We start from the raw sequence: 51,188 nt of genomic DNA, 5'->3' as shown, positions 1-51,188 counted from the left end.
ATTCTTGTACTAGGACGAATTTTTCAACTGTAAAGATTTCTTTTGAAAAACTAGTAGAGTTTTCCTTTATGGTTTTGTGTTGCAGTTGGATGGATGGGCAATTTTTTCAAACGGTAACGCTCGCAACTTTTTTGTGGCCACCGCAGAATTGATTCACTTTAGACAGTGCACAGGTGCATCGTGGGATTGCATGAAGCCTCAACTTGTTGCGAATGCGCAGTCTGGCAACTCTGCAGTTCTCTGGAATCCCTGGATTTGCATATCTCTTCAATGGTGTAAAGCGATATCTAAGAAACTAGTAAGGAAAAGCGAGCTTTTTGAGCACCTTCCTGCCTATATCTCTTGAACCAATGCCATCACGTTAACTGTAAATGTCGATGCAGCTGAATCATAGGTGCAACCAGGGGGGGGGGTCTCCCCTACCTCCATCAAGAATCTTTAATTTGCATGTATGTATGTATGTATGTATGTATGTATATGTATTTATATATGTACATGTACAGTCTGTGTCCAATGTTTAGAGGCGACTATGTGTGAGAAAACTGAATTCCTCAGCAATTTGTGACTGTAACCATTGAAACTTCACAGTGCACGTTAGCGCATTTTAGAACTGGCCGGAACTCTACATTCAAGGCTGCCTTCAGAAGCAGTAGGAATATTCACCTTTTCTTTGTTTCTCGTGGTTCGTAAACTTTCGACGCTGACTGTACATGTAGGAGATCTCTCACCCAACCCCTAACAAAGGACCCTGCAGGTGAGCAAGGCATCTCTTGGCGCCATGTTTCCCTCTATCAGTACAGCATGGTATCTTGTCTAGCTGCATAGAGTACAACTGACGGGGAGCAATTTCATCTGATAACAGCCTGGTGAGAGATCACAGTATGACAAGTGAGGAAATTATGACTGCTGTAGCCAGGGCTGAGAGGGGGTCGGGGGAGGGGGTTCAAACCTCCCCCCCAAAATTTTCCAATTTTGCATGTGTATAGATTACACACACACATACAAACACATGCATGAGCACGCATAGTCGCCCCCCCCCCCCGAAAAAATTTCTGGCTATGCCGCGTGCTACTTTAGCGTGGGCTGTTGTGACTTTTCCTTGATGAGCTGATTGCTGTCGACGTTCCATTTCAACATGACGATGACGTTAAGGTGCTTGCATTTCACGTCCGACATGCTACCAAAACACCACAGTTGAATTTTTCTTTTTTTAGTATTGCATTTCTTTTGCTATGCAAGAAGAAGTAGCCGGTGTCACCACAAAGTCACCGACCTCTCCTAGTCATTATTTAAATAAAAATATCACGCCATATCCATGAAGTGAATGATGATGAGTGGGCGAAGCTCCGGAGGTAATCTGGCAAACCGTCAATCCCCGTAAATTTTGCCCACTCGACCATCATACAAAGACCTGACACTCAAACGCGGGGGTGCTCATATATGACGTTAAGCTCAGGGGAACGTTTGTTGTCGGCGTTGCCGTTTTGCCTTTCGAGGGCGAGAGCGCGTTCACGATTGTTTTCATCAATGGCAGAAAGAGAATGCGTGGTCTGGAACGCGCTTGTACTTCATGTTCATCAGCGTCATCGTTATCACGTGTAGTGGGTACATTCCACTATACTGGAATGCGCTTATTCTTCATGGTCATCAGTCATCATCGGATACATCCCACTATGCGTGGCTAGCTACTACTACATACTACAAAGGAGGGACAGGCCCACACCCTGATGAGCTTCGCCCCTAAAAAGATGTGCCTGCAAATCTGGCCCAGAGCTGCTTAATTGCGTATGCATGGCGAATGAATCCTTCCGTGCCCTTTGCTCACGAAACGCAGCTCAGTTGTGGCCGAAGTGGGTATCAAATGCATGATTGAAACAGCGCTGAAGACGAAGATGTAAGAAACAGAGTGCACAGGATGAGCACTGTCTCGCAACTGAAGCATGCTGATTCAGTCATGCAAGTATTCCAAGTAGCCCAACTTTCCATTCTACTGCTGGATATCAAATCATTGCATCACTGGCAAACCTCTGCACAGTGCTTTTTACAATAGAAGACGATTATCATGCAAGCACAGTCTGTATACGAGTGTGCAGGCTATACATAGCTTCTAATTGCATAACAGTGTTCTGGGCTTGAACACTCAGCATTGCTTTAATGTTCTGGTATATCTCTTAGATACAGAAACAACAATCAGTGTAGTCTTTGTTGCCTTGATCCACTGGTCTTCGAATTTTGTAGTACTTTATTTTAAGCATTGGCTCCAACGAAAGCCCCTGTTCAAGAATTCTCCTACCTTGTGAAGTAGTATTCTGTGCGATTAGTGCTTATTTCATGTAAGAATATAGTTGGCAGGCATGGTTTTATTATTAGAAAATAGTTAGAAGAACTATTTCATCAGTTTCATTTGCATGGTTTATTCCTAAAAATGACAATATTAGAGCGCTTTAGAACAATGTTTACATAAAATGGCGGGGCACGAAAATGCAATGTAGTCATCATGTAAATGCCCCAAATACCTATTGCCTGCTGAAATTAGATTGCTTTTCTGATATTACGCTCAAGGTGCGGTAAAGAACACGCAGATTGTAGAACAAAGCACTTTAGCATATTTTTGTCATCATAATGGGAATAGTGATTTGGTCGAATAATTTTGAATTGGATAGTATATAATGCACATTATTAAGAAAACTGAGCATTTTTGTCATGACCCAACTAACTCGCAAAATACTTTTAAAAATTGCAATTAGGCACGTGTGAATGTCACCTTTTTGGTATGAAGTGAAAGCAACTTTGAAGAGTAGAAAGAATTGTATAGCAGTAGGGTGCTAGTTATAACTGGTGCAATACGTTACGTTTCAAAAATTACTATACTTAGCGCATATAAACCCGTATAACATGATTGTAAACTTAAAGAAAATAATTGATTGAGGCCAGGGGCGTAGCCAAAGGGGGGGGTTGGGGGGGTTCAACCCCCCCCCCCCCCCCCGAAAATTTTCAGTTTTGCTTGCGTATATATACACGCACACATACAAACGCACGCACGAACATACATAAAATATGGTTGAACGCCCCCCCCCCCCCCCCCAGAAAAAAAATTTCTGGCTGCGCCCCTGATTGAGGCGTAGGTAATATGCACATTTAACCTTGAAGTGTGGCTTCGCGGCAGTGCGGATATTCTCCTTGGATGAATGGTTTTGCGGCATAGCACCCCTAAGCTGCAGTGAAACCAGCTTTACAGGAATGTTATGTGCGCTCAAATACACATATATTCGATCACTTCGAATACTTCCAAATTTCGAGTAATCTGAATTCGTGTCGATGCGAGCTCTATTACGGTAATAAGAATTCTAATATTGAAAGCGCCGGAACGTTCGGCCATCCCTACGTGACAATAATGCCATCATCAGCCTATGTTCACTGCAAGACCCTGTATTGCGTGAGCTTATTCTGTTTTATGACTCTGAATTTTGTTAACCTCGTCGCGCCATCTAATCCCCTTTGCCATCCTCGGTCGCGCTTGCCATCCCCAGTAATAAATCACCTTAGCGGTCCTTTGAAAAACGTCCTCCGAACAACGGTAATTATAGATATTGACAATGTTTATTTGTGCAAAGGTCGATAAAAACATATTGTTTGCCTTACTGGCGAAAACGAAGACAGCTTCGCACTAATGGTGCCAAGACTGAAGGAAAAGCGGAGCTGGGGGGGGGGGGGGGGGGCGGTCTTCCTTGTTTCTCTCTGTTATTCTATCTCTCTCTCTTTTTTTTGTCTATGTTTCTTTCTATTTCTTTCTCTTTCTCGCCCTTGTTATCTCTCTTCCGATTCTCTCGCCCTCTTTCTTTGTTTCCCTCTCTGTTTCTCTCTTTGTGTCTTGCTCTTTTTTGTGTCTGTTTCTTTCTATCTCATTTTCTCTGTGTCTATTTATTAAAGACGATAGTCTTTCTTGGGGAGCTTAAACGCAGAAATTTTGGTCTGTCTTTCTGTTTGTCGGCACGTCACTCGATTCAGCCACCCGGCCAAGGTTGAACCATTTGCCCAAGGGCCAGCCTTCTTGAACGGCTGACTAGGTTCATACTTGTGTACATTGTCGATCAAAAAGCAAGCATTACGTATATTTATCTGTCTTTCTATCTTTTTCTGTCTTTCTTCCCTTTCTCTCTCTCTCTCTGTACTCTTTCTTTCGCCCGTCAGAGTTATTGCATCCCACGCCAGACAAACAGGCGCACGTGTTCTGGGAGCGGAACAGAAGAGGAAGAAGAGGACGAAGAGAGCACGTGCCGGCTGAGTTATCGCGTTCATAATGATGATATGGAGGCAGGGAGGGTGCGTTCTTCCTAGTCATGGGGCGCCAAGTCTGTCCCACACCTATACTCCGGCGGACCTGTCCTGCTATTGTTTAATGTGCAGCACTGGCGTAGCAAGGAGGGAGGGGTTAAATCCCCCTTCCCCGAAATTTAAAAATTTTCGTGATTATCTATGTACACGCACACATACAAACGCAGGCACGAACATACATAAAACGTGGATGAACACATCCCTCTCCTACCCACAAAAGTTTCTGGCTACGCTGCTGATGTGCATGGTTATGGCCGAGCAGGTTTTTGACGATATTTAATTGGTCCCCGCAAAGCCGGAGACCAAATGCAAGCTGTTGTGGGAAGCACGTTTATCGCTACACTTGCATCTATCGATCGCGAAGTTTGTTTTCTTTAGGACTTGACAGATATGGAGGAGGGGGGTGGGCTGCGGTGACTTCCGCCCCCTAATGGAGAACCCGGCGCACTCCTTTGTCGGGGATGAATAAAATGACAGTGTGTCGTTCGTGACCACTTATGTCATTCCATGATTTGCAAATATTAACACATGCAGTGAGCCACGACTGCGAATCCTGTCAGCGTAGCTATAGACGTGTTATGGATCCGGATACGCTGACGATGAGCCACCACACATGAAGTGCACGCTCGCAAACCATGCGCGATGGAGAAATCCTTTGAGAGTCGTATGGTTGCTGCAGCACAAGCGAAACAACGTCGCTTGGCGCGATGCATTATCTTACATCGCCGTATCAATCTAGATTCATGGCATGATCACCTTCAGGAAGAAAACTTCCGCGCGTTCCATTGCTGAGCTGACGAGTTCAACAAGCGGGCAGTGCATGCTTGCTGTTTGAACATAAGAAACCAGCGAAATAGATTGAAGTAAACGCGGGAAGGATGAAATCACGGTGCTTCCGGTGTCCAAGCCAGTTTCGGAGCTTCCAGTTCGCTTGACGTTATTATACGTGTCTTGGACGCGTGGGTATGGCGTGTTGGAAAAACACCCTCCGGAAATGCATTCCTCCACACAGCGAACTCTTGAGCGAGGATTGCGTGCAAAGACAGTTGCAGGATAAACGGGCCTGCAGTGTTCGTTCGTTATCTTCGAGATTGCTTATCACGTAGTACGTATGCACGCAAGGAGGGAAGACACACTCTGCAAAGTGATACGCTTTTCAGAGCCGGCACTGCGCTCATGTTATGACGGACGAGAAGGCGTACGTCGTGGCCGTTAGGAAAACCGCTCGCGTCTCCGCCTTCGCGCTTCGTTTGACGCCAAGGTTAGGGTCAGGGGCGGAGGGGGTTCTGGGCGCGGCGTCGCGTGGCGGAGCTAAGCGGCACGACGCTAATGATTCATTAACGAGGAAGCGTCGCAGAAATCGTCACCGGCAGTCAAAACAGGCGCCTGTGGTGGGCAGCAACCATGCCCGAAACCCATCCGAAAGGGTCTTTGGCCTCTTCAGACAGATAGGCGGAGAGTTTTCAAGGGTTTGTCTTCTTTCTTTTTTCAAGCTATTTGGTCGACCGCAGCGGGACTGATGTCTCCTTTTGAGACTCGGAACCGTACTCGGTAAAGACTGGCCCTGAGCCACGTGGTTAATATGTCCAGACCCTCTGCATGCTTTGAATGTTTACGGAAGTGATAGGGTACACAGCTTCCGTTTCGCGTCCTCCTGAAACGCGCCGTCAGCGCAAGATGAAACGCGAAGCCAGAACCAAAGGGCGCGTTGCCCGGGCGCTTGACACGCAACAACGTGTGCTCCATGCCCTTCGCACCGCATGGAACAGTGCTTTCAGTACCACGTAATCTTATGGAAAAGCGCAGTAACTACTGTTTAAGAAAGAATAGGTCGGCAAACTCACTCATGAGTCGTCTCACTTAGACTCACTCAGGCTCAGATCGGGCCGTGAGTCTGATTCTGAGTGAGTCTGTTTGAGTAACAGTTTGGTGAGTTTGCGTCCGAGTGAATCCGGTTGAGGAAAGTTTTAGTGAGTCCGGTTGAGGAAAATATTGGTGAGTCTGAGTCCGAGTGAGTCCTAAGCGCAAAATATATTTGTTGAGTGAGCCTGAGTGAGCTCCACCTTTTATTACCGATCGATGGTCCTATCTACTCATCTTTAGCATTACTATCGTATCAGCCACATCATACCGATGGTTTACGTTTATACTCAAGTCTATTCACACATATCTCAACGCACTTGCGTTCATGCGCCAGCTGAATATTTATGGGTCAGAGGCGTGAATTAAGGGGAAGGGTGCCGTGACCTCTCCTCGCAAACTCTTTCACGGGAAGTTCTTGATAAAAATATATCGTGTAAATCGCGCATTTCATAAAAATGTCCTTACTGGATTGAAACCACTGATTACTCATATCTGAAGGTACAAGATCAAAAGGCGTATCGCATAGCACCGATTATGCGAGATATTGGCGTTGAAGAGCATTGTCATCATGATGGAAAAAGCTAATTTTATGCTAACGGACTCGTGAGTTGACTCACTCAGGCTCACTCAGACTCAGGTCAAGCCGCGGGTCTGAGCCTGAGTGAGTCCGGCTGAGTAACATGTTGGTGAGTTCGAGTCCGAGTGCGTCCGGTTAAGAAAAAAGTATAGTGAGTCTGAGTCCGAGTGAGTCCGATTGAGGATAATTTGGTGAGTCTGAGTCCGAGTGAGCCCTCGGAGCAAAACATATTTCCTGAGTGAGTCTGAGCGAGTGTCCTCGCTTCAGGGCACCAAGAAAAGCCGGTGCCCTGAACTGCTTTCCTAAAAGACCCTATACAGGCTTCATGTCGGGAAGGAACCACATTAACATATGTAATCAGGCACGTAGGCAAGGGGGGGGGCCCGGGGGGCCCGGGCCCCCCCCGAAATTTTTCCAGCCTTCTATATTCCCAGGCAACTTTTTTTTTTGTTTTTGCCATGGAAAGACTTTCTTTCGAACAATTAGGCCTTGGCCCCCCCCCCCCCCCCCCCCCGAAAAAAAATCCTGGCTACGTGCCTAATGTAATGTAGCATGGTAGAAGAGTAAAATAACAACCAGACGTCATACAACGCGAATTCTGTAACAAGGCGTCACACAATGCGAAATGCGCAACGAGTGGGTTGCTGACTGCTTCGAACCCATTACAAAGGGCTCTGCCATAATTCTTCATCGTCATCAGCCACAGCATCAACAAAGTGAACATAATGCCTTACAGGTGTTTAGCGCGTACCACGATTTTTTCCCAAAATGATGAAAAACGGCATAGTGGCTGCTTCCCTACTTCACAAAAATTATGATGATTTATAGCGTAGTGGGCTCCTCACATGTGCACTTCTACTGGCTGCCAAGGAAGACCATAAGGCCCCCATGATCAACCTCCTCAATGTCGCAAGAAAGTTCTTTCCCTCTTTTTCTCTCTTTCTCACGTTAACGTATGTTATATAGCCTGGTGGGAGTGTGAAATAACAACCGGGCGTCACACAATGCGAATCACATAACTAGTGGGTCGTTCAAAGCTTCCAACCCATTACAAAGGACTCAGCCATAATTCTTCATCGTCGTTAGCCGTCGCATCAACAAAGTGCACATAATGCCTTACAGATAGTACCTCGCTTCTCTGCAAAATGACGTATAATGGCGTAGTGGGTGCTTCCAAACTTCACAAAAACTATGATTTATGGCGTAGTGGGTACGTTGCGAGCGTACTTGTATGAAAGAGTAGCCCCAAGAGAGTTCATAAAGGGCTCTAGAAATGCCGCTCTACCAGCTTTCGCTGTGACTGTGCTGCGCTTTACGCGCAGGCCTGGCGTTTCTTTTCTTTTTTTTTTTTTGTAGCACCTCTTTACTACCATCTTTTATTCCCCTTACCCCCTACCCCAGCACAGGGTAGCCAGCCGGTCTGAGAACTGGCTAACCTCCCTGTCCTTCCGTTTTCTTCTTTTCCTCGTCCTCCTCCTCTGAGTGAGCTCCAATTTATTTGGCGATCTATGCCTATAGGTGAAAGTTGCCATGGAAGACTGCGATTTTGAAAATGGCGCTCCAAAGCGGCTTTATGCACCCAGAACCCAAATTTTTGTTCCCCAATTCCTTTCTTTCGCCCGCCCGAATGATAGTGTCCTGTAACATCATGTGATCTTTATTCTTGAAACAGACAAGGGCCCCGTGCTATCCCGAATGAAGCACATATATAAGCACGCGGTTAAACGAGACACTCTGTCCAGACCGGTCATGGTTCTGTACCGCTGGGAATTAATTGATAATAACAATATGTCGGTTTTACGTGCCAAAACCACGATATGATTATGAGGAACGCGGGAGTTGAGGGAACTGACACACGGGCCTGTAGCATTTCACCTCCATCGAAATGCAACCGGCGCGGCCGCGATCGAACCCGCGACCTCCGGGTCAAGAGCTGAGCACCGCAATCACTGTACCACCGCGGCGGACGGGCTTTAATTGACTAAATTCGGGCCGTAGTTTTACGTGCCAAGACAACGGTATGACTATACAAGGCAGATCGAAGTGGGGACTGCGAATTAATTTTGACGACCTGGGATTTCCTGATGTGCACCTACAAACCCGAGTACAAGGGCGTTGAAGCCGAGCTCAAACGGGAGGGGTGTCGACCGCAGCCTAGCGAAGGAGGGTGAGGCGGAGGGAAGAGAGTGAAGCATAACATAGCCACTGTATGGTATAACATAGCAAGTTGGAAGGGAAACGGAAGTGAGGTTGAGAAGGATGGGAGAGGGTAAAAACATAGCATATATCCATGTATACAGTAAAACCTCGGTGATACGATCACGGCTCGTACGAATTTCGGGGTGATACGAATTCTCCTGTGGTCCCGGCCAAGGCCCATTAGCCTGCAATGTATTGAAGTACGCTTGTTGCGAACCGATTTGCACCCCACGACGTTTGATACGAATGTACGCTAGCGCACAGGTACGAACAGCTGCTGCCAGCGCTGTCGCGGAAGACGCGGCAGTCACGCGCGGGCATGCGCGCTGCGCGATCATCAACGGTGGGTCGTTGCCTCCGAGATAGTGCGCGTGAACCTTGGAGGCCTTTATGCGCCTTCGCGTTTAGATTACAGTTGACATTGACTTCGCGCTTTTTTTAAAGACGATAGTCTTTCTTGGGGAAATTAAACGCAGAAATTTTGGTCTGTCTTTCTGTCTGTCTGTTTGTCGGCACGTCCCTCGATTCAGCCACTCGGCCAAAGTTGAACCCATAGGCGTGCGCAGGGGGGGGGGGGCAAGGGGGCGAGAAGGGGGGGCGCAAAATCAGCCCTATACATTGTAGGGGGGGGGCGAGAAGAGGGGCGCAAAGGCAGCCGCATACATTGACATAATAGGGAGGGGGGCGCTGCGACGAACCTTCGCCCCCCCCCCCTGAAGGGGAACCCTGCGCACGCTTATGGTTGAACCACTTGCCCAAGGGCCAGCCATCATGAACGGCTGACTAGGTTCATACTTGTGTACATTGTTGATCAAAAAGCAAACATTACGCATATCCGAGGCGCAACATCACTAGGTAAGTATTAGGTGGTATGTATTCCTTTAATAGAAAATACATAGATACGTAATTCTAGAGACCCTAGTTTCTTAAGCTGCGCTGAAAATGCGACTGCGCCGAAACTTGGCTTCCTCCGTGCCTTCTGCACGAGCTCATTGTACGAGTGCCATGGGGCGCCGCTCTGGCATTCGTGCTTTACCCAGGCGACGTGAATATAAAAGAGTGTGTGGAGAGTACTCATTGAGGGCGGACGTTTCTTCTGCTTCGGCGCTTCGCGCCAAACCGCGTGTTCGGGCTGGCTGGCGTCCCCGCCGGTCGCGTTGGTCACCGCCGGTCTTCGCCTGCTGCTGCGCCGGGACTACCAGCCCGCAACACAGCATTCACGTTTCCCGACGTATTGCCAGATGGCGTTCATATCTCACGCAGCGCCTCTTCTATCGTCTTTAGACGACATTTGCAGCGAAGCATGCAGATACGCGGCCATTTTTTTTATTTACGACGCGTTGACGCGTGCTCCTGTGCTCGAGGCAGCAGCGTCTTTGTACTGTATTAACACGTGCCTGCCACGTCGATGCAAGCCATGTCCTCTCAATCAGAAGTTCTATGAAACAAGACTGAAACTTGGGCTGCGGGTCCGCCATGAAGTCCCATGAGAGGTGGACGAAGACCCCAAGAGACGAAGCGGACAGTCTTGGCGAAGGAGCTTGGCCTTTATCGTGTGCAAAGAGCTTCTTAAGTCATATTCGCCGCAGTACTCTGGTGTCATGCAGAAAAGCATAGTAAGATTTGAAACGGGCTACTAGCAGTCCCGGGGCACAACACATCTGGTTCATTAATTACACACGCGCCCATGCACCGTATATTTACAAGTACACGTATGATTGTTGACGTCTAAAAACTTTACTGGCAATCATTCAGAGCTGTTCATGACGTCGTGCGGCCCTGAGAAACACTAAATCAAAACATATGCCAACTTTCTTTTTGTCGCATACTAATTTTCCATGTTTTCTGGAGATACGAATTTCGGATGATACGAATATTTTTGGTAACCCCGCAAGATTCGTACCACCGAGCTTTTACTGTAGTATGGTATAGCAAGGGGTGGGAAAGGGAAATTAGGCTGAGGAGGATGGAAGGCATGAGTGGGAGAGGGTAAAACCTAGCATAGACACGTATAGTATATAGCATAGCAAAGTGGTGCGAAAGGGAAGTGAAAGTGAGAAGCGATATGCGAGGGTCAGGAGGAGAGAAAGCAGGATGGGAGAGGGTAAAGCGTAGCATATATCCATGTATAGTATAATATAGCCAGGGGCGGGAAAGGGAAGTGAGGATGAGAAGGAGGGAGAGTAAAACATAGTACAGCGGATGTGAGTGGAGGAGGGAGGTGAGTTCGGGTGGTCAAACGGAGAGGAGGTTCCTTCAATGTTAAACCGTGCCCATGCATGTTCGCCTAGCTTTGCGTCACTTTGCATTTCATCGCTGAGGCTTCCCCTCTGCTCCGCTGTGCACTGGCCTTTACGGCGTTAAGTCAGTTAAATCCACGCATAAATTTTTTGCATTGCGCCCCCGTCGACATGTGGGCGCCGCTCCCTGGCCGGGAGTCGAACCCGAGTCCTCGTGCTTAGATGCCGCTATATAGGCTACCACCGCAAGCTGCCGCAAGGCGTTAAAATTCTTCTGACAACGGTCGCGTGCCACGTGATGCAAGACGAGAGATAGACTAAATAGCGGACGACGACTCGTCGATAAAAAAAAAGAAAAAAGAAAACAGTGTTTCACACTGAGCAGACGTGAACGCTTTAACTTCCTTCTCGAACGAGAAACAAACACACACACACAAAAACTCAGCCACGTGTACCGCGCCACGTTGTCTAAGCTGCTTTTTTCACTCCTTTTGCTGTCGTTACGAGGAGAGTGTTGAAGATATGTATACGATGTAGCGAGCAGGGGGACGCCGATAACCCTAGCTGCCGTCTGATGGATGCGCCACGCTCCATTAGACAGGCAGCGGGCGCTCCACGTCACTTCCTGGCTTCGAGGTCCGGCATCTTTCTTCATTTTTAAAGAGAGCCGTTGACAGCAGTCGAGGCGCCTTCCTCGAGCTATCAGCTGACCGTACGCGACTCTGAGAACCCCTGACCTGAAAGGTCGGACGGAAGGCAGCCGCTTGGAACACGAGCCGCTGTTCTTTTCTTTACGTTTTTCTTTTTCGCGAACAGTCTCTACATACACTTAGTCATGTCCATGCGCGGGCAAGAGAGTCCGGCTGTCTCACCCTTGTGTAGTGCGTATAAACGTTATTTTAATGGTAAGAAGATATCGCGCAGAACTGGCGCAGATTGTTGTTTTATGTATACAAGCGGGAACTTCATTGGGTTGGTATCTGAACGAATCCAACGTTGTATCCGCCGCGCTGGTCACGTGGTTATGGCGGTAGCTGGACTGCTGACCCGAAGGTCGCAAGATCGAATCCCGGCCGCGGCGGCCACATTTCGATGGAGGCGAAATGCTAGAGGCCCGCGTGCGTAGATTTAGGTGGACGTTAAAGAACACCAGATAGTCAAAATCTTCGGAGCCCTTCGCTACGGCGTCTCTCATAATCATATCGTGGTTTTGGGACGTAAAACCCTATAGCAGTTATATTAATCCAATGTTAACGTTCGTTGTTACAGTGGATAGCCTACGCCTGGCGACACCTGCGCCATAAACTAGCCAACGTACCTGATATGGCAACAGGTCTAATATACGTTGTTTAACGTGACGTCAGGATGGTGGAAGCGACAGCGGAAAGTGCGCTGGCAACGGCGCGGCCGTCATTTTGCAGGCCGTAGGTTCCGACCACAGAGTTTCCTAATAGTACAGTAGAGGAAGCTGCAATGCGTGGCGTTTTAAAGAAAAGGGGAAAAAAAAGAGGATGACCTTATTTTTAGGTCTGGCGGTCCCATGCCGCCAATTTCCCACAGGGTGGGTGCCCTCCCAAGCGACTACAAACTTCGTTCTGCCCAGCACCAGGCCAGAAGTGCGCTTGTCCCTATTATACCGGTAGGTACCCGGAGGCAGCAGTTCTCTGCCTCCCACAGCAGCGGCGGATGCTCGACTATTTCACCGAGGCTGTGGTGGGTTAAGGTGCGCCCAGGGGTCTTTGCAGAACCTTATGGGGCCACCTTTCGAGATGAGTACCCAGAAACAACCGAGCGCAAAGTCGGTGCATTCCTCTACCGTTAGGAAAAACCAGTGGGTTCCCCATCGGCACTGGGAATCGAACTCGGTACCTCCCGCATTGGAAGCGGATGCTCAACCCTGTAGCCACCACTGCGGTGGCTACATGGTTGAGCGTCCGCTCCACATCCGCGCCACAACCGCTAAAAAACCGCGGCTGGTAAGGCTTTTATGCTGCGGTGGGCTTTTAGTGAGCATGAGGTCCAACATACTGATATCTTGCATGTGACGTCATAAACGCACAAAACGGCTACAACATGGCGACCTAGATGACGTCAAGGCAGTACAATCACGCGGCAATTAACCTGCTTCAGTGTGATAACTGGCCTCTGTACAGTATAACGAAGGGACCAGCGAGCCATGTACTGATAGCACTAACGTGACGTCACAAAGTTCGCGTCCATGTTGGTGCTCCAACGTGGCTGTATCAGTGACGTTATTGCAAGCCATCTGTCGGCGCGTGATAAACATCAATGCGTATCAATTAAGACTAAAGTCAGTGCCACTTCCGCGTTCGCAGTCAAACGCGCGCAGGACAACCGACTGACATCCGGCGTGCGATACCGCTTTCAGCCAAGCGTCCGCTTGCTCGTGGTAACAGTTCCACAGTGCCACGCGACAGGAGACGTCTTCTTCTTCTTCTTTTTTTTCTTTTTTTACTGCACGGCGAGGCGCTGGCACGCGCCGCCGTTCGAAAAACAGAAAACGTATCGACCGAGCAGAGAGCGATAAGCAGCGAGGAAAGACCCGGGTATCGGATCACGCGCAGGAGGAATCCGTTATGTCGAAAGGGGAGCGGCGCACGGCTGCCACCGACGGCGCAACAACAAGCGCCCTCCCGACTCCGCCTCCGCATCTCCCTGCCAAACTCTTCTCCCTCTTTTACAGCCGGTTGCCGACTTCTCGGGCGCGTGCCGCCAGACAGCGGCGTCCAATGAGCAGCCGTTCCGCTCGCGACGTCATCGAACCGGTGGTCACGTCAGCAGCGGTTCGCAGCTCTATCGAATGCGGCGCGCGCGGTAACAAACATGGTCACGTGAGCCGGCTGTCACCGAGGCCGATGAAAAAGGTCCCGTAGAGTTCTTTACAAAATTCGCAAAGAGTTAAAGGCTCGTACACACCTGCAACTAGCACCAGTCGCGCGACCATTCGTGACTAGCGACCAAAAACGACTCAAGGAGACCGACGTTCATACCTGCGTGCGACTTGTACCCGATTAGGGGGGGCTGCCGCCCCCCCTAATCACCTAAGAGGGGGGGGGGGGCGCCAGATCTGCCCCGTACATTGACCCTTCTAGTCACCTAAGAGGGGGGGGGGGGCAAAATCTGCCCCATACATTGACTTAGTACGGTGGGGGGGGGCTGCGATGAACCTTGCCCCCCCCCCCCCTAATGGGGAATCCTGCGCACGCCTATGCACCCACTGCCTCTCCTATCTTATTTACTATTTTCTGTGATACACGGAAAACCCCACTGATATTTGTCTAAGCGCGCCGCTCAGTCACTTTTGGTATTGGTTTCCAACTGCTGGCCCTATACTGTCCAATCGAACCAAAACCTTTTTATAGCATCAGCGAAGCTAGTGTTCTGCACGTTGTTGATTTTCCGCAAGAAAAACATTATCTTCGAGTGCTTACATCACCGTACCCAGATGGCTTTCGAGCGTGACCGAACATCCTCATTTCAATTCACATTTATCATATATCGTGGAATTTATGCTGGACATGCAATACGAATATAGCCACGGAGTCAAGTACTTAAATCTGAAACAAATATGCTTGTAAATGTTACAACGTGACATTCGAAGAAGATAGGAAATGAGGTGACCCTTAAGGGCTCGTTTTTCTTTGTTAGGCACAGTAATAATGAGAACAGACAATAATGCCAAGGAAAGTATAGGGGATGTTATCTGTAGCTACAGACAGACAGACAGACATAGAACTTTATTGGGTCCTGAGAAACGCTACTCTTAGAGCAACGCCGCGGGCCGCTCCCACGTGGGGACGGGGAGGCCTAGCCTCACCACCGCATCATGGGCTCTCTGGACAGCCCGTAGTTGTGGTAAAAATCCTGAACTTCGTAAGGCAGAGTCCCAATCCTGTTCTGTGAGCCGACTTAGGCCCCGTAACAAGGGGCACCGCCAGAGCATATGTTCAACGTTACTGATCTCCCCGCAGTCAGGGCAGCTAGACTCGAAAGCCTCTGAAGAGACGATGCTGAGGAAAGATAGACTAGGATAAGACCTAGTCTGTAGCATTCTAAACGTGATGGCCTGAGGTCTAGACAACTTGCGGTGTGGAGGAGGAAAAGACCGCCTACTCAACTGGTAGTGTTTAGTGACTTCATTGAAAGTAAGTAAAGCGTCCCTAAACACCCCACAGTCAACCTGCGGACCTACGTCCACCCCAGCGCGGAGGGTTAGTGCGCGCGCCCGGGAGTGAGCAGTGTCGTTGAGGTTTGCGAGGGAGTCCAGTCGGGGTTCGAGATGTGCAGGAAACCAAGTAATGGTATGCGGGGAAAGTGTCCTATTTTCAAGTATTTTGAATGCTTCGGCAGAGATTGAACCCGAGGCAAAAGCCCTGACCGCCGACCTGGAGTCGGTGAAGATTTGCGACCTACTGTCGTCCAAAAGGGCAAGGGCTACTGCCACCTGCTCGGCTCTCGAGGGACTAGAGTCCCTAAGCGATGCAGCATTTATAGTAGAACCCATGTGATTGACGGAGACAACAGAAAACCTAGCCGAGTGACCGTACTGAGCGGCGTCGACAAAACACACTGAACTAGAATCGTTCCTGATGTTCTTAAGAAGCGTGATGTAGCTACAGATGACATTCCTACTTTCCTTATCGTTATTGCCTGTTAGTTCTCATCAATATTTGAAGAAGATGGAGCTTTAGGTCATATCCATGGCAAGGGTTTTTTTATGCCTATATAGCCGCGTACATACGAGCTAAAGAAAACGACAACAACATAACATCTGAGACGACGCTAGGCCAATAGATATAAGGATCTAAAACGACGTCACCACAACAACGCATAATGGAAAGCAAGAAGACGCTTTCCCCTGAACCCTTTGAGACGCTATGTACACAATTGTGTACACCACTCGTAGTTGCTATTTGTATCGACTAGTTGCAAAAAAAGAGCAAAAGAACTAGCTTTTGATGGATTGAACCTCCTCCGTAATAAGTTTGTCTTCATTTAACTTAATTTTGCATTGCACTGTTGCATATGATCACTTTGCTGAAGGCACTACCATATTCGACGAGTCGTTCGACAGGCCGCTTCCCACGACCCACGTCAAAAGTATAATTTTTCTTTGTTCAACGTGGGCATGACCGAAAACGAATTTGCACTATATTTCTAGCCTGAGATTTCATTCTATTTATGGAAAAACAGAGCGTGAATGGCTTCAGAATAAGTTGATATTTAATTACAAAGTAATTGGGAATGATTACTATAAAACACATAAACGAACGTATTACGACATTATTTTTGTTGCAATAGAGTATCGAGTGCCTTGAAATAAGATTCTAACGATTTGACACATTTACAGACAGTTCTTCATAGCTGGCGTCTGAAATGGCTAAGGAACTTCGTTAAATGCGTGAGCGCGCAAATTCGATTATTACGAACGTGTACGTTGCACTTTAAAGAAACAGTGAATTAGATGTGACCACAGCTACGTTCGTGTGTTCACTTTTGGTTCTGGTTCGTGTGTTTATATTTCTGGCAGGCATCGATACGCGATATTAAGTGATCGTTTTCTACGATTTAGGGTAATACACATCGTCGTCTCAGTTTCGACTTCCAGCAGACATTTTTCAAGCGAAGCTCGTAATGAGTTACGGATCTCAGTGGTGGCGTTGTCGCGCTGGACGCGTATACGTCAAAAAGCCTGGCGCAGGCTGGATACATAAATGAGTCTCTCGAAGGTGGCGCTGGTCACCTGCGTATCTCTATGCGCCGTTTTCAAATAACCGATGCTCTCGCGATTGCGTGCTTGTCGGCGGTCTGCCGCTTCTGATATGGCAGTTTGACCTTTTATCGAGGTCACTTTTCACTGAACGTTGGCACATTTCATCGCTGCCTGGCTATCAACGCATGACCTCACGTTCCGGCGCCGGCGCCGGAACGTGAGTCACTTGGCACAATGCCAACTGCGTAGGCGCGCCCTCACGCCACGCCCGCAACCAATGGGAGTCGTTTCGATTCCGCCCGGGACAGAAAGAAAGACAACAAAAGAAACAATTATAGAAGCAAACAACTAAAAGTACTAGCTCCGGCACGCACATGCAAAGCTTCGTTCGCCCCCATTTTCCCTATGGGGAAATGGCTCCTGAAGGTCTTGTACCACTTGACATCTCAAGGTGTTAAGCTTTATGCGCTTTCAGCTCTGTCAACCCTGGTCTGAATTGCACAGTAATCTGCGAAGAGCCCCATTGTTACTCCTGGACCCCAGAAGAACATATGTTACTCATGCAAATAAGGAACCATGTTGGGTATAAAGAGCAGCGCCCTGCGGAATCCTGCGGAGAAGACACGGACGTATTCTGTTTCAGGACTTTTTAAGACTGGCGTATTCCGTACAGTTTGATTGATATACAGCGCTCAAAGGCGCGTTTCAAGACCAGGCTTCAAACTTCTACAACCGTCTAACTAAATCCCAGGTAACACCTCTTCGCCAGAATCATCGCTAGGCTTTAGATTCATAGAGTTCTTTATTTATACATGCTGTAGCGAAGCCTTTGAGATGAGTAATGTGTTGCGCTCTCTGTAGCCTTCTAGTGGGTCGTCCTCTTTGGCTCTTCCCGCTCGCGCTCTGAGTCCGCGTTTAGCATTGACTGTCACCATTGCGCATCGTCGCCGACTGCCGTCAAATAAACCCATCTCGACAATGCATAGAATTTCATTTGACACAAAGTGACCATAATTTGTTTAGGCCCGTAGCAGTAATGGCTATTATCGGCTCCAATCCCGCACTGAAACGCTATTTCAGTTACTCGGCTTACAAGGTCGCGTCAGCAGGACGCATAAGCACACTTAAACAATGTACCAACGAGCAATTGAAGAACCTGCTCAATCGTCGGTTAAACACTTGGAGGACGCTTGAGCCTCGCCTTCAAGACTTTAGAACGCGGTAGGGTAATCGGGCCACGTGCACAACGCCTTCAAACGTGCCGCAAGGAAAGGAACGTTTGAGCGCGCAACACTGGCCGTTTCAAACTATGCTAGAATGCCTACTGCAAGTACAGTTGCGAAGTGCCTACTACGCCATGATTCTTCCTCATTCCCAGGATTTGGGGACATTTGTACGTGGCGCCATCTCTCGGCGGCAACAACGGCGTCGTGCCATAACTCAATGGGAAATAGGCGAAAAAAAATCATATCTCCTGAAAAAAGCTAGTTATCAAAAACGCGACTCCGGGTTCGATGCAGCGGAGACCTACTGGAACATTTTGGTAAAACTGCAGTATCGCACTAAAAAGCGTGTGGTTTCCCAGGAGAATTGAACACCGCCCATTAAGGGGTATTCAGACGGGGGAGGAATGCTCGGGGGAGACGGGGGGGTTGCGGATCACGTGACCGCGACGTCACGGATTAGCGAGTGGGCGTGACCCCCCCGCGCCTCCTCGGAGGAGACGGGGACGTTTTCCCCGAAAGGACAAACAATCCCCCGGCGGTGGGGGATGTGGCGGAATTTCTGGCTCTTGTTTGGCCACATTGTTGCACTTGCTCCTGCAGAGAGCGGCAGTGGGTGTCCAGTCTGCAGTTGGGGTCATCTGTAGCTGGGGTCATCGTCGTCAGCAGCTGGTGAAACGGGCGGTACAAGCCACAGGAGTAGTCTGGTAACACTGGTCTCCCCCTCCGTTCGCCCCGTCCGTGTGAGTGGGGGGCATTTGTGGCGACTTCTCCTCGCGAGTTGACGTCACTAGGCTCCGCCTTTACCCCCCGAGCATTTCTCCCCCGTCTGAATATCCCTTCAGGAACACACGGGGCCCTATTGTCAAATTTTAAACACTCTGGGAAGCCACGCGGTTTTTAGTGTGACACTGTGACTTTAACAGAATGTTCAAATAAGGCTCTGCTGTATAGAACCGAGAGTCGTTTTTGATAACTATCTTTTTTCATCAGATATGATTTTTTTTTTCGCCTATTTCCCACTCAGTTACGGCAGGCCACCGCTGTCACCGACGAGAGATGGCGCTACGCTCTTAAAAAGAAGGCTGTAGTACTTACTAACTTCGGTTTACTAACTACTTGTCACATATGTTACTACCCTGTTAGTAAGTGCGGTTAGTAACGGGGATCAATAAAACTTGCTGCTGGGCTAGTTGGTTCATACTTGCAAGGAAAGAATATTGATGCGCACACACATAAAAACACGGACTCAGGAGACAAGGACGAGCGCAATGTCTCCTGAGTCCGTGTTTTTATATGTGTGCGCATCAATATTCTTTCCTTGCTAGTAACGGGGAGGTTAGTAACCGTTACTACCCTCGCCATTACAAACGCACTTTGTAGCGGTTACACCCTTCTCGTTGCTAACTAGTAAAATAGGTAGTAACGGTTACTACAAAAAAAAATTAGTAACCGTGATCCTTTCGCCTGACGAGCCTCTTGTTTTTATAAGGTCAAATTCGCGAGCATCAACATTGCGATATATCATTAGGTAATTATGCACAGTATGTCATGAATCAGAACAGCATACATAGACAACGACAAGGCTGCACGACACGTATAATTCGTAAGTGTTTCCAGGAGCATATAGAGCCCTACCTCTGGGGTACGCATCTGGTGCCAGCGGGCAGCTAGGCTTTAGGATAAATAGTTTAAGTTATGCGCCTATATTTACATAGTGTACAATTTTACTAGGTGCGCGAGGTAACGTAGCGTAGGACCTTTAATCAAGCATATTAAGACAATCAATATGTTGTGCCTATTTTTCGTAATATTGTCTCAACATGACCTAATATACAAGACACAAGATGGGGTACTAAGCTTAATAATATCGCCTCAGTGAACTGGAATGGATCCCCGTGCTAGTGAATAGGTTGTAAAAAGCTCGTAATAATAACTTCTAAGATTCGTTTAACAAGTTCATTTAACAGGTGCATGGCAAAAGTTAGTAACGGTACGCAAGAGGTAGTAACCGTTGCAACTTTTAAGTGTCTGCTAACGTAGGTAGTAAAAAGGTAGCAGAAAGTTAGTAATGGTCCAAGAAAGCTAGTAACAGCTGCTGTTACTAAATATTTGCTCGTGGTTACAAGCTTTTTCCTAACTTTTTTTTTAAGAGTGTACGTGCACATGTCCCCAAATCGTGGTCATGTTTGCAAATTGGCAAATTACCCACTACGCGCCCGTAAGGTGCCACGCGCGCCTGCAAGCTTTGTAAAGGAGAGGCAGCTTTAAACCACACACACTTTGCGCAATTCACATGTTTCGACGCCTGGTGCGAGCCTACGATTCTGCCCCGCAATATTACACGCGTTCATACGACTCCCCCCCGTTACATGAAATTCTTATAGCGTTTCTTTGCGAACCAGTTTCAAGCGCTGGCGTGTATAACTTCGCGGTAGAACACCTACTTGCCAGGCAGGAGGTCCGGGTTCAATTCTCGCGTGGATCGCAGATTTTTTTAAATGCGAATGCATTTCTTAGTCGGGCTATGTCAGGCGTCCGGCGTTGTCCGCGCGCCTCTCCGCTCTCACTCCCTCTCCCATAGCAACAGCTGCAGGCGTGCGCGCTTATCCTCGCCCCTAGCAACCGGAGCAGGTGGTGCGGGCGGAGTAGGGGAGAGTGAGTGGAGAAGAGGAGCGCGCTCTGGCGTGTGAGGGTGCTCGCATCGCGGGAGCTCGGCGGAGCTCCCGCGTGTGTGGAGAGAGTGTAGGAGAGGGTAGGTGCAGTGCTTCGCCGCTGCTTCTCTCGCCGTTCGCTCTCTCTCCTCCCTGCGCCACCGCCTCAATGCAGTGCGTTTGAAACGCGTTTGTAGCGTTTGTGCTGCCTTGGCACAGCCTGAAAACAGCGCGTTCTAAACGCGTTGTGCTGCATTGAAGGCGGTGGCAACATCCCTGAGGTGATTACGAACGCACGTAGGAAGTGTTCGTTGAAAGAGGCGCCCAAAAGGGAGACACTTGAGCGCGTCGATATGTCCATCTCGGCGCAAGAAATGCATTCGCATTTCCTCACGATTCCCTTCGGGCAGGTGGGGGCATTTTTTTATTATTTATTGCATCTATCTCGAATTTTCGCTCGCGGATAACTTCGATTTTTCGCTCACAACCAACGACGCCGACACCGACGCCGGAATTCCTGCGAAATGAGCTCTCTAACGCTATCGCGTTAACATTCAAGTCATCTCGATCGCACATGCTGTTTTTAGTAATTCACATCACGGACAAGGCCTGATCACCTTCCTAATCGAATGTCTGACTGTACGCTGTTAATCGGCGGTGAATATTTTAAAGATTCTTCTTAACTGACGTTCTGATACGTATACATATATGATTCCAAGCCGCTACGTTCGAGTTGAAACTTCACGATCTCATGGCCATCTTCGAAACAGATGAGAACTCGAAAACTACTTCTTATAGGCAAAATCGCAAATGAAGCGAATAAAAATTGCTATACCATGTTTCTTCGGGTGAGACAGCCCGGCGCAGTGGTCTACACTGGTTACAGTGCCTGACTGCTGACCTGAAAGTCGCGGGATCGAATTGCGGCGGCGGCGGCCGCATTTTCGATGGAGGTGGAAATGCTTGAGGCCTGTGTGTTTAGGCCGAAAATTCCGGTGCCCTCCGCTATACGGTGTCCCTGATAATCATACCGTGGTTTTGGGACGTAAAACCCCAACAATTATACATTATTATATTGGTTGAGACAGGACAGATACCAAAAGTGAAAAAAAAATTGTGTGCATCCGTGGTGTCACGATGGCGTTGCACTGGTACTGCAGCTGTCACGCCAAATTTAAAAAAAGGGAAGCTCGGTTCGTGTGACCATTGACTTTTGAAACATGCACTTCACTCGCCTAAACTTAATTTCTATTTTCTTGAAAAATACATTTGTCGGTGCTGCATCATTCCGACATCGTCTCTTTAAGACTTCCCGATACTTTCTGTGTCCTATATACTCGTGAAGCGAATAGGAAAGGAGACGATAATGTAACTTCTTCGACAACACAGTGCTTGGATTGAGATCGCACAATGACAAAGTTGCTGTTAGAGCCAATACTACTCACCAATTAGCCAAAAGTAGGCGGAAGAGGCCAACGGAGGCTGTCAATGTAAAAGTCTCCGCCATCTAAGTATGTCAGAACATAACATAACCAATGACGCCAACAAACATTTAAGCCTAGGAGAGCATAAGGCACATTAATTGTTTTTAACTGTAGTGTAATGATTACGACCTAAACTGAAAGGAATTAAAGTGGACAAAGAAGTACCCTGTCTGTCGGTGGGATCCGAACCCGCAACCTTCGAAAGACGATTGCGAAGGTTGTAGGTCCAGATCCCACCGACGGAAAGGGTGCTACTTCGTCCCCTTTATTTCCGTTCGATTTAGGTCATATCATTACACTACAGTTAAAAACAGCAATTAATGTCCCCTATGCTCTCCTAGGCTTAACTGTCTGTTGGTTTCATTGGTTGTGTCTATCAAAGAGAAGGTGCTGCAGCTCCAAGCTCGAGCCGCGTTGCAAATGAAGTGCCTCCTTCAGAATCTGTCGTTCTGCGTCGTAACGGGAACAGTCGCAGAGCACAAAAGCGCTGTTGGCGTTTTTGAAGAACACTCAGCTTAACGAAAGCCTGTGAAGGACTCTTCTTATGTATATATGTGTGTTTGTGACTGTATGTACTATTTGTGTGTATATGGTGTATATGTGATCATTGTATATACCATAATCACCCGACACCTGGAGTAGCAAGCCAGGCGACAAACCAGGCTAACCTCTCCGGGCATTTCATTAAAGAATCTTATCTCTCTATCTATCAAAGAAACTAGCCCTTCGTACAATGCCCCCTTCTTTAGAACGCAACAGCGTAACGCACGAGCTATACAAGACAGCAGCCACAACCGAAACGCGATCGCTAACCCTCGCGAGTGTGTCCTACGTCATCGCTCGACTCAACGATGAAGCACAAGCAGGGCGAACACAGTCAAACCACGTAAAACGATATGGACAGTTCGTAATTCCACCCGAATTGCGACACTTGCCCCATCGGCAACTGTGTTAGCTGAACCCAGCAATGGATACAGTCTACAGCGCTTATAATTTGTTGTAGCGTTGTCCACAGCGACGCAAAGAACGTTCAGGTGATAAGGAAGTAAGATACACGGAGTTATCGCCTTCCACTTCTTCCTCCTTCTTCACGCTCGCCGGAGGTTCCTTCGTTATCTGATCAGCGCGTCTGCGAGTCGAGAAATCAAGCGGAGGGGGGGCGGGGCGTAACTGAATACCGCTCCGGGGGGCGGCGCTCATTGACTGGCTCTCACGAGCGACCACTGGCCAAAGAGTGCGCGAAAGGCGATCGGCCCTCCCCATCCTCCTCCTCGTGCGAAGCGTTTAAAGGGAAACGTCTTCATCGCCGAGTTCTCTTCGCAGAAAGATTTTCTCGTGTCGAGAAGGCCCACGTGAGAAAATAGTGCGAACTTCACGGCGTAGTTTTGTTATTACGATTAAGCAGCGACATTTTTTAAAATCAGTTTCATTGAAGCCCGCGTTAACCTGCGGCACTTCACTAGTCCTGTTTGTTAACTAGTTAACTAACGTTAGTTAAAAAGTTAGCTAGTCCTGGTGGTTCGTCCGTAGTTCTAGACAAGAATACAGCCGAGGATCAAGCGACCTCTGACGGAGAAACGCAAATGGCGAAGCTTCGGTCGTCCTGACGCACGGCGGGAAGAAAAACGTCGTCTCGTGAGGTGAAGTTATCGTAAAAGGAGTGACATCGGTTTCGACCCGCGCACTGGTGTTGCAGACAGCAAAACTTGATGACGTCAGCGGCAGGGTATCCTCCACGTTTGCTTGACAGGAAGAAGCGGAGTTCTGTTCGCGAAAGAAACAGTTAACGGATAGGGGGTCGTGCTGCAGCCGCAGAACTTGAAGAGGGCGGATTGGGATGCTACAAACCGTCTTTGTCTGTATTTTTGTATGAACTTGAACAGAAAATCTCATTGATACGTGCGACTGATTCATCTGCTAGCTTTTCCTCTGAAGGTGAACGTTTCAAGAAAGTTTAGCGATGTGCTGTCAACCATAGTTCGTGAACGGAAGATAGATTTTACATGTTTAGGTACCACTTTGAATGTTGCTTAGTACGCATGTACGACTCAGGAGAGTTTCATCGTGAGCCCGTTGCGCAGTTGGGCAGAAAACAAGAAATTTGATTTGGACGATGCGTGCAATGTTGAGTACGGCTCCGTACGTAATGACAGAGCTGGTTAAATTGTGAAAAAGCCACGACGAGGCAGTCTTGCGAAGGAGAAACCTGCTGGGATTTTGTTGTTCGTATCGCTGGAATCGGGCTGACCGTGCGGCGATGGAGGACTTTCTCAGTTTGGACTTCGACACGTCCGACTGTTCGTGGAAACTGTGGGACGGCATCGAACAGGAACCGTGTTATTTCGACGGCCTCCTGGAGCTGGACTTCGTGTCAGACCTCGGTGTGTCTGACCTCGGTCTGTGCACGTCTTCTTCGGACGACACCTCGCTGGGTGAGTAGAAGTCCATATGTCCCAAAAAGGTTGATGGATTGTGAAGGCTGCGAAAGATCTCAAGCAGGCGCCCGTGCAACATGCAATCATAGACTAATATACAATTGGATGATGGGGCTCCCTCTTAAAGGGACACTCAAGCGAAACATCAAATAAGTTTAGACAGATAGCTTATTCTTTCAGAACTCTGTCGTGATTAATATCGCCACAACAGATTAATTATTAGAAGAAGAAATGAATGTCAAAGTATCATGTTTGAATTTCGCGCCGAAAGTTTGGCACGTGAACGTCACTGTTACGTCACGAATTTCAGAGTTTTTGCGTATTTTGGCCAGATCGGTTCGATGACGATTCCTGAAACTTGCTGTTATGACTCTGGGTCCCTTAAAACAATGCAAATAATTTTAGCGATAAATGATTGTGTAGGCCCTATCAGACGCCGTCAAAGTCTATTACGTCACGACGACTTGTTGCGGGAACTCCAAGGTGGCGTCGCCACCTGCATTTTCTTTTTGTGCGTTTTTTTTATTACCAAGCGTCTTCTCGCGGTAAGGGTGGTGCTCTCGGCATTGTGGTGTAGACCCTTTTCATAATCCGCGAGTACGCCTCCCTGTGCCGCATATACGCCCAACTAATGGCGGCACCTGTCGTTCTTAAAGTGTAGACGAGGTCCTAGTTGCACGTGCTGGGCCTTTTCCATTATGCGTGTTTATGTAAAGAGAACTGAATCTATATTTTTCACATCGTAGCGCAATCGAACTGCGCTTTTCCACTATGCGACTAGCCGTTTCCCACTTTGAACACGCTGTTTCCACTGAGTGACCAGTAGCCGCCATTAGTTGGGCTAACTGCATCGCAGGAAAGCTGGCTTTACAATAACTGTTGGTTCAGCTGTGGCTGTGTCACAGCAGTCGTGTGTGTGTGTTGCTGTTTGTTTGTTTGTCCGTTGCTGGGCAGGGCTTGTAGCGTGAAGGCAGGATAACCGCTGGTCATTACGAGCAACGTACTGGAATCCGAGAGGAGGCAAGCGCGTGAGGGGGAGGCAGAAAGTTAGGTGGGCAGATGAGATTAAGAAGTTTGCAGGGATAATGTGGCCACTGAACATGACCAGGTTAATTGGCAAAAGACGGGAGAGTCCTTTGAACTGCAGTGGGCGTAGTCAAACTGATGACGATGATGCTGCAACTGCACTCCACTTTGGGCGACAGTGAAACGTTTTATCTCAGCCTGGACCATCGAAAGCAGATGCAGATCTGAGGCCACTGATGTCCGTGTGAATACGATGCCCTGGTTACGAAGCACTCACGGCGAGACGGCAATGACGCAGGTCTGTCTACCCTCCTCGAGGCAACCCCTGTCCTGACGAACGACTGCTGCGAACAGCAGCTACAGCTGCCATCGCCCGAAGGCGAGGAAGACACAAGCCCCGACTCTTGTGACCTGGCCGCGATGGAAGCCACGCCGCTGGACGCCTACGATGCCGCTGCTCCCGCGTTTCCGAAAGCCAGAAACCAAGCCAAGGCCACGTCGCGAAACGCCGCCCGGGAACGCAGCCGAGTGAGGAGCCTTCGAAGCGCCTTCCAGGCTCTGCAGAGTTCGCTGCCATCAGTGCCCCCGGACACGAAGCTGTCCAAGCTGGACATCCTGGTCCTGGCGTCCAACTACATCGCCCACCTGGGCGCGCTGCTCTCGGACGACGAACAGCAACATAGCGATGACGTAAGTGAGGTGATGGCATAGAGTTTCCTAAAATGACCTAGAGGGGACTCTGGCGCTGCGATCGTTCAGCCACCATGGGAATGATGGGTAGTACACGGATTTGCCTAGTCTTCGTGCTTGTGGGCTTCGAACGCACTTGTGGCTTTGTTTATTGCTATGTTTTGGTTTTCTTTCGGATAAACGAATGGATCGTTGTGAACTTCGTGACCAGATTTGAATCGGTGAGCCTAAAGAAGTTAAAGTGGTGAAGTGAAACTGCTGATTTTCGCTGAACTTTGTTTTGCGACAAAGCGGATGCAGGCGACGCGGAGCCAAACGGAGCCGAAAGAACGAAGTTTAGACAAATCCGTGTACTACCCATGATTCCCATGCTGGCTGAAGAGCGATGCATTGCAGCTCCCATAGACACTAGCGCCAGAGTTCCCTCTAGTAAGTATTGTAGGAAACTCTATGGGTGATGGTACGCGGATAACGATGATGATGATGATGATGATGATGATGATGACCTATTACTAGTGGCGCTTACCCACAAAGGGGGATGGGCCATGAACCGGGCGGCAGGATCTTTGAGGTAAATACTTATTAGGCTAAAGATAAACTTTGTAATTTTAGACTAAAAGAGAGAGAGAAAAAAAACATAGCTAATATTTGAAAATTCTTCAGAGCACACAGTCAATCAGGTGTGATGTTTGACGGATGTAACAACGGTTGGAATTAGTAATGAAAATAAGCTAATATAAACTAGCACGGTAATCTTTCGGATAACGACTACCGCTCACTCTTTCACTCTTTCTCTTTCTCTTCTTTTTAGTAGTAGTAGCAGGCTAGAAACCCACTTTCCAAGCCAACATTCCTCCTTTCTCTGATTAAACATTATCTTCTTCCTCTTTCACTCTTCTCTCAATCACGGCAACACAATCACTCTGTTTTTAATGACGAATCATTTCGTTTACCTATATGCACTATAGGTTCCGTGCCTGTGTGTGCTTAGCCTACCAGTATTAACTTATTGAAGCGTACCATATCAAAAAGAAGAGAAATCATTGTGTCAGTGATACTTCTGTAGTGTTGCGCAACAAATAAAAAGAAATGTTTAGATTTGATCTTCTTTTACGCCCCAAAACCACCATACGATTATGAGTCTATGGCCCCCTCAGAGGACAATGTATACTTCATTTTTACCGATTTGGAACTACGTAGTCCCTAGTAGGCGCCGTCGAAACATGTGACGTCAAGGCGAATGGTGCGGAAACTTCAAGGTGGCGTCGCCACCCACCTTTTGTTTTTGCGCGTTTTCTCGCTTACTAAGCGTCTTCTCGCAGCAAGCGTGGTGTTTTTGGTATCGCGAGAGAGTACCAATATGAGAAAAATCGTTTTTGTCTTCAGTGTCCCTTTAAAAGCGTCCTTATTTCAGCACGAGTAATATAGGAGGCTGTCGTGTTGCGTAACCTGCAGAACCGCAGTATTCGCTCACATTATTTAGGCCAGAAACAAAAGCTATACACAGAAAAATTGTAGCTGTTAACTCAGTGATGCACTCGATGAACGACATGTTTTCGTTTAACGCATTGCAGAGTTCTGCGGACGACTCACCGGGAAGAGAAGTCGAATCTGCGAACAGCCGCAGCTACCTGCATCCCGTCAAGGTGAGATTTCCAGCTTAGAAATGTTGACCTATATTCTTAGCGAACAAACAGGTTTTAATCACATCTTAGTCGAAATCAAGAAGAAATGGGCCCCGACAGGACATGTAGCGCGTAGGCAAGATAACCGCTGGTCGTTAAGAGGGACAGACTGCATTCCAAGAGCAGGCAAACGCGCGAGGGGGAGACAGGAAGTGACGTGGGCAGATGAGATTAAGGAATTTGCGCGTATAACGCACCTGCAGCAAGCACAGGACCAGATTGATTGGCGGAACATGGGAGACGCATTTGCGCTGCAGTGGGCGTAGTCAGCAGTGGCGTAAATCCAGAAAAACCACAAGGGGGGACACACTCCTGGCCATGGCGGCCATTTTGTTTTTATAAACATAGGTTTTATAGTTAATTATATAAAATCTAAAGTCGTGCTTTGAAATAAAATTTTAAGAAAGAAGAAACGAGCATGGGTTCACACCTCACGTAAATGCATTGTGCTACTGAGTGTTCTTGAAAACGGATCGAATGGTGGCTGCAATTTCAATACAGCTTTACACAGCTGAAACGTACTATGGAATAAACCGGCGTTAAAAAAAGGTTAAGAGCGTTATACTTCCGTATCGAGCAATTGAAATATGATGTTTGAGAAATAAATCTCAACAGGGGCACACTTGCAAGGGGCGTCCTCCCCAGTCTTAACACAAGGGGGGTCAGGACCCCCCTGACGCCCCCCCCCCCCCCCGTGATTTACGCCAGTGGTAGTCAGGCTGGTGATCATGATGCTCTAAGACGAAAACAACGGCTATGATTGTTTCGCGACTCGTGCCGCGCCTTGGCAAGCTGCACATCGCTGCAAGACGTTTTTCGACGAAGACCTCGGCTAGCAGGGTCGCGGGCAAAAATCACAGGGTCCCCGAAATGGGCGTGCGCACAGGGGATGCAGGAGGAGGGGGCGGCCGGTCCCCCTAATGATCTAAAGGGGGGTGATGGGGGGTGCTAATTCTACCCCATACTCTTACTTAGACGCACCTTTCGCGCCATTTTTTTAATGCGCAGGGTTATGTCCACGTATGTTTCTTGAAGAGAATGGCAGCCGAGACCTTCGTGAGAAGGACGTCATCGCTTCATTTTCAGCGTGTGCATCCATTGTGGAGCTTGTTTTGTTTTTCGGACTCGACCGACGGGAGGGGCGGGGGGTGGAAGCTGTGGTGAAACTACCCCCCCCCCCCCCCCCCCCCAGCGGAGAACCCTGCGTACGCCTCCAACCCTTTTTGTATTCGCCTAAGACGACTTGAAGGCGAAAGCTGAGACTCGATGTAGCGAATATATGTTCGTTTTTGTCAAGGGTATAGTTTGAGTACTCGTGATTAATTATACCGAGGCCCTACTACATCATCGGGCTTGTGTTCCTGAATGCCCCACTGATGGCGCGCATCGTGTCCTACATTTACCTTAATTTTTCGTTTACTAATCCGCTGCTGTGCATAATACTGACGTAAGGCGTTCTCAAGCACCGTCCTTTCACTCTGACATAAAACGTTGTTTGCCTTTAGTGTCCCTTTAATAACCGGCGAGGCGGCATTAGCACCATTAACATGGTCGTGATGATGATTGCCGCCGTATGATCAGTGCACGGCAAGAAGGGCTCGAGGGACATTCTTTAATTACAGCTGCTAATGCGCCAGCCACGTTGGTGCAACTTCTTTGTGCCTAATGCATGGGAAGCATTTTAACGACTGCAACCTAATTTCCTGCAGCGGGTAGCTGACCATTCTCGTGGGATAACACCTTAGCTCAGGTGTCTCGAACCCACCTAAAAAAGCGGGCCGCATTCACGACACTTAGATACCGCTAGGGCCGGGACAGTGAAGAAGTTTGGCGAAGTTTAGGAGGAGCCGGGGGGGGGGGGGGGGAGGGCAGTTTGAACAAAATGTCAGGTAACGTTGCCATTTGAATGAAGGCCTTTCCCATATCTCATATATGGGGGATTTCCGAAGGGTATTGGGCCTCAGGACGTGAAGCAACCCGCCGCGATGGTCTAGCAATGATTTTCGACTTCTGACCCGAAGGGTCCTGGAATCGAATCCCGGCTGCGGCGGCCGCATTTCGATGGTGGCAAAATGCTAGGGAACCCGTGTGCTTAGATTTAAGCGCACATTAAAAAATCCCACGGGGTCGGAATTTCCGGAGCCCTCCACTACGGAGTCTCTCATAACCATATCGTACTTTTGGGACGTATAACCCCACGAGTTATTATCCGAAGGTTGCAGGTTCGGTCCCTGATGGCGGCAAGTTGTCTTTTCGTCCACTTTACTCTCTTCACATCTATATCACAATTTCTACAATACACTTAAAAACAGTACATTAACGCCCCCTATACCTTCCCTGGCTTCGTTACCTGCTGGTTTTTAAACGAAGAAACGAGCCCTAAAAATTCCCTCCCTATTATTACTCGAGAAATATATCGATACCGGTCTACCGAATGACTTAAAAATGTGGACGCCGATGCTGAAATATAGTTTTTATCACACGGTCATTTTTCAACTCATGGGCACCGCATGTGGTGCCTAACGAAGAATATGGGACGAAGATAGTCATGTGTGGGCCGGGCCGCTAGCGAAATGTGCGCGGGCCGCGTGTTTGAGACCCCTGCCGTAGATAGTGTGGTCTTAAAAAAATGTTCTTTAACGCTGTCGCGTCCGTTCACTAGAAGGTCAATAAAGACTGATAGCAACTACGGTCGGCTACAACAACTTTTCTGAAGGGAAAGTTACGGGGGCTGAGCTTCTGCACGTGTACTCCTGGGCGTGGTAGTCCGGCTTGGCGCGCGTTTCGTGCCGCCGTGGAAAGTGATAGCTGCGTGCGATCAGCGTTGCATTTTCTACGAAGACGCCGCTTAGCGTTTGAGGCACGGGTAAAAGGCGTCACTTGCTCACGCGTGCAAAAAAGGCAAGGTGACAACGTATAAAGATAAAGCAAACACAAATGTCTCACTGGTGTGCGCTGCGTCCTGTCTCAAAGAGCAGAAAATGAAGGAGTATTTCTTTATATTTCTTGTAGAAAACACGGACGCATTTCTAAGACTACGTTCATTAGCTATAGCATATGTACGGTTTGGCTACGTAGCATTCGCTTCATTGCCAAGAAAAGTTGCCCGCAAGTGTAAGAATAAATATAAGCTCCCCCCCCCCCCAAAAAAAAAAAAAAACTGAGGCTCGCCTGTCCTTCACCTTGGTAGGACAGTCGTACCGGCTTGTTTTCGTTCTAAGAGCAGGTGCTTTCTCTCTGCCAATGTAAATCACTGGGTACATCACAAACTAAAAGTTCGTCCTTTCCGTCTAGAACATTATTTTCTGGCTGGGTCTTGGTGTCAGAAAACGTAACCAAACTTGTCGGGACGCTCAAGATTTCTGTTAAAATCCAGCGACACAAACCTGTATCTGTATGATAAAATTCGACTATTCTAACGACAGGAAGGTGACAGTGATGGAACGTTTGAAGTTTTTGCAGAGCATTTAGTTGTGAGCTATGTGCGTTTGTTGTTATGTTGATCATACTTCTGCTGTTCGCCCTATGCGGAAGCGTTAGTTTTTGCGATGTACAATTGTGAAAATGTGAATGTATCCCTGAACACTGATATGTCACGCATAATTTGTGCTCTGTACATAGTGTAAATGATTTCTTTTCTAAACAGCGTACCACCCTCTTGTAGTAGAGTACGTCGCACACTCAACTGGTCAGTAATTCATTTCAAAAACACTATTATAGTATGTCTAGCAGCAGTACAAGCTACCCTCTGCGAGTGTCTTTTAATGCTATTGCAATTATATGGACACTCTCGGCGGGTTTTTGCCGTCGGCGTCGCCGTCATGCTCCGTATACAGTCCAAATCGATAACATCGCCCCGCGCATCGTGTGTTCTACGCGCTAGTGAAAGCGCGCGCACGCTGGGGACGAGTGCGGCTGAAGCAGTAATGAAAAGAGCCGGCTGTCTCCGTCGCCCAAAGGGCACATGCGATAACATCAACCCGCGTGCGAGGCCTGGCGTTGATGGCTTGTCAATCAGTGAAGAAACGCCCCGCCCGTCTTTCGGCGCCACTGGCTGGGGGGGGGGATGCATCGCTCGAGGAGCAAATGAGAACTTTGACCATAAGAGCGCTGTCGCGAGCGCGATCGCGGCACGTGCGCTATCTCTATAGACATCACTCGCTAGACGGTTCGTATACGTGGTGTGCCCTCACCGCTTTGTGTTGAGACGGCAAATAGCACGAAAACGTCTTCGCTCCCTGGAGCGGCTGCATTAGATTTACCCAGCGTTTTGTACATTTACGCGAGATCGGATCCAAAAAGTTAGCTATTAGCCTTACTTCGAATAACATTGCGACTTGTTGCTATCGCATTCGTAGTTTCGCCCTCGAGGCGAAACTGGTTTTCTTCTTAAGGCGAAAGCCTTGCCTCATAGAATGCGAAAATTGACAGGCAGCGTCACCACGAGTGATGCGAAAAATCAGTATCCCGTGATAAAACCACTTATGACATCATCATGACGTTGCAGATCACAAAACGTTGTGACATCATCATGACGTCACATGATGGCGTCATCACATGACATCGTCGCATGGTCAAAGGTGGGCCAATCAAAGAGGCAGTGCAAAACCATGCGAGGTGCAGAAAGCTTGCCATGCCTCCGATGCTCAAGGCAGTACATGGATGGATGGAAAAACGAAAGTTTCGTCAGAAAGCAGCTGCGGACGATTCCGTGTTAGATGACCATCAACCCAAGGTTGACGGCGACCTGTGTGGCCCACTCCATGACCCTTGTCTGGACGACGGGGTCTGAGCTGGTCAACACGGCCTCCCACTGCTCGAGAGAGTGATCACGCACAATATCCGTCGGCGGCGGCACCATGCTACATTCCCACAGTATATATGGTCATAAGTTGCCACTGCCTGGCACCATTTGCATTGTGGCTTAATCTGCTCCGGGTATACTTTGCTCTGGGTTGGGAAAAGACCGCGTCTGCAGTTTTCTCCAGACGCATTCCGGCGCCTTGGCCAACCGCTTGTGCGGGGGCGGATAAAGCCTCCGCTCTAGTTTTTAATGATTGGTGATGCCGTGAAAGGACACCAGCCCATCTCTCGCGGACCTCCCCGGAACGGGCGGCTCACCTGCCCGGCTGACGAAACCTTGAGCATGCAGGTGAGCCGCCTCGTTCCCAGGGTTCCCAGAGTGCGCTGGTACCCAGACAATTTCTATTTCCCGAATTTCTCGCCCCGCGGCTCGATGCAGCAATCGTACGGCGGTGACCGATATTCTGCCCCTCGCCAGATATCGAATGGCTGTTTTCGAATCACCAGGAATCAGGTCAGATTGAGAAGTAATAGCTAGCGCTATTGCCGCTTCCTCAGCAGTTTCTGAGGAGCGGGTTTTGAATGATCCAGAGGCGACCAAGGGTCCCCGCCTGTCCACCATCACAATCGCAAATGCGTCCTTGTCCTTATATTCCGCGACGTCTGTACAGACTGTCGATTTGTACTCCCCGTATTCAGCATGTAAAGATTAGGGGTGCACAACACCCTGGAAGAACTACGGGAGGCGCACGGTGATGCAGCACGCTAGGCTTTCGACAACGGAAAATGACAGGGATATATTGGAAAGGATTGGCATTGGCGCTGAGGCTCTCGCTGGGGACACTAAAACTCAGGTGCGGCGAGAATTACACAAGGCCTTGTACATGAAGCCTTTGCCCAAGAATATGCATCCGATCAAGGCAGTACAAAACCATGTCAGTTGAAGAAAACTTTCGGTGGGTGGGGCGAGAGAGGATCGATACATCGACTCAGAAGGAAAAGAGGAACACGGCTTCGGCTTCGAGTCGGCTTAGGTGGATGCATATAAGGGTTCCTGCGTCTTTTAGATGTGAAGCAGCTCTTTGACTAGCCTGCGTAACGCTGTCCCTCCGTCCGCACAAACGCGAGGCAACGCGCTTCCCTCGGCGCAGGTGTTGGAGCGGTGCCAAGTGGGTCACGCCGCAGCTGGGCGTTGACGTCACGCTCCCCTCGCACGCTTCCCTCGCAGGTGCGCGCGTACGTCACTCTCTCCCTCACCCACCGGAGCGCCCGCAGCTGCCGGCTCCAACCAGCCTGACCTACTGCTTCTCTTCCTGTCTTTCATCGTTTCTTTCTTTATTTCATTGCTTCTTCCTTTCTTCCTTTCTTTCATTCTTGATTTCTTTCATTCACTGTCTCTGTTCGATCCCGGCCGCGGCGGTCGCACATCGGTGGAAACGCTACACCGAGTTTCGCTTCAAACGAATCTTCCAGCGCTCACCGCAGCACCCGCGTTAACGCCGTTCAACCCGTGACGCCACCCGCGTGCAACGCCGCTGCTTCGCATCCCATCAGGGTTCCCTTCGGGGAGATGGTCCAATTTTTTTCTTCTTCTTCTTTTTTTTTTTTGAACATCGGAGCTGTTTAAGCCGAGCATTGGTCCCTAACGGGTGAACAGAAATTATCACCGTCATGAACCGGCACGCGCTGTCTTCATCCTCTTGCAGAAGTGTAGCTATAGCTGGGCCAGTTGGTACGGATCCACGGAAGTAAGCAGCGCGAAAAGCAAGGCGACGCACACGGGGAGGAATGACGGCGCTTGTTCTTGTCATTCCTCCCTGTGTGCGTCGTTCTGCTTTTCGCGCTGCTTGCTTCCGTGGCGTCATCCTCTTCTTCATCATCTGCTTCGCTCCCGGAGCACGTGCGCCGATTTTTTTTTGCGGCGTGGCCTGCAGTAACTCGGACGGGTTAGAGAACGAGCACACACGGAGAGAAAGAAAGAGATCTAAAGAAAGAGAAAGATAGAAATTCTTGGCGAAAAAAAGTTCCTTGACGAGGCGGGTTCGAACCCGCGTACCCACGACCCAAAGGCGAGCACCGTAACCACTCGGCCATCCGGGCACGCTAGCAGAGCATAGCCTTGCATGATATAATATACAAAGGGGGTGCGAAGGGGATGTGAGGGTGAGGGGGAAATGGGGAGAGGAGAGAGCAAAGCATAGCATAGAAAGAAAGAGAGAAATGTAGAGAAATAAGGGGAAGAAAGACAGGAAAGGGAATGAAGAGAGAGAAATATGTAGACAGAAAAAGTTAGAAAGAAAGCAGAAGCGAAAAACACAGATAGAGAAAAAGAAAGGGAAGAAACAATGAAAGAAAGGATCAAGGAAAGAAAGAAACAAACAAACAATGAAAGAAAGAGAGAATTAATAATAATAATATAACAATATCTGCGGTTTTACGTCCCAATACCACGATATGGTTATGAGGGACGCCGTAGTGGAGGGCTTCGGAAATTTCGAGCGTCGGGTGTTCTTTAACGTGCACTGAGATTGCACAGCACACGGGCCTCTAGCATTTCGCCTCCACCGAAATGCGACCGCCGCGGCCGGGATCGAACAGAGACAATGAATGAAAGAAATCAAGAATGAAAGAAAGGAAGAAAGGAAGAAGCAACGAAATAAAGAAAGAAACAATGAAAGACAGGAAGAAAAGCAGTAGTTCAGGCACGCACATGACACGCTTCGCTTGCTCCCATTTAGCCGTCAAGGGAAGGGCCCCTGCATTTTTTTTTTAGTGTGTAGCCACAACAAGGACTCGCAAACACTGGCGAGTGGCGAAGGTCGCGCGACCGATTGCGTCTAGCGACCACGAAGCAACTCGCGGTCAACCGGTGTTCGACACCGCGCACCCGCTCTCAGCGTCGTCGCGCCCAAATGCCTCGCGATCGATCTGTGCCTTTCACGTCTGCTCGCACGGCCATCAGCTCGTAATAATAATAATAATATCTGGGGTTTAACGTCCCAAAACCACGATATGATTATGAGGGACGCCGTAGTGGAGGGCTCTGGAAATTTCGACCGTCTGGTGTTCTTTAACGTGTGTACCTGAATCTACGTACACGGGCCTCAAACATTTTCGCCTCCATCGAAAATGCAGCCGCCGCGGCCGGGATTCGATCCCGCGACCTTCGGGTCAGCAATCTAGCCCCATAACCACTAGACCACCGTGGCGGGGCGCCATCGGTTTGTCAAATAAACATGCGTGCTCTTCTTGGGGCTGCTGATTGGTTTCGTAAGATTGCGATCTGCAGTTGCGCGCCTGAAAAAAATTGAGCAGCCTGTCAGATTGGCAGAGTGTCCCATGACGGCCGTCTCTCGATCAACTTGGTCGCCGGACCACGGCGAGTTGCCGGTGCGATTGCTTGTTTGCTTGCTCGTTTTCGATTTGGGTGTACCGCATAGTTGTGAGGAGGAGAAAACAACCCTTATTTCACAAACAACTCAAACAGCAACAGCCCTGAAGTGTCCATAACTGCCATGGATCGCATGAAGCTTCAAGAGACTGTCCTTTAACAATAAAAATAATAAAAAAAGAATGCAGCGCATTGAAACAGATGGTAAGGGATGGCTCAACACACAAGACGCTGATATTGTTAGAAAGCGAAAACGACGTCCCCGTCGCCGACGGAGGTCTTGGAATATTGATGCCCAATTGGAACCGTCAGCACGATTTCAAACACCAGCGGAACACCGGACTTCTCTTTGCCGACAGATACCACCACTGCCGCCATCACCATCACCGGTCAAGGCGTTTCATTCGGAGAGCGTAAAAGACGCGGAGGCGATGAAAGCGGCGGCAGATGACGCTTGGCCGTCATTACCAATATATAGTTACTGTATATGCTACCTTTCGGTAGCAGAGTTGCGCATAGGTCTGGCTAGCAACCAGAGCTGTGCGGTGAAGTCGCACTCCGTTTTTGCAGGCGACATGCCTAGCGCGTCGCCGATTAACACGTCTGGTGTATCGAATACCGGCAATAAACATTCACAGTCGATGACTAGTGTTAATTCAGTTCGCTGAGCGGCGGCGTCGTAAAATACAGAAATTGTCCCGAGCGTCAGCTCCTCCGCGATGCATGGTTGCTAGCGGCGTTTGGAAGACAGATGCGCAACTCTGCTACCTAAAGGAAGCATATACAGTAACTCTAATTACCACCATTGTGCACTCATAGAGAACTCGCACAAGATTCCACTGATGATCTCCGCAACAAAGACCTACGTGTCATCGCTGCTTTGAAGTCATTGTTAGCAGTGGCGTAAATCTAGTCAAACCACAAGGGGGGGACACACATCTTGCCATAGCGGCCATTTTGTTTTTATTTTTGTTTATATAAATATTAAAATTATGCTTTGAAATAAATTAAAAAAAAAGTTGAGCATGGGTTCCCAGCTCATGTAAGTGCGTTGTTGTATTCAGTCTTCTCCGAAAGCGGTCAAGCAGCAGTTGCGATTTCAATAGTCTCATATAGCTGAAGGGTATCGAGCACAGGCCTACACACACTACAAAATAAACAGGCATTAACAAAAAAAAAGTTGACTGCACTATACTTAACTCTCAAGCAATTCAAATATATGGCGTTTTGAAAGATAAATTTCAAGGGGGAGGGGCAACGCAAGGGGTGCCCCCTCCAGCCTGAACACAAGGAGGGTCAGGACCCTCCTGACTACCCCATGATTTACGCCAGAGATTGATAGGCACAATGCGCACACTCCTCACCGGACTGACAACCCAATCAGCTCGAAGCACACTGCATGTCCTGGATACCTTGGAGCAAGTCCTTGCAAGCCTTCATTAACATCATGGGTTGCAGTCTACCTCATATAAGACAGTCGAAGTCGAACCGTACTCTGCGACAGTTCGCAGTTTGAAACCTTCTTGGTATGCGCAGTGAATGCTGCTGCGTATGCGAGCGTATTAGTTGTCCTCTATTTCCTTCTTTCTTTCTCTATTCTCTTTCTCCCCTTCCCCCGCCCCCCGTGTAGGGTAGCAAACCGAGTGCACCCTGGCTAACCTCCCTGCCTTTACTCTGCCTTTCTCTCTCTAAAAAAAGCCGGACGTAGCTTGCACTATAGTGACGCAAGGCTAAAGGCACAGCGGAACTGATCGGTTCCTAGCTGGTTCAGACGATATTAAGTGACGCCAGTTACACGAAGTAATGCCAAGTGTAATGAATGAAGGGAATTTCTGAAAGAAATTTATATGTTTGTGAATTTTTGGTGTAATTTTGAGATGTTTGTGCGGACTTGTGAGAACGAGGACGACGGCGACATGAAGGCGAGCCAGGGGCAGGTGGCACGCGCGGCGGCGGCACGAGAAAAAAAAAAAAAGACAAGAAAAGAAGACGAAAAAGAAGAGAGGCACGTGTGGAACGCGCAGAGGGCTGAGCGAAGCAAGCCGAAGGACACGTCGGACCAGGGCGCTGTCCGAGAAGTTGTCGTGGCCGTGCTCAGCGAGGACTGGTGCTTGCCTGGTGTTTCGGGCGTTGGCGGTGGCTCCAGCGAGGACGTGCCGGACCAGGGCGCTGTCCGGGGAGCTCCTCCTGCCTGTTCTCGGTGAGACCTGGGGAGCCGAGCTACCTGCCTGAGGCTACCGGTACAGGGCGCGGCTCCTGCTGTGTCGGCGGGCAGGCGTCACGAGTTCCTGAACACCGTCGCCACCTGGGACGGCGCAAGGCCGTGATCAAACGGGAGGCCTTACGGAGGCCTTGCCTTCCTGCTGTGAAGCACACGGGACGCCTTCGACGAGACTCGTCGCCGCACATGGACTGACCCTCCGCAAGACAACGACATCTACAAGTCGTGAGATGTTTTTTCTGTACCCTCGATCGGACATTCCGCGGTTAGGACGTTCATATTAATTTATGTGTGTTTATCTCTGTGCTTGTTCTCCGTCATCGTCCCTAGAATCCCTTGTCCCTATAAATGTTGATCGAAACTTATTCGTGCGTATTCTCTTGTCGCCTCTTCCGTTGAGCCACGCACTCACAAACGTGACGAACTACCACTCGGTCCTTACACCAAGTAATGCCAATCCAGCACAGTCGCCTCTCGCCGTTTCGGCCGTACTACGTTGTGGACTACTTTAAACGAGTCGAGTCCAGCAGTCTTGCTTGCCAGCATGCCGTCGGCTTCCTCATGGGCAGTGCGAACCTTCTTCGGTATGCCCATGTCTGCATCTGGCGCCGCGCGGAAGAACGAGCGCATGCGAAGTTGGCCGTGACGTCACACCTGTCGCTACCGAGCGATTCCGCGCAGTGTCCAGGCAGGCGGGCTGGTGGCGGAGCAGTGTATGGGCTAGCGAAGCAGGAGCGCAGCTGTGCAAGCGGTTGCTGGGTAACGCGCGGTGGCGTTATCGCGGCGAGGAGTATCTTTTTGTTCGCGTTGGACATATTACGGCCGGCTTAAAGAGCCCCGCTGATAAAACTCACGCGGTCCCAAATGCTTCGCCTAAGGCGAAGGGCGAGGGGAGCCATTGGCGAGAGAGCGATGAGCGATGGGCGCCGAAAATTGTTGTTCTATGCGTCTTTTGTCTACGGACGCGATCCGCCAGCACCTAGCTATGTACACTTTCGCTGTCAGTGTGCACCGACGGCGGGGATTCGAACTCTGGACCTCTAAAGTGTCGAGGCCCGACGCTTTAGTTCCTGCGCATGGCTCGCATGAGTCGGAAAAAAACCTTTGGGAATGTTCAGTCACTCGGCGCACGCGCATTTCCACAAAGTTGATGGTTACTTTAGGAATTTTCTTCGTGCAAACCGGCAGGTTGAGACGCTTGGTGCGCTTTCCACAACGTTGTGTGGAGTAAGACGGTAAGGCGGGCTAGTTGATTTAAATTCATTTTGATATATATTCATACACTAAACGACCACAATCAAGTGTGAGATGATTCTCGAGGGTATTTATCTGCGTTGTGTGAAGAATAAAGTTCACTTGTAAGTCTACGCCAGTCCTTGCGTCTTCGTCGCGTTGTCGTCGTTTAGTGCGCGCATTTCTACCAAAACGTTGTCGCAGTGTCGATGAGTCGCTGTTCAGTCGAACGTGAGATCACACAAATACGTTAGGAAAGCATCATTTTCTGCTTCGCTCTCAGTACACGTGCGCCGATTTGTCCGGCGTGGGATGCAATAACTCTGATAGGCGAGAGAAGGAGTGCAGGTAGAGAGAAAGAGAGAAATAGAGTGAAAGAAAGGAAAGAAAGACTGAAAAGGATAGAAATACAGAGAAAGAAATACACAGAAAGATATAGAAACACTCACAGCAAAAAACATAAAAGAAAAGAGAGCAGACAGAAAGAGAGAGAAAGAAAGAGAGAGAGAAAGTGAAGAAAGAGCGATAAAGAGAGAGATAGAAATAGCAATAAACAGATGCAAAAGAGAGATAGAAAGAATAGAGAGAAAGCCAAAGAAAGAAAGAAAGAAAGAAAGAAAGAAACAGAAAGACTTCGTGAAAACTATTTGGTTGGGAGAGCAGCAGGAAAATATGTATGGCCCCGTTTAGCGATGCAGACTACGCTTATCAATGCAATGCCACGTGAGCTCCGCTGTTTAAGCAGCCTTCGCTACGTTAAATCAGTGAAAATATTTCAATTTCTTTTGTTTTATCGCGCCATCTCTATTTATAGACAGTAATACAATTACGAAGTAGCAGCAATACAGAAGGGCATCTCGAAGTAAAAACTGTCACGGGGACCCTGTTTTAGTACATGTATAAAAAGTCTCAACCGACATCTCATTAAAGATACCTTTTCCAATCAAGTCCCCATCGAAACGCGAAACGCAGCCGCAAGGAATCGAACCCGCGACCGCGATCTCGGCAGCGTAACGTTTGAAGAGCCACCGCGCAGTGGGTGCCTGGCGCGCTTCGATCGACGCCAGGTCGGCGCGTGGACCTGATCGATGTGTTGTTGAACCGTCGCAAAAACATTAGGCGCCACGAAAACGTGCGCGATAAAAACAAATCAGATGGAGCCAGGAAATCAGTCGCCCCATAATGAGGTGTAGCGATAAAGCGGCTGTAGATAAAGACAAAGCATATTTGTATACCAGGGCGCAGCGTATACGAAGACACGTTTTTCCCATCACGATGTGGCCGGAGCGCTTCGCTCTCTGATTGGTCGTCTCCATAGATGCCTGACGCTATACAGAGGCAAACACAAACACTATACCGTGACTGGGGGAGTTCAAACTTGAACAATAATACACTCCGAGTGGTAATTAAACCTTGACTTAAATACATCTGGGCACTGTACCGGTGAGATGGAGACCTTTAAGGTACACATCTAACGAATAACAGCTCGCCAATGTTACTGCGTTCTTCTCCACTATAGGCCGCGAGTTTTTCGCATCGCGCCAACACACCAACACGCAAAACACGATCATTACTACGGCTCTACAGGCGTTAGAGCCTTACACTCAGCAAAAAGGAAAAAAAAGAAAGAAGCAAAAAGAGGAATTAGAGATGACCATAATTCATGAAAACGTACACAAGATCTGGAGCATAAAAAATCGAGGTGGCCCTTATCCTTCACTTTGGTGTCTGTTGGTGGCGATCGCACCTCGTCGATAGTAGAGTTACTGTATATGCTACCTTTAGGTAGCAGAGTTGCGCATCTGTTTTCCAAACGCCGCTAGCAACCATGCATTGCGGAGAAGCTGACGCTCGGGCCAATTTTTGCATTTCTCGACGCCGCCGCTGCAGCTCACTCAGTTAACACTAGTCATCGACAGCCAATGTTTATCGCCAGCCTTCGACACGCCAGACATGTTTATCGGCGACGCGGTAGGCATGTCGCCTGCAAAAATGGAGTGCGACTTCACCACATAGCTGTGGTTGCTAGCCGGACCTATGCGCTACTCTGCTACCTAAAGGTAGCATATACAGTGACTCTAGTCGATCGTGGGCCCTGGTCTATTCCTTGGATTAACATTAGGTTTCGTCGCACTGCCGAAGCGGATCTCTGGGGCCACGTAGAATGGGGCATGTGGTTGAGATCTGCTACACCAGGTGCTGGAACGATCGCACCGCCTCAAAAGGATTCGGTGTTCACCGTTAGATGAGGTCGACCCTGTACATCAGCGCTTTCGACTAACTCATTCATGTAATTTTAAAGACGATAGTCTTTCTTGGGATACTTCAACGGAGAAATTTTGGTCTGTCTTTCTGTTTGTCGGCACGTCACTCGATTCAGCCACTCGGCCAAAGTTGAACCACTTGCCCAAGGCCCAGCCATCTTGAACAGCTGACTAGGTTCATACTTGTGTACATTGTCGATCAAAAAGCAAACATTACGCACATCTGAGGAGCAACATCACTAGGTAAGGATTAGGTGGTGTGTTCCTTTAATAGAAAATGCATACATACGTAATTCTAAAGACCCTAGTTTCTTAAGCTGCGCTGAAAATGCGACTGCGCTGAAACTTGCCTTCCTCCGTGTCCTCTGCACGAGCTCATTGTTGTGTATCGGTTTCGGTTCTGTATTGCACTGTACGAATGCCATGGGGCGCCGCTCTGGCATTCCTGTTTTACCCAGGCGACGTGTGAATAAAAGAGTGTGTGGAGAGTACTCGTTAAGTGCGGACGTTTCTTCTGCTTCAGCGCTTCGCGCCAAACCGCGTGTTCGGGCTGGCTGGCGTCCCCGCCGGTCTTCGCCTGCTGCTGCGCCGGGACTACCAGCCCGCAACACAGCACTCATGTTTTCCGACGTATTGCGAGATGGCGTCCATATCTCACGCAGCGCCTCTTCTATCGTCTTTAGACGACATTTGCAGCGAAGCACGCAGATACGCGGCCAATTTTTCATTCATTATTCTGTCAGTTAATTGGCCATTGTCTCAAATAAACTTGCGCTCGGATATCACATGTATCCAATATAACTTTTAAGTTGAAACAGAACCATCGATATCGTCACCCGCTGGCGGTGGTCTGTGGTTATGTTTCTCGAATGCTGACTCGAAGGTCGCGGGATCGAATCCCGGCCGCGGTGGACGCATTTGGATGGAGGCGAATTGCTAGAGGCCCGTGTACTTCGATTTAGGGGCACTTTAAGGAAACCAAGGTTGCCGAAATTTCCTGATTCCTCCTATACTGCATGTCTCTTAGTGACAATGTGGTTTTGACGGTCTTGTGAAACGGAGTTCTTACTAGCCCAAACATTTACGTTAAAGAAGATACACCTAACTATACTTTAAACCTAAGACACATTTAAAGCGGAAACAGGAGCACAGCGAAAAGAAACACGAACAACGACGTGGCAATACTGTGTGCATTACAATACCCGTGTCATGCAGTACGTGGCGTGGCTTTACTAAGCATTCCTACTAGGTGTCACGCGTATCGTTACGAAAATGCATTGGCTGATATGCTTTATAAAGCGCCTTTTCGGCGCTTCCCGGTTCCGCGGGTCGAGAAATTCATCGACCGTTGAAGGGACCATGAGCGTCCGTTGTCGTGACCAATGCAGCGTGTCCTGGCGCATCAGGGGACGACGGCGCCTCAGACGCGCTCGAGACCGACGACGCGGGTGCGTCGCAGGTCGATCGACAAACGACGCAAGGGGAGTTAGGGTGTACATAAAAAGTCAAGGGCGAACGTCTCGTACCTACCAGTTTTGTTTTTCTTCCCTGCAGAAACACGCGATACTTCGCTGCAGAGATCCCGCGCACTGCAACGGAGGTGATGCATTGTGCCGCGGCGGAAAGTGACGCTCGGAAGTCGTCTCTTCCTTTTGTTTCATTCGATTCAATGACTCCACGGTGGGGGTACTGATCGGTTACGAGGAATATGGGGGACAGAGAAAGGCCACACAACTCCCGGCGCACGCTATGCAACTATTACACGGTGCTACGCAAACACGCGTGCGTCACGAAGCGCCCCTAAAAGAGGCACGCAAATATTATTCGATCGTCAATTGAAGCTGATACATGCGATGGAAGACTGCAAACAATTCTTTACGCATGGTTGTTCGCCTAATGCATCATGTCAGTCAGACACTTTTGGGACGTAGTCGAAAAAAACAACGTATATTGAAGTAATATTTCCTTTACCACCAGCTAAGTTAGTTTTTTTTTTCCTCTTTAGAATTGAAAGCTGTGAAAGTTTGAAACAATAGAGGTCTATATGATGTTATATATCATTTCGCAGCGCAGCTGTTTTACTCGAGGTTGGCCGTGTGTCGTAGACAGAAAATGCAATAACTCTGATGGGCGAGAAAATGAGTACAGAGAGAGAGAGAGAGAAGGAAATAGAGAGAAAAAGAAAGAAAGAGAAATAAAGATAGACAGAGAGAGAAATTCTTGGCGAAAAAAATCTCTTGGTGAGAGCAAGCATAGCCGTGTATATAGTATAGTATAGCAAAGGGGGGGGAGGTGAAAGGGTAAAAGCCTAGCCAAGCCAGGACAAGCTCTGCTGTGACCAAGACTTGCGCGACTTAGTGCAAGCTGCGCTGATTTTTTTTTATGTAAAGCACGACACGCGTAGGCAAAGTGTGAGGTCCACTGATGTGCTCGACAAGCTTTCATCCTTTTGCTCTGCCATGTCTACCTACACATTGGAATCTCATTCATTCATTCATTCATTCATTCATTCATTCATTCATTCATTCATTCATTCATTATGCCCCCCTCCCCTCCTCCCGGTTCTTGTTGAACTATAACCGCGGTGGATATAAACACATAAACATACACATCTAATCTATTCGTACAGGAACAAAAACAACTATTCTTACAAAACACGGCTGAGACATAAAAAATCGTATCAGCTAGTACAATAGTCGTCGTCTTGCCCTGTACAGCCCTATACGTTCGTCATGCAGGGCAAGGAATCACGTTAACGCATTCGATATCGCGTGGCAGAAGCGTTAGACACACCGGGCGTCACGCAATGTGAAGTTCGTGACGAGTGGGTGGTTGAAAGCTGCCAACTAATTACGAAGGGCCTGGCTACATAATTCGTCATCATCCTCAGCTGCAGCATCAACAAAGACGCTGGCTTTGAAAGTGCGCCATGCGGTACAAAAACTATTGTGATCTTTCGCGCTCGAGTGATGAAGATTGTGGTGGTGGTGGTGGTGGTTTCCTTCGGCTTGGCGCAGCTTTAGCGAATGCATAAGAGACCCTGTGAATTTTTAAGTGCCGAGCACATCCGGGGCTCGGCTTCTCGTCCGCAGGTATCATGTGGCGTGATCACGCTCACAGTCAAGCGCTCAATACGGACGTAAAACGATGGTAGCAATGCACACATCCGTGTTAAATTAACGAGCAAGGTCTAAAATAATATATTTAACGGAAATAACCAAGACGTAATCGCGGTAATTAACTTAAAATCGCTAAAGAAACGATTCGAAAACATGAGGCTGACACCTGCGCCACGCAAAAGAGGGCGCCAACGCCTCGCCAAGCGCTCCGTAGTTCCTCCCACCGGCGCTTCTCGGGCGCCTTCGTCGCTACATCTGAAGGGTGAAACAACCTTACGGAACTCGCTGCAGACGACACGCATTTAAATTGCCGTAAGAGTAGGAAGTCGATAAAACGCAGCAGAAAGTAGCGCGCGCGTCGCACACCAAGTTTGCGAATCTCGCTAACAGGATTCTACTAGTGCCGGGGAAGCATGTAAAGTGCCGTCCTCTCTTAGGGTGAACGCGGCTGAGCTTGGCCGAGCTCTAGCGAGCGCCAGTGCATTCAGTGCGGCTGCGCATCAAAGCGAAGTGGCGCAGGCGCACAGGGACCCGCAGGAAAGCTACAGTACATCGCATCGTCTGCTGCAACGCTGCAGCGCGCCGCCCTTGCTTTGCTGAGTACAGCAAAAGCGGCACGTTTCTGTGTGCCTGCGCCGCTTCGTTTCGATGCGCAGCCGCAATGGATGCACTGGCGCTCCGCAGAGCGTGCCCACGCTGAGCCGTGTTCACCCTAAGAGAGGACGGCACTTTACATGCTTGCCTCAAAGATTGACGTCATCGACGCTTTGGTAAAGGGAGCAGTGGGAACTCTACGAACGGGAATCGCTGGGTGCCCGTGCGACGCACTTCCTCAGGCTTCACAGTAGTGGAACTGCACTTAGCGCAGGATTGAGAACTACACCAATCGCTAAACAAGCTTTTAAATTAATATTACATTTTAGGATTGTTCATGCTCCTTGTATGTATATCAGCTTTTTTTTCTTTTTTGGATTTCAGAAGTGGCCCATGCGTTCGCGCCTCTACGCCGGTGCCAAGCCGTACGCGGACGACAGAAGCCGAAGACAGGCCGGTCACTTTGTGGCGACGAAGAAGTCTTCGAAGAACGCCTGGAGGCACCAGGAGTCGATGACGTAGGCGATTTACGACGATTCGCGCATACCAATGAAATCGCTATTACAACTACGTACGATGCAGCACGTGTTCGAACTCGTCGACTCGAACACAAGTTTGGGGACCGTAAACGTGAAGTCGTGCGAATGAAACAATAAGTTGCTCCGCTCTAATCACGCATAAAAGATCATCGCTTATCCAACCCGTCTGTGTACTTCCTGGAAAAGCGGTGTGTGCTGTCACACCGCTTTTTCTGATTACACTCTCACCGTTAACTGCTACAGCTACCACAAGGGTTTGTTTAATCATTGATAATGGACATTAGTCGTCGGGATAAAGATCTACCACCAATCGTCAACTTGGGTACGCGCGCGTTAAACGGTGCTGTAGCTGCCAAACGCCACTAGACGTTTTGCTTTCGTGTTATACCGATTCCTATGACGGAGGGATCAGCAATGTTTTTTACTATAACGGCAAACGATGAACCATGATGCTGCACAACAAAAACTGTTTGCTTCGCACTTTTACCCCTAGAAAGCAGGGGACAACGCACGTCACCGCCTGATTTTGATTTTTGCATCAATCGCGAAGCTTTTGTTTTAGACTGGACCAAGGGAGGGGTTTGGAGAGCTGCGGTCAAAGTTGCCCCCCCCCCCCCCAACGGAGAATCCTGCATACGCCTTTGGGAAGACACAGCAAAGGAAGGTCAGAACGTGCAGCGAGGCATACTGTTTCGGCCACGAATAAAGCCGGATAGTATACAAGGCCGTGCCGGTTGGTATGGGCCACGTATTTTTCTTACACCGTGGTATTGGCTCACAGCTAATAGAAAAAGCGCACTGAAAATGGAGACGAAGCAAGAGTAGACAGGCCTACAAGCGATGAACTTTCAGCACGAATACCTAAAGGACGACATGTTTTTCGCCAAGAGGTCTACATAACGAGTCGCATGCTGGTAACACGCCGAAGATGTGTTGGTTTTTAACGCCACTTTTCGCGCCGCGTTCCCAGAATTCGGGGGACATCTGTACGTGGTGCCACCTCTCGGCGGCAGCAACGGCGTCCTGCCGTAACTGACTGGGAAATACACAAAAAAAATCATATCTGACGAAAAAAGGCAGTTACCAAAAACGACTCCCGGTTATATGCAGCAGAGATCCACGGGAACATTTTATTTAAATTTCAGTATTGCACTACAAAGAGCGTGGCTTCCCAGGACAATTAAAACCCGCCCATTAGAAACACATGGGGCGCCATCGTAAAATATTACTTAATAAACAAGTGTAACGGGCTAGCTGGTATAGATCCATCTTTGTAAGAAGCGCAAAACTACACACAGGGACAGCAAGAAAGAAATTGACACTACACAAGCGCTTGTGCAGTGTCTTTCTTTGTTGCTGTCCCTGTGTGTAGTTTTGCGCTTCTTACGAAGATGGGTAAAATATTAAATACTTTGGCAAGCCACGCGGTTTGTAGTGCGACATTGTAATTTTACCAGAATGTTCAAATAAGTCTCTTCTGTATAGAACCGGGGGTAGTGATGCAGGACTATCGATGGCACTATCGATACTATCGATAGCTGAGTCACTATCGAACTATCGATGGTAAAAAATACTATCGATAGCGCTATCGATAGTAAAACATTCGATGGTAATATCGATAGTATAAAACCAACAGCACGAACTCATTGCAGAATAAACTTGGTTCCCCGAGCGCGTGGCACATAGGGGAGATGGAGGAGCAGGGTGAAGGGCAAGAAAGTTGACATGCTTGTGTTCTTCACCTGAGTGCTTTGCTGACACATGATCATACAGTCAAACTGTTCAGCTGTAGCAGAAAGGAAGGCGTAACATGTAGTGGAACTGCGCAGCTTCAAATTTATATTGCACTTTATGATTTCAATACAAAAAAATATCATGAACTAAGTTTGTTAATTGTAAAGTGTAACTGGTTGCTTTTGGATGTGAATTTATTGATTTATTGATGGACATAATCCGCTCTTTATTTCTTTTGCCAAGAATTGCTCATATATTAAGCGAAGCTGATAGTAGGCTATCACAAATATTTTGGCAATATGGCCGACCCGCAACAGCATCATTATTCACACCACTATCGACAGTATTGTTACGTGGTTGTGACGGTGAAGAATGCTGCAACAAGACTGGGAAATATGGAGCTCTTTATTTGGGCGATCTTGTGACCAGATAATCAAAACTGAAAATACAAGCGATACACGCTGCGCACTGAGAGCGGCGAGAACAGTCGTCGGCCGTCGAGTAATCTGATAATCGGTGGAAAGCGTCGTCTTTTATACATCAGTCATCGAACCTTACAGCGTTATCGCTGGTGCTCGCGTAAGCTCTCGAACTGACTATTCGCGTCTGGCGCGTAACCTTAACAGAATGATCTCAAACAATGGTGAAGCTTCTCAAACATTACGGCGCGATCTGCATCAAACGTTGCTGACAGTCTTTGAGGGTGAAACCCGAATACATCAAAACAAAGCAATAAACACGCGTGGCAGTAATATCGCTAGTAATATTTATCATGGTACTACCGATTGCACTATCGATAGTTTGTCGATAGTCGTACTATCGATAGTCTGTCTACACTATCGATAGTTTCAAAAAAAAAAAAAAACTATCGATGCTATCGATAGTCAATTTAACGGTAGTTCTGCATCACTAACCGGGGGTCATTTTGGGTAACGAGCTTTTTTTCGTCAGATAAGATTTTCCCCCTTTATTTCCCATTCTGTTACGGCAGGCCACCGCAGTCACCGACGAGAGATGGCGCTACGCGCACATGTCCCCAAATCCTGGTTACGGTGTTTAACTTGGAATGGCCTGCACTTTGTAAAAATGACCTCTAGTGAGGCGAAAACGATTACAGTGAGCTAAATGTAAACGATCCGTTTATTTTTCTTTAAAATAGCCTAGGACGCCATCTGGCTTGTATTTATACCTAAGCACATCTGGAAGTCCATGCGGGACACAGCGAGCATCCAGGCTCGCCTCAATACAGCGGGTGTCCATTCGTGGGGAGTCACCACCCTGGGCGTCAAGCACGGCTGATTGTACGGGACGTGCTTGATGGAGAAGCTTTCCAGGTCTAAGCGACTCACTTTAGCTTTCTGGGCCAGCATGGCGGTCAGGTAGATGTCCTCGAGAGGGAAGAACCCTGGGCCGTGCTTGAGCTCCTCCAGGGTGGAAATGACGTCACCCGAGATCAGATATGCCGTCCCCGATAGGAAGTCCGGATAGGTATCTAGCGCGTATTCCTGTCTCGACACGTACCGCTTTGACTTCACGTTCCGCATGGGGACGTAGAGGAAACCGCCGTACAGATAACCCCACAGGGAGCGCTCGTTCGCTCTTAAACTGTTCGAAACGACAGCGAAGTCTCACATTAGGAGCATGTCGTCGTCGACTTCCAGCACGAAGTGAACGCCGAAGCAGTTCTTTCGAGCCCAGCGGATCAGCATCACGGTCTTGTGAGGTTCCGGTACGCGTCGATGAAGTCTCCCTGGACGATGTCGTCGTAAACGTACTGTTCCGCCAACACCTTGCGCTGTACTTTTTGGTCCGAGCAGAAACACTACGAGGAAGCCCATCTTGACGGCAGTACGACCCCAGGTGTCCCGGACCGCCGCAGGGTTCTTGAAGTGATTCACGCTGGAAACAAATGCCAATGAGCACAGATGTTCGGTTGGCCCCCGACTCGCAAGCTTTTGTCGTCCGCGTCACGTATTGGTAGGTCAGCCGCACGGGTTTAGCGTCACGTCGGGACGACGATGATAAGGGCCTGACTTGGTAGGCGTAATACTTGTAGAGGTGTATGCGTTAATCAAAGTCAAATTAACGCCGACATTATCGAAAGCGTCGGCGTTGTATTTTTCATGCATGTCATGGCGATGTAAGGCAATGTGCTTGCCGTTCATAGATTGGACGTACCGTTTTGCAGCTCTGCGCCGTAGAGTAGTAGTAGAGTAGAGTAGACCCTAGAAGCTGTGGCTCATACCAACACTGGGGGATTGGCCAAGAACCGGTTACTTTCTAAAGGCAAATTTGAAATTTAAGTTCAAATTTTGTTTAATTAATACGGAAGAAGCATAAATGAATTAGAATTGAGATTATACTGCTAATAATAATATAGAATAGAACTGAATCAATAGAACCGATAATTTGGGAAACAAAAAAAAAAGAAGATAGAAATAATAATGATGAAAGGTAGATTTAATAACCTAAATCTTTTTGAACCTTTAAGAAACTCCTGCAATGCATCAGCGTCACTGTGGCCAAGAGAAAAAACCCCTAAAGACAGTACATTTTGTACACTTAATTCTAACCTAAGCAGACGGAAAACCACACCTAAGGTATTTTTGCACAAGGTAGAGTACCTCTTGCAGGAAATGAGATAGTGCTGCGTTGTCTCACGTATTCCGCAAAAAGGACAATTAGGCGAAGATGCCAGACGAGCTCTGTGTAGATAAAAATTTAGATAGAGAGTCTGACAACGTAGTCTTGTGATTGCGACTTGGCTAACATAAGGCGCACGTGATTCAGAACATTTCACTTCTTCCTTGAATCACTTCTTTCGTGAATGCACGAGCTTAGCAAGGGGTAATCATGACGATGAATGATGATGATAGTGTTCCTAGAAATATTATCATTATTTTTCAATACGGCCAGTCTCTTTCCGAGACCATAGCAGGTGGGCGTACAGGTTGGACATGCAGGTGCACCAAAACAAAACAAAAGCAGGAATCCAGTGCAGTGATAAAAAGGTTATACAATGTAAGTTGCTTAATAGTATAATTGACAATCACTATGCAAATATACATATAGAACTCATATACAGAAACATAAAAGAATCAATATACAAATAAACAATATACAATACGCACTGAATATAGAAATA

The 51,188-nt window shown here is 48.5% G+C and overlaps 1 protein-coding gene across 1 annotated transcript; it reads left to right on the top strand.

Moving 5' to 3' along the window:
* The first annotated feature begins 23,628 nt into the window (after positions 1-23,628).
* Positions 23,629-46,468, top strand: LOC119405270 (uncharacterized). Its single transcript, XM_037672082.2, has 4 exons — positions 23,629-24,741; positions 26,069-26,460; positions 28,035-28,106; positions 46,155-46,468. Exons 1-4 carry the CDS (start codon positions 24,567-24,569, stop codon positions 46,290-46,292), a joined length of 777 nt encoding a protein of 258 aa, XP_037528010.1. The 5' UTR covers positions 23,629-24,566; the 3' UTR covers positions 46,293-46,468.
* The last annotated feature ends 4,720 nt before the right edge of the window (positions 46,469-51,188 follow it).

Source organism: Rhipicephalus sanguineus, chromosome 9, assembly GCF_013339695.2.
Source record: "Rhipicephalus sanguineus isolate Rsan-2018 chromosome 9, BIME_Rsan_1.4, whole genome shotgun sequence".
Taxonomy (NCBI): Eukaryota; Metazoa; Arthropoda; class Arachnida; order Ixodida; family Ixodidae; genus Rhipicephalus; species Rhipicephalus sanguineus.
Note: the sequence above shows the minus strand (reverse complement) of the source record. Positions and strands in the feature narration are given on the sequence as shown.

What these genes read in the sequence shown, in the direction of transcription:
- LOC119405270 (XM_037672082.2), top strand. Translation starts at nt 24,567, where the DNA reads ATGGAGGACTTTCTCAGTTTGGACTTCGACACGTCCGACTGTTCGTGG. An exon ending in TTCGGACGACACCTCGCTGG is followed by an intron (nt 24,742 to 26,068) that starts GTGAGTAGAAGT and finishes GCAATGACGCAG; the next exon opens with GTCTGTCTACCCTCCTCGAG. An exon ending in AACAGCAACATAGCGATGAC is followed by an intron (nt 26,461 to 28,034) that starts GTAAGTGAGGTG and finishes AACGCATTGCAG; the next exon opens with AGTTCTGCGGACGACTCACC.